Consider the following 70377-nt stretch of genomic DNA (forward strand, 5'->3'; position numbering starts at 1 on the left):
GCCAAGTAGGTGTAGTAGTCATCAACAAATGAGCTATTTTAAGATAAGCTGTTTTCAGAGTCCTGGCTGGCGTAGCTCAGTGGATTGAGCTCGGCCTGCGAACCAAAGTGTCGCAGGTTCAATTCCCAGTCAGGGTACATGCTTGGGTTGCAAGCCATGACCCCCAGCAGCCGCACATTGATGTTTCTCTCTCTCTATCTCCCTCCCTTTCCTCTCTAAAAATAAATAAATAAAATCTTAAAAAAAGATGAGCTGTTTTCCTTTTAACACTGGAAAACATCTGAGAAAACGACAGAGAAGGTTCCCATTCCCCAGAAGATTCTACGCTAGCGGCAAACACAGATGATAAACAGGTGCTGTGAGGATAGGACGATCAGAAAGGGCAGAAAGCCAACCAAAGGGTTGGCGAAGAGGAGCAGGTAGGGGAAAACAGTGAGTGCAAGGAGAGGAAGTCTCTAAACCAAAAGAAGAAGCTGTGACTGGAGCGACTGGAGACTGCGGTGCAGGCAAAGCTGAGAACAGTAGCTCATCTTTCACGCCATGGCGGACCCACAGAATACCGGGCCATCCACCTGCAGTGTGGTCTCGGCAAGTCACTCCCCCCTTTCAGTAGTCTCGGTCTTCTCTGATAGTATTGTACTTAACAAGGTTGCAGGTCAAAAGAAATGTTAGTGGGAGCGCTTTGCAAACGACCGTTTGCAGGTAGCAGAAATACAACCATCTGAGAAAGATGTGAGGGGCTCGGCCAGGAACCGGGGAGCCGCGTTGGCGGGCGCGTGCGCGATAGGCACCGGAGCCAGGAGGGAGGTTCAATTCAGGCTGCGGATCCGCCTCTGCTGGATTCCCGGTCCCTCCCACTTCCGCGGGTACCCAACCGAACGTTCCTGCGTGCTGACGTCAGGCGCGTGCCCCTGTCCGGCAGCCGAGGAGACCCCGCGCAGTGCTGCCAACGCCCCGGCGGAGAAGCTGAGGTGAGTGCGGGGCCCGAGGCTCCCCGCGGGAGCGGCATCTCAGCCGCACTGTCCTTACCGCCACCCCCGGCCTTTTCCGGTCCGTGGCGACACCCCGCTTTTGGGTTCCCGGGAAGCTTGGGAGCGCGGGTCTCGGGGGGGGGGGTGCCCGGCTCGCGCGGCGCCGTCCGGGGGAGCGCGGGTCCGGGTTCTGTGGAGGAACAGAGGGCAGGCGGTCCCGGCGGGGAAGGCGAGGAGCGCACGTCCCGCAGAGGGGAGTGCTGCCGGGACCCGGGGTCCTGGCCTTGAGGGCGCGGGCGGGGCCGGGCTGTCACCGGGCAGCGGCGGAAGGAAGGGGTCACACCCATCCCGGCCGCTCGGGCTCCCCTCCCCCCTGGCCGGCCAGCTGGCCTGGAGGGCAGGCGGCAGGCTGGGGCGCCGAGGGTCTCAGCCGCGGAGCCGCTCGCGGGCGCCCGAGCTGAACGGGGGTGTCTATGGTTCGGTCTCCCGGGGTGGGTCGGCCCCCTGTGCCAAGGCATTCAACTTCCTGCTTCCGGGCGCCGCAGCGGACATTTTGCGGCGGGCGGGGGGAGGGGAGCGGAATTGCTAGCCCGGCGGCGAAGTGGCGGTCCGGGAGGGGACGGCTTGCGGGCTGCTCCGGGCTGTGCCTGCGATCTGCTTCCGTCGGTAGCCTCGCCTCTCGTTTGGGTCCGGGTGGGGTGGGTCTGATCGCCGTTTCTCCGATCTCTCTATTCCTGCTTTAGGTTGAGTTCCTAATACCATTTCCGTTTGCTTCTCCAACTCTTTATCTCCCTGCCTATGCAGCTGAAGCTTCCCTTTCTGGAAGTTACCTAACCACCTCTCGAAACTGCCGTCTGACGCTTTCTTAATTCCTCATATTGGGGGGAAATTTTCTTTGTTCGTTTGTTTTTTTTTCCTCCCCTTTAAGTCCAAGAGAAATGCAGTGTGAAAGATTACGTCATCGCATAAGGGGTGAGAGTTTTAACTCCTGCAAGACAGGGACTCACCAAATTAAGACAGCATTTTGCAGTCTTAGTTGGATATCCTGCCTGCTTCCCATCGGGTCGTTTTCAGAGATCCTTTCAAATTCTGGTTGTCTCAAATAGACCTAAAAGCCAGGAAGGTTTAAAATCTCAAGATGGGTTGGTGCCAGGCAATAAGCGTAAGACAACACCTTCTACAGCCACTTATGCAGGCAATGCCTTTAAAGATCCCTTTGTACTCGAATGAAGTGAATTTATTTGTGGAAGCATCTTTGACCCAGAGTGGACTTTCCCAGACTGTTTAATGTCTCCCGTATGACTTAATGGTGCAGAGTGCAAACCTCATTTGACCCACGTGTGCTTTTTGTGACAAGGGAAAAGAGAATCAGTCTATTTTCCCCCAATCTTTGCTCGCTAGACACTTTTAGTTTTGTAATTAAGACCAGTTTTGGATTTTTTACTAAAAAATCTTAAGTAACGTTTTCAGATCTTTGGGATCACAGTATTTGTTCCCCAGAATGTTAGGTATATCCTTCATGGACTACAGGGTATGGTAGCACAGAAAATGTTAGCAGTGTAAAGCAAATGGATCCGCCCTGACCCGTGTAGCTCAGTTGGTTGGGCGTCTTTCTGCAAAGCGAGGCATCACCGGTTCATCCCCTGTTGGGTCACAAGCCTGGGTTGTGGGGCGTGCAAGAGAAGCAACCGATCAATGTTCTCGCTCTCTAGTTCTCTCTTCCTCTCTAAAAATAATGAAATTTTAAAGCAAGTGAGACCCAATTCTGTAATGCGTTGTAAGATTAGTTCTTGTTGGAACAAGTTCTTTACTATTATTTCTCATTGTGTAGAGAGAATAAATGCTTGTTAAGAAATACTTGACCCTGGCTAGTGTGGCTCAGTAGATGGAGTGCCAGCCTGCGAACCAAAGGACTGCTGGTTCGATTCCTAGTAGGGGCGTATGCCTGCATTGTGGGCCTGGTTCCTAGTAGGGGATGCGTGAGAGGCAACCACACATTGATGTTTCTTGCCCTCTTTTTTTCCCCTCCCTCTCTCTCTAAAAATAAATCAAAATCTTTTTAACAATTTTAAAAAAGAGCACTTTACAGAAGTGGTAGGTTTAAACTGTCTTTCTGTAGACTTAGGTGTTGTAGAGTAATTGGGTAGGTGTGGAGTTTGGATCTTCTGAATATGTTTGCCATAATTTATCTTGTTTTAATATATAAATGGAACACTTGTCTGCTCCCTTATTTTTGAATTTTCTATATTTAAGGAGTTTAAATATACATATATCAATTTGTATCATTCCTCTTAAAATATAGAATAGTTTTGAGTTTACAGGGTTTAGACTGAGGCAGTGAGATAAAAGATTGGTAATTAACTGAGTAATGAAAATGAGCTCTTCCAGTAATTTTTTCAAGACCTAAAAGGTATCACATCCTCTTAGAATGTTTTCACATGATAATGAACAGTTATACTCAATTAAACTTAATTTTTTGGAATCTAAGATAGGTGTTACAGCCTAGGGTATTCTGGGGGCTTAAATCAAATATTCTTAAAACTCCCTTAGACCAAGTCTTGACTGTTTTGAAACATCAATATTTGTTTTCTTTTATTTGGATAATTTTTCTACTTAAAATTTTACGGTATATTGGAAAAACATTTCTAGTTATTTTTAAATATTTTATTTATTTATTTCTAGAGAGGGAAAGGAGAGAGAGAGAGAGAGAAACATCAACGTGCAGTTGCTGGGGGTCATGGCCTGCAACCCAGGCATGTACCCTGACTGGGAATCGAACCTGCGACACTTTGGTTCGCAGCCCGCGCTCAATCCACTGAACTACGCCAGCCAGGGCTCTAGTTCTTTTTTTAAAATTATTTTATTGCTGTTCAGTTACAGTTGTCTGTATTTTCTCCCCCTCCCCCATTTCTAGCTATTTTTTAAAAAAATATTTAAATTTATTTTTAGAGAGGGGGGAAAGAAGGGAGAGAGGGAGAGAAACATTGATTGGTTGGCTGCTCTCACAAACCCCCAACTGCGGGCCTGGTCTGTAACCCAGGCAGGTGCCCTGACTGGGAATTGAACCGGCAACCTTTTGGTCTGCAAGTGGGTGGGTGCTCAGTCTACTGAGCCATACCAGCCTGGGCTCTAGCTATTTTTGAAATGGTTGCACTAATAAAACATATTAAATCCAAGACTTTTCACATTTGGAAACTTTGAAGTACAATTTACTAGGCCTGTTTGGGAGTAGTATTTATAGTATTTATTTGTAGATAAATTTTAAATGCATTTCTTAAATTTTTTAGGGTCTTTTGAGAGAATAAGAAACACTTAATGAGCATTTCAGTCTACAGGCTAGCAGAGAAGGAGGGCTTCATATTTTGTTAACTTATTTCCCATACATCTACATATCATGCTATATCAAAGGGCTTCATTCTAGGCTTTATTATCAATATTTTCTTCCAAATTTATTAGTTTCCCTCATTAGAATATAGGTTCTATCAAGGCAGGGCTTTGACTTTGCATGGTCACCCCTGTATCCCTAGAAATGTTTGTCAAATTAATGAATTTCATGATGTTTGAGGGCTAACTTTCTCTTCCTGCATATTCTGTAGGCCGGTGTACTACTGTCCTGAGATTTATTTTGTGCTTGCTTAGCCATATCCATATTTGGGCTCATTGAAATGATGATTACTAATCTATTTTTGTTTGACTGTGTCTGTCTGTTTATCCCAGTATCTTTGCAGCTTTTTTATCTGGACAGTTTACTATTGCTTAGAAATCTTTTCTGATGATCAGTTCTTATATTCCTAAAAATTATTCAGGCTTTAATGTTTTGTTTTATTCCTCTATTTCTTTGTTAGCAAATAGCAGCTTATTTTTGCCGCTTCTTCTCCTTTACTCACAGTATCATATTCCTGGTCATGTTATGCTTTGTCCCTACCAGTTTCTACTTTTAGTTACTCATCCTTTCAGTCCAAAATATTTTGTTAAAGCAGTTTTCATTACTTGCCATTTTAGCTATGTCTGCCGCTGCTGCTGTTGTGAGTCCTGAATGTCCTAGCTGCTCCTGGGACATTGGTCTCCAACTGCTAAGTTCATGAAGTGAAAATCAGGTGTTTTGCCACCAAAATGGTATACCGTTAAACAATTTTTTTAGGAAAATATTTTTTTTCTCAAATATTTAGCTGTTATGCTGAAGTTCTGCCACAGTTTCTAATATGTATAGCAAAAAAAATCCCGATGTATTAAGTCATGGTATTCATAAGCATCAGTGGTCTGTCACTTGAAGAGACACTTGTTGCTCTCTCTGCTTTAACACTGCACTTGAACACATAGTGTTCTCCAGAGTAAGCCATTACCATTTGCCATTTTCTGCTGCTGTGTGTTCTTGAGAAAAATACTCCTAGTATAGTGATAAAAATTAGACTCTGAAATTGCATTGTCTGGGTCAGATTGTGGCTTTGCCATTATGAACTATGTGCAATCTAAGTAACGTCTTTGTGACTCAGGTTTACCTTCTGTAAAATAGGGCTAGCAATGGTCCCTACCTTGCATTATTACGAGAATCAAATCAGGTGCATAGTACATGCCCTGTAGGTGTTGGCTCTTGTTATTATAGCTTCTCTTAGGCCCTGACTTTTGAGAAGCTATCTTGCATTTTCCCCAAATACCAAAATTTTAATACCCTCTCTCCCCCATGTTAATCTCATGAAACCATTACAATTATTAAATGAAGTGGAAATTGTTGCCTGCTGTAATTTTTTTGCCCATTATTTTAATGAGTGTCTTAGAAGCAAAGATGTAAGGTTCCAGGTATGCATTGTATGGTCTATGGACCCAACAGCATAAGCATCACTTTGGAGCTCATTAGAAATCTCAGGCTCCATCCCAGTCCTACTGAATCTGAATCTGCATTTTAACAAGATCCCCATGTGATTTTTAGGCACAGTAAAATTTGGAGCACCTGTTTGGGACTGCTTAAGTGATGTCTTAAGAAATTTCAGAAACAGTGTTGAGTGTTTTATTCTTAATTCCCCCTCTACTTAATTAGGTATTAGCCTGGTTCCTTTTCAGGCAGGATGCCAGACTTTATTGCAAAGATCATATCTTAAGTGAATGGGGAACCTATTTGGTTTTAAAGGAATTATAGTGTCTTGTCTATTGTGTAGAACCATCTTATGTGTACACATTATCAGGAGGCAAATGTTGTTTAAATTATTAAAATGCAGTTGCCCACTTAGTAATATAGATAAGTCTTAAGCTCTAGTACATCAATTACACATTTGAACTCAAATTACATTTTATTGGAAACTAATTTTTTTGAGATAATCATTCAAATACCTGTTGGTCATGAAAACAGGGGAAATACAAAACTGGCATTTTGCTGATAATATAAAAGTTTTGTGCTTTCTTTAAAATAAACTATAGTCCTGGATGGGTAGTTCAGTTGGTTAGAGTTTGTCCTGATACACCAAAGTTGGGGTTCAATCCCCAGTCAGGACACATAAGAATCACCAATGAATGTATAAATAAGTGGAACAAGAAATCGATGTTTCTCTATCCCCTCTCTCTCTTTAAAATCAATAAATAAACAAACCATATCTCTAACCTCAAGGAAGATATTAGAAGCAAAAATCTAGTCTGTCTTAGCTGCTATGTTTGAAAAATTGTTGATATTTTTTAAGGAGTGGATTGATTTTTTCCTCTAATAACTTTTTTCTTTTTCTTAAACTATTTGGAGTGGGGGAAGTTCACCAGTGCTATCGCTTTGCAGTGTATGCTCTAGAGGAGTGTTTCCTAACCCTTCTGAAATCAAGGCCAGACATAGAAAATGCCATACTGTAGTAAATGGATGAGGCTGCTTTTGGCTGACTGGAGGTGCTGCAGACCCCAGGAGAGCTGGAGGATCAGTGTCTCAGGCACACCTTTGTCCATTATCTGTGACCCAAGTGGCAATATGAAGCCACCTACTATTGGAAGTTAAACCATGTCCACCCTTTTTAGCTAAAAAGATTATCGCTGTTGGCTACTCCTTGTCTGTACAGAAGAAATTGGGACAGATCAAATGAGCAAATGAAACTAGGGAGAGATGGAGGTGGAACAGAGGAATACTGTGTGAATTAGTGTTAAGGAGTGTGAGAAGAGGATACATTTTATAGAAGAAAGCATAAGCAAGATTTCAGGTAAAATCCATTGGCTTTGGTGATTGGCACTATCAGAGTATTTTGTACATGTTTTGGTTTGCTTTTAAGTCTGTTTACAAGCAGATAGAGAAGAGTAGGAAATAAAGAATAAAGTTTCTTAAAGGATTAAATTAATACCTGTGGTTTCAGGGTTTTTCATTATAATACACTTTCTCTAGAGCTACTAGTATTTGTTTTAACCAGCTGACTGTTATTTGAGAGCTCAAATCTGGAATCTCACAAAGTAGAATTAAGTCATATCACTTACTACTTTCCCAGGAAATCATATTTTTACTGTGGAGCTTAAGATTAATAGTAAGATTTTAAGCCCTGGATGGTGTAGCTCAGTGGATTGAGCGCGGGCTGTGGGCCAAGTGTCGCAGGTTCGATTCCCAGTCAGGGTACACGCCTGGGTTGCAGGCTGTGACCCCCAGCAACGCACATTGATGTTTCTCTCTCTCTCTCTATCTCCCTCCTTTCCCTCTCTAAAAATAAATAAAATCTTTAAAAAAAGATTAATAGTAAGATTTTAAAATGTAGATTTTCAATTATCTGGTAACTAGGAAAAATGGATAGTTACTGTGAATATTAGAGTGCTAAGGTTCAGTCACCATCTGATATCCTCATTTGTTTTAAAAAGTGTACAAATAGTATAAATAGTACAAAATATAAGCTACAATTGCTCATTGTAGGGGCAAAGGGAATATTAGATTGTTCTAAGAGTTCAAAACCATGGATATGGGGTAGGGGACAATTTTTAATTTCAAGAGTAATGCCTATGTTATTTCTCTAGTGTGTCAGAAAACCTGAAAGATGTTTTCATGGGGAAGGGGTGTCAGATTAATTAGGAACCCTACTTACTGTATCCCCATCTTGGAATTCGTATGTATTAATATATGCTTATTAAAGACTCTGAGGAATTAGATTGCCAGAGAATTTTAAAGTAATTTTATTTTTTAATTACAGTAGATATTCAGTATTATTTTATATTAGTTTCAGGTGTACAGCATAGTGGTTAGACAGCCATAGTTTATTGATACAAAGTGATCCCCCCAATATTTCAGTACCCACCTGGCACCATATATAGTTATTACTATATTATTGGCTATATTCCCTGTTCTGTATTTTACATCCCTATGACTATTTTGTAGCTACCAGTTTGTACTTCTTAATCCCCAGAGAATCTGTTTAATTCAGTGTTTTTTAAACTTGTTTGATGGAGCTCTCCCTTCTCCCCATGGAGGATTCTTCAAAGTTTTGAGAAAATGGGCTGGGAGACACTGGTGTCGGGTGATTTATTAATCTCTATTAAGTTCAAAGGCTGTTGGTGTGGCCAAACAGTGTTTGCTGTGGGTAGAAAAATAGGAAACATGTTCTCAAGTTCCTGTGGTAGGTGAATGGTAGAAACTTCAGCAACGGCTGTGGATTGTCTGTCTACTCTTGCTGTGGTCTGAGCCCCATTCAGAAGTTGTATAGAAATTGCAAATTTGCAATTTAGCAAATTAGCAATTTCTTGGGATGGAATTGAGCACTTTTGTATATGATACATATTTGAGGTATTTCGATTAAAACTGGGACAAAGTACTGGAAGGGAAATATTAGGGACTAGGGAAGTGATTGTCCAGTGGCTGCAAGGGAAGCTCCTGAAATGGAGGCACCCTCTCCAGTTTCCTCTGTTCTTGGATCAGTGATTCTAGTTTGTGTATTTTGTTTTCCAGTATTCTGAAAAGCATACAGTGATTTCAAAGCCAGTATTTTAATGCTCTGAAAGTCATATAATTCTCAACTGTTTTATCTGTGGTGTAAAAAAAATTTTTTTAAGATGTTATATATTTACTACTTTTCAGAGAGAGGAGAAGGGAGAAAGAGAGGGAGAAAAACATCGTATGTGAGAGAAACACCCCCAACTGGGGATCTGGCCCTCTGCCCAGGCATGTGCCCTGACTGGAACCAAACTAGCGACCTTTTGGTTTGCAGGCTGGTGCTCAGACCACTGAACACACCCCCCAGGGTATGGTCTCTCTTTTTAAAATATGATGGTAAGATGATTCCTTACCAACATTAAAAAAAAAAAAGTCCTCCAGAAATCTAAGGAAAGAAACCTAAGTAAGACAAGCAGCTTTTAAAATAGAACTAATCAGTGGCAAAGATTTGTGTGAAGACCTAGATTCTGGCAACTGTGTGATGCTTAAATTCATTGTACACTATTTTAATAGATTTAAATTTGAGTGAATTATTTCAAAATTGAGGCTTTTATGTTTTTTTAAAGTTTTATTTATTTATTTTTAGAGAGAAGGGAAGGGAGGGAGAAAGAGAGGGAGAGAAAGATCAATGTGTGGTTGCCTCTCATGTGTCCCCTACTGGGGACCTGGCCTGCGACCCAGGCATGTGCCCTGACTAGGAATTGAACCGTGACCCTTTGCTTCACCCGTGTTCAATCCACTGAGCTACACCAGCCAGGGCAGGCTTTTTTAAAAATCCTTACCCAAGGACATACTTACTGGTTTTAGAAAGAGAGGAAGGGAAGGAGAGAGAAACATTGATCGGATACCTTTTGGTCGTGCCTGACTGGGGACTGAACCTGCAACCCAGGTATGTGCCCTGATCAGGATTTGAACCTGGGACCCTTAGATTTACAGGACCAATGCTCCACTACGGTGAGCCACATTGGCCAGCCTTGGAGGCATATTGAATTATAAAACCATTGAATGTAAGATTGCTTACATTAACTGTTTTACTCTGATACTGTTGTAAACACAGTGTGATACTACATAAACTTTCAGGGGATTATGCTTCATTTAGGAGAGTGTTGTCCTTTTTTGCTAGTTTAAAAGTCGGTAGAATTGTGCATTTCCAGACCAGAATAGAGTTGCTAATGATGATGCAGAGTGGCTTCAAATACTTGGTTTTAACTACTTTAGCTAGTTCAGACTGTGGATTTGACTTGTCTTAGAAATAGGATTTTTCTCTTTCACAAATACCAGATAGTAATAAGAGAGAGTTTAGGACCCTAAAGGATAGTAATGAGAGGGTTTAGGAGCATAAAGGACCATTAAAGGGCATTCTGAGTCCAAACCACATGTTTTTGACTTGCTGCATCTCTAATCCGTCTTATATTATTAATTTATGAATTCATCAAATCTCTTGAATGTGTGCTATGTGAAGATCACTGTTCTAGATGTTGGGGATGTATCAGTGAATAAAACAAACCAAACAAATTTCTGTCCCCATGAAATTTACCTACTAGTCTGTGAGTTGGAGATAAGTGGGAAAAAATGAAAGGGAGGAAGATAAGGGGGCGGTGGAGTATAGTGGCCTTCTTCAGGGGTTGGTAGAACTTGGGTTGCATTTAAAAAATAAGGTAGTCAGCTCTGACTGGTGTGGTTCAGTGGGTCACTGGTTTGATTCCCCGTCAGGGCAGATGCCTGGGTTGCAGGCCAGGTCCCTGGCTGGGGGCATGCGAGAGGCAATTGATCCGATGTTTCTTACATTTATGGTTCTCTCCCTTTCTCCTTCCCCCTCTCTAAAAATAAATCAATAAAATCTTGAAAAATAAAGGTAGTCAGAGTTGTTCTAGTTCCAAAATGACACTTGAGCTAAGATCTGTAGGTAATGTACTTGAGCTGTTGTGGCAAAAGAATTTTAGGTAGGAAGTATAGCTGTAATCACTTTTTATCAGTGACAAGTACTGTTATGCTTACTTTTTTCTTTCAAGATTTGATTTATTATTAGAGAGGGGAAGGAGGAAGAGAAACATCAGTGTGTGAGAGATACATCTGTTGGTTGCCTCTAATATACCCCCAACTGGGCATCAAACTGGTGGCTTTTCAGTTCACAGGCCGGCACTTAATCCACTGAGCACCAGCCAGGGCACTTTTTCTTTTTTAAATCCTCACCTGAGGATATGTTTTATTGATTTTGAGGGGGGGGCGTTAGAGAGAGATAGACATTGATGTGGGAGAGAAGCATCAATTCGTTGCTTTCTGTATCTCCCTTATGTACTCCAACTGAGGATCGAGCCTGCAGTGCAATTCAGGTAGGTACCCTGTCTTGAGAGGGATTGAGCCCATAGCCTCTTGGTATATGGGGTGACGCTCCAACCGCGATACCTGGCCAGGGCTGTCATGCTTACTTTTATACAAAATCTTTAAAAGTAGGCATTAAGCAAACGTATTTCATAATGCATCTGGAATACCATTATAGGAGCTTAGTTTCCTAAAATACGGTGTATGTGAGTAATTTCCAAATCAAACAGTTGATAGTTATGGCAAAAGTGTGTGCTTTGCTGGTGTTGTCCTTGGTTTTTAAGTGTGCTTGAAAAGGCAGATTTGTTGCCAACATGTATTGGTTATTTTTTAGTCTTTGCAACTCTCTCTGTTGTTTTATTTCTCTCAGTCTCTTGTAGTGGATAGAACTGTACAATCACTCACGCTGAAACATCTGCAGCCATGCCAGCTGTACTCGGTGGACGTAGACTTGCTGCAACTGTTATGGCATCTCCTATTATACTTGGTCCAATTATTTATTCAAGTACACAGTTGAATGCTTCTGTATATGTTTACCTCATTACAATAGATTTTACATCAAAATTGGTAGACTGCTTTGATTCAGAATTTTGGTAAACTTGTTTTATAAAAAATGATTTGTGGTTACAGAATAGACTGTGAGAATCTGGATGTAGGGACCTCAGCCTCATTAGACACAACAAAGAAATTCTAAAAGATCATGGTTAGTTTTGTAGTTGGTATCTCATCTGATACAGTGTGTGTTGCCTAGGTAGTATAGTGATTGACTTTTTTTTTTTTTTCTTGCTGCAAATGTATGCTTGTATGTAGGATTTCTGATACAGACTGGCACACGATTGCATCACTGGTTAAATTAGGACAGAATTTGTTTACTGATTCAGAAACGGCTGTTTACTTGCAAGAATACCTTAGAACATAATAGATTTCTTTTAACTTCTCTATTTTTCTGTGGTACAAACTTAGTCTCTTAATGTCATAGACTGAAAAACTTCCTCATAATTTACCACCTTCTTAAATCCACCCTCCACCTCCAAACTGGTCAACTATTTTTCTCTTTTGTGCTACTACCCCTAGTGCAGGTCTTTCAGTTAATTCTTAGATTATTAAAGTAGTTTCATAGCTGAGTTTCTTTACTTTATCTGGTTACCTTTGACAGTGCACCTTGGAATATGGTTACAAGATGGATATTCCTAAAAACAAAACAACACAAAAACCTATTGATTATGGGTAAGAAAGAAATGATAGCCTCCTGCTCACCACCCAGATTAAATTAAAACTTTTCTGCCTAGTTTTCAGAGTCTTTATTGACTCGGATTTATCCATTTTTGTCTTGTTTGGTTTTTTTTTGTTCCACTTTGCAGGCTGGCAATACTTAAACCTTTTTTGTGATACCATGTCTTACTAGAGACTAACTAGAGATGTATTTTTCACATTTTTCTAGACCACTCTCATGTTTATTACTCTTTTGAAAATCTGTGGCACTTGGAGTGTAATTTTATGGCGATCAGACCACTACAATTGTGTTAGCCTTTTCTGCTTCTAACCAGTAAATTACGCAAGCTGACGTATGTCAAGCTTTCTGGCATAGTGTTGGCAAGAGTAGGTGTTCAGTAAATTATTAAAATGTTTTCAAGACCTTTGAAGGTTTGAAGAGTTTCTGTCTTTCTCAATTTAGTGTTATAATAAGCATTGAGATATCTTTCTGACTTTATAGTTACTAGTTATTTGTTGGAAGAACAGAAGCCTATTGTAACACGCTTTAGGTCCTAACCTATGTCCTGATACTGTGAAGTTGGATAAGACCTGTTAGGTGCTTCAACTTGTTCTTTAACACACACATGCACACATGCGTGCCAGGACAGCTGCTGTTAAACTCTTTGCATTTGTTTTTACACATTGGAACACAAAATCTTAATGGTCAGTGGTAATATGTTTTAAATAACATTGTTTTACTATATTGGTAGTCTTCACAACTTTTTACAGTATACAGCACTGAATCATTTTTTGTTGTTGCATTACTGTTAATGTTATAGAATTTCATTGTTTCTTGGTAAAGTATTGGGTTGGCCAAAAAGTCCATTTAGTTTTTTCCATTTATTAAAAGGCATATTTCACCCTGGCTGGTGTAGCTCAGTAGTGGATTGAGCACGGGCTGCGAACCAAAGGGTTGCCAGTTCAATTCCCAGGCAGGGCACATGCCTGGGTTTCAGGCCAGGTCCCCAGTGGGGGCCACGTGAGAGGCAACCACACATTGATGTTTTTTCCCTCTCTTTCTCTCTCCCTTCTGCCTCTCAAAAAATAAATAAAATCTTTAAAAAGCATTTTAAATTTTTACCAATAATTTTATTGATTTGGATATTTTGATTATGTTGGCTCTCTCTCACTATTGGCTTCTAGTGGGTAGATGCCAGGGGTGCTGCTGAACCTCTTCTGATGCATAAGACAGTACACAGCAAAGAATGATGTGGGCAAAATTTCAGTAGTACCAAGAAACTTCGGAAACCATTTTTGCCATGTTTGATCACAGGACCTTCTCCATAAATCGTTTTTTTAATGTATTTCAGTTGTGTGTTTACCTTTATTGGAATAATAAAACATAATATGCCAAAAATGGTGCATATTTTCTCCCATTTTCAATATTAGAATGGCTGCACAAAAATTCATCAATTTGGTAAGTTTTTCAGTATAAAAGAGAGTATGATGAAAAATGAGTGTATCCATCCACCTTCCCAGAAGCAGCCACTATCACCTAGCAGGTACATCTTTGCAGATAGTCTTTGCACCTGGAAGTATATATGTATCTCCTCTCCATTAAAGAAAATGCACACATAAATCGTCATGTTACACACATTGTTCTGTACCTTGCTTTTCAAAAACTTTATATACAGGGTGGGGCAAAAAATAGGTTTTCAGTTTGTATGGAAAATAATACAATAATTAATAAATAATACTACAAAAATAAACTGTCCCGCATGCTCACAACTTTAAAACTGCTTTTGTCCCACCATTTTTAATTTTCATTAATAACTTTATTGATCTGGGTATTTTGAGTATGTTGACTATCTCCTGCTACAGGCTTCTAGTGGGTAGATGCCAGGGGTGATGCTACATTTTCCAATGCATAAGACAGCTCCACAGCAAATAATTATTTGGGCAAAATGTCAATAGTACCAAGAAACTTTGCAAACCACTTTTGTCACGTTCAATCATAGGACCTTCTCCATTCACCGCACAAATCTTTTTTATGTGTGTTTCAGTTGCATTTTTATCTTTCTTGGAATATAAAGCATAATATGCCAAAAATGTTGCATATTTTCTTCCAATCTTCAATATTAAAGTAGTTGCACAAAAATCCACCAATTCTGGTAAGTTTTTTTTTTTTAAATGCACACTGGTATGACAGTCTACTGATAATCTGACAAAGTTGTTTTAAATGAAGTTAAAGACACCTAAGCCCTACTAGAGCCATTGTATGGAAGAAAACTAACTGAACTTTTTGGCCAACCCAGTACCTTAATTACTTTTTAAGGGCCCTATTCCAACTACAGTCAGTCATATTCTGAGGTACTAGGGGTTAGGGCTTCAACTCATCAATATTGGGGGAATCACAATTCAGTCTATACTAGGCACTCTAGCTCATTCTTTCTAATAGTTGTGTAATGTTCCTTTGTATTATAACCTAGGTTACCAGTCCCCTATTGGTGCACATGTAGGTAGTCTGTCTTGCTCCTGCAAGCGATGCCGTGGTACATACCCTTGTGCCGACCTCTTTGCATTCATGGAGAAAGTCTTAGAAATGGAATTGCCAGGTCAAAGAGTGTACATGGTAAATTTTGGTAGGTATTGGCCTAGACATGGAGGTCTTGTTTATAATTGTTTTCTGATATTTTTTTGAAAGTAAAAATTTGTCTTGTGTGTTATGTTCTAATCTTAAAAACCCCATTGTTTTCAGGGGTACATGAAGGGCTTTTACTTAGCCCTTTGATACGGAGTATTGCCTAATCAGATTCTTAATTGACTGCTTATGTGGATGACTTCACAATGATAAAAAGAGCTCAGATTTGAGTAATAAGTACTGTACAGAGGAATAACTCAGTGACTCTTAAAACCTATGATGTTAATTTCTATTTCTGTTTTACAAATGGAGAAATAGTGTTTTTTTTATGTTATTTATTTTTAGAAAGAAGGGAAGGGTGGGAGACAGGGAGGAGAGAAACATCAGTGTGTGAAAGACACATCTTTTTACACCCCCCAACCCAGGCATGTGCCCTGACCCGGAATTGAACCAGTGACCCTTAAGGTCTCAGGCTAGTGCTCACATTCGCTGAGCCATACCAGCCAGGGTGAGAAACAGTCTTAAAGAGGTTATGTAGCTTGCCCAAAGTCACAGGAGAGGGGATATGAGCTGAGGGCTGCTTGACTTGAAAGCTTCTGTGCTTGGTTGCTACTTATTTTCTTCCTTGGGCATATTAGAGACTTGATGAATATTTGTTGTATGATTAAGTAATATTTTTTGTGTGTGTCTTCTTAAAATAAAGGCTGTTTTACAGCCCTTTTTATAACATTCCAAATTCAAATTCTCTGGCTACAAATAGGTGTTTTTAAAACTGTTCTTTGAGATCAGAGAGCAGTGATTTCAAAAAGGATTGTTCAAAGTAGCAAATCTGTCAGGTAGAAGCACAGGATTTTTTTCTGAGTTTCCTTTTAATTTGGTATTCAGATGCTTTCATTTAACTGTGGCAGTGCTAATCTTTAATCATAGGGCCATTACTGTTTTTGCGAGTTCTAATTGGGATAAGAATAAGGTCCTGTATTAGGTGTTTACTCTGTGCAGGGTGATATATTAATTGCTTTATCTACATAACCTCATTCCTCTAGTTTTTTGAGTTAGATGTTATTGTGTAGATGACCAAATTAATGTATAGAAGTGAAGTACCAGTACCCACACACTGAAGTGGAGCTAAGATTGGAACCCGTATATGCTTTACAAATCCAATGCTTTTTTCATGTTATTATTTTAGTCTATAAAGTTATTTTTTAAAAAAATACAAAATTTTGTTTTCTTGCACTTAATATATGTTCAGTATTGGGTGCCTTGGGAGGGAGATAAAGAAATACAAGCCTAGTTTTTCTCTCTGCGGGCCTATAATCTATTATTAACTAAGAACAAGCACATGTAAGTAAAAAGAACATGATTAAGTAGTCATTCTTATTTTTTAGATTTTATTTATTTATTTTTAGAGAGGGGAAGGGAGAGAGAAAGAGGAGGAGAGAAACATGGATGTGTGGTTGCCTTTCATGCATTCCCTCCTGGGGAACTGGCCTGCAACCCAGGCATGTGCCCTGCCTGGGAATCAAACCAGCGACCCTTTGGTTTGTAGGCTGGCACTGAATCCACTGAGTCACACCAGCCAGGGCTAGTAGTTACTTTTGTTGATTCATTTATTCAGTGAGCACTTTCTATGTCTAGTATTAAGCTATTAAGCTTACAGCAGAGTCCTTGCCTTTATAGAGATTTTCTTGTTTTTTTTTTTTTTTTTGTCTGTCTCCTTTGGTGCAGTAACAAATACACAAGATAATTATAGATTATGACCATACTTTAGAAGAAATAAACAGGGTAATATGATAGAAGTAAGGAGGGAGGAGGGAGTCGGATATTCTGAGTATTATGCTTAGGGAGGATTTTTTTAAAACTAATTTTCTTTATTTTATTGTACTCCCCTGCCCCACCCCCGAATTACTATTTAGTCCCCTTATAGGGAGGATTTTCTGAGGATGATTTGAGCTGGAATCTGAAGGATGAGAAGCAAACAGCCTTAAGAGGTAGGGGCCTAGCATGACTGAGGAATATAAAGAGGTCTGTGTAGCCAGAGCATGGAGAGTGAAGGAGAGAGAAGCATGAAATACAAGATCAAAGAGATAAGGACCTTGTCATGGGAGCTCAGGATTCAGGCAGTTTTTTATTTTTTTTTTAAGGTTTTATTTATTTTTATAGGTGGGAAGACAAGGGAAAGAAACATCGATGTGTGAGAGAGAAACATCGATTGCCTCTTGCATGCCCCCAACAGGGGCCTAGCCTGCAACTCAGGCATGTGCCCTGACTGAAAATTGAACTGGCAACCCTTTGGTTTGTGGGATGATGCCCAGCCCACTGAGCCATACCTCAAGGGCATTGGGCAGTTTTTGATAGCTGGAATAGTTAGGGAAGGAATCTCAGGTAAGGTGGGATTTTGAGATGAAAATTAGGATACAAATAAGGATGAGTTGTAAGGCCAGATATCTGTGGTATGGAGAGATGATGTAAATTAAGTTGTAGATTTTGAAATGAGCTCATATTGGATAATTTAAATAGCACCAGGCAATTGACAATCAATTAATAATTGATTAGATGGGCAGAGTAAGACACAAGGAAACTGGTATCTGTATTACTTTGATTTTCTGAGTGAATACCAGTGTTTGTAAGATTATTTCCTGTTTATTGAGGACTCTGGAAACAAATAATAAAGTTTAAAAAGAACTGTCTTCATGTGGCTTGTTCTGTGTTTGCCTGACTGAATGTCAGGATCCATGGGTGTTAACATTCTGACTTTAGGACAATTAAGGGATATTTCAAGCCGTAAAAAGATTCTCTTTATTTTATTTTATTATTTTTTTAAGTAATATTAGGTCAACTAATAACCATTAGCTCTTTTGAATTTTGTTTGAAGCTAAACATTTATTTCAAGGTTTTAAAACATTCATTTTTACAGTGTATCATTTGTCTTGGGGAGAAAGGTAACTGGTGGAGTTGTAGTAGTATTTGTGATGTTTAGCTGGCAGCCAGCCAATAATGATGATAATAAAGAGTTTCACAGGTTCTTTAAATCTACACTCAAGGACCCCATAAAAATAAAGAGACGAGTTCTGAGATTCTTGAAGGGTATTTGGATCCGTAAAGCATTTAAGAACCTAGGAAGTAGGGGTTTTGGTGTTGCTGTGTGGTGGAGTGATAGGTACTGGGAGTGAGTCTAGAAGGTATACCTTATTTTATTTAACAATTTATTTTCCTTATGATTGGCAGAATCAATCATGTTTTATACTTTAGGTTGCTCAGCCCCAATTCTATGTTCTGGTACAAATGAACTTCATTATTAAAGAGGAATAGTGTTTAGTTATTGGTGTAAAATAACTTTTCTGGCCACTTTGGATAGCAAAATGGTAGTTACAGCCTCTTAGCTACCATAATGATTTGACATAGGATAGAGAAACATGTCTGGCATAGTTACTTCTGTGTTGAGGCTGGCATTGTATATATTGCAAAACCAAAGTCTCTTCCGTGGTCATCTGCTTCCTCCTCATTTGGTGATATTTTAATACATGAAGTTATTCATTGATAATACATGTCAAATGCTTTGCAGAATAGTTAATGAGATAGCTTGAAACTTTACTCTTTTGTAGTGATAGCTCTATATTTGACTACAGTTTTAGTAAGAGCAATAAGTACTGTAATTATTTTGGAAATAAGAAAAGTATATGCTTCTTTCTAAGTGGGTTGGAATTGTTGATGTTTTAAGACTTATACTGACTCAAAGTGCCTTTATGTTTCTGTAAACCCCAGGCCTGTGCCCACGCTCGGGGTTTAAATGCTCAGGTTTGCTCCTCACGAAGAGATGCCCTTGCATTATTCCCCTTTGGGTGAGAGTTGGTACAGTCAGGATCTAAGCCCTGTGATAGGAGGCAGTGGGACATTCTCAGGTCTGAATCGTTGTCACAGCCCTGCCTAGGCCAGGAGCAGTTGACCAGGTCACAGTGAGGCATGCTGGATTATCAGAGGTTACCACTTGCCCAAATTGTCAAGGCAGTGCCTCGAGCCTGGCAAGAAGGGGTGCTGTAGGGCTTGTCCAGCAATGAGTGAGGCAAGAGAGGAGACCAGGAGCCCTTCTTCGTGCCCTCTTATAGTGTGTCTAAGCATGCTACCAAATCCTGAAATATATCCTAAGACTAACAAAGGCAGCTGTGTCTGAGCCCAGTCCTTCCATGCAGCATCTCTTATTCCCAACGTTCCCTCTAACTGGACACCCTCTTCTGTTCCAGGTCTCTGGAGATGTAAGGAAAACAGGCCTGATAGCTGGTGTGGGTGAGGAGTTAACTGGAGCCTGGAACCCAGTCCTGGCTGGGGGAGTGCTTGGGGTGGGCCCTTGCTGTTAGGGACATTTCCAAACCCTTACATGCTGGTTAAGAACAGTAATAAAATTGAAGACTAAAAACTTAAAAACGACAACAAAAACCAAAAGTGCCTCTAATCATTTAAGCAAGATTAATAGCTAACATTTACTAATCATTTACTGTTTGTCAGGCGCTGTTTTAAATTACTTTAAAAATAAGGTTTTACTTATTTTTAGAGAGGGGCAAGGAGGGAGAAGGAGAGGGAGAGAAATAGCTATGTGAGAGAGAAACATCGATTTGTGGCCTCTCGTTCCCACCTGGCTGGGGACTGAACCCGCAACCCAGGCATGTGCCCTGACCAAGAATCAAACCAGCAGGCTTTCGCTTTGTAGGACAGCTCCTAACACCAGCCAGGGTAAATTCTTTCTTGTCTTTCTTTCTTTTTTTTTTTAAATTTTGTTTATTTTTAGAGAGGGAAAGGGAGGAAGAAAGAGAAGGAGAGAAACAAATGTGTGGTTGCCTCTCACATGCCCCCTACTTGGGACCTGGCCTGCAACCCAGGCATGTGCCCTAGACTGGGAATCAAACCTGCGACCCTTTGGTTTGCAGGCCGGCACTCAGTCCATTGAGCCACACCAGCCAGGGCAAGGGTAAATTCTTGACCTGTATTATCTCAGTCAACTTATCCTATGAGGAAGGTAGTACTATATTCAATTTTTAGATAAGAGATACTGAGCCACAGAGAATGTTAAATAACTTGTCAAAGGTCACATAGCTAGAGTGGTAGAACCACTCTGACTTCTGAACTAATGCTCTTTAACAGGGGACCCACACCAGTTTCCAACAGATTGCTGAGCTGTCAAGCCAGGAAGCCTAAGAAATGGAAGATTTGTGGGTACATAGAAAGAGGAAGAGCAAACTCTTTCTTACTAATTGTATGTCCCCTTTCCCGAATAAAATTCAGTAGTTTGTCCTCAGGGTCCCCTGAAGAAACAGGAACTGAATTTCTGTTTCTTACTTCCTCTTCTGTCTTCCTCTTTCCAGTGCAGACAACTGCCGTGGGTATATACTTGCCACTCCATTTGCAGTGGATCATATTTGTTTTTATTAATGTCATTTCTCAGGCAAGGTAATATAGTTTAGTGTTTTAGAGCAGGAGTTTGACAGACTGCTTCGGTTTAAATTTCGGTTCTCCCGTTTACTGTCTCATTAATCTTGGCCTAGTTTCTGAACTTCACTGAGCCTCATTTTTCTTACCTGTAAAATGGAGATAATATAGTACACACCTTATAGGGTTGTTGGGAGGATGAAATGTATGAATATGTGTAATATGTTTAGAAAAGTATGTGGCACATAGTGCTAAATAAGTGTTTGCTACTCTCACTACTATTTGAAAACACTTTTGGGGTTGAAACACCTCTGAGATATACTAGTTCATAATCTTTCAATATTCAGTGTGAGTTTTTCATGACTGAACATGTAAAATTCCTGGGTGATATAGCTAATTTATATCAATAATTTGAATTCTACCTAGAGCAGGGGTGTCAAACTCATTTTCACCGGGGGCCATATCAGCCTTATGGTTGTCTTCAAAGGGCCGAATATAATTTCAACTTCTGAACAGTTAAGGAGAAGTTACATTTGTACAATCCTAAAATTATTTTGGCCCTTTAAAGGCAACTGCAAGGCTGCTCTGATGAAAATGAGTTTGACACCCCTGACCTAGAGAAATTTCTACGTTACCTAAAAGGCTAGTAATATTTATCTTAGTTTTGATCTTATGTTACTGGTATTTCTTCTCTTGCTGTCATATAGGAAGGTGGTTCTCAAACTTCATTGTGCATTAGAATTACATAGGGATTGGTGGATTCTGATTTATTAGATTTGGGATGAGGCCTAGGAACCTGAATTGTTGTTAAACCCACTCCAAGGTGATTCTGATTTTGGTGTTGGTGGTCTGAGGTGATAATTTTGAAATTGCTGGCTGGAAAAGTATAACAGGAAAGAAATTATAAAAGGTAATAACTGTCAGATTTTTGTTAGTTTGCATGTAGGCAGTGATGATTTGTAAACTAAAAAAGCATTTAATTTGGGATTTGAAGATAGTGATAGAGTCTCTTCTCCTACCTAAATTATTATTAATACTGTTAGTTAACTTGGTTTTAGGGACTACTCTATAGATACAAAAGTGATACAGGAAATACAGAAAGAAATAATATAGGAGTCTTGAGGTGAAGAAGAAATATATGGGTGGATTTCTTGGGTTTTGCGTCATTAAGTAGAAATAAATATATTCAGTTCATTTTAACCTATGTTTTTGGTGTGCCTGCTATGTGCAAAGCATGAACAGTTTGACTAGAGAGTTCACCAAAGAGAGGAAGAAGTACAGTATAAGTTTTGACCCACTGTACAAAAACAGAATGTAGTAGGATTGATGTAATTGATGTGGTAGGTAGAGGAATTCATGTATATTATGTGCTACAAGCCAGGTCTTTTTGGATAGTATTATTTAATCTTCATAACAGCTGTGTGAGGTTTTGATATGGTTAGTTCTGTTACAGATGAGAAAATGGAGGCAAAAGTAGATTGGGAAACTTTCCCAGGTCCCTAGTAAGGCTATGTAGCAATTAAAACCAGAATTTTCCTGACTTCAAAGGTAGGAGTTATTATTTTATGTATTACATTTATGTATTTTGGATCATCTTTCCAGTTTATCAGGCAGGACAACACACAAGATGGGCCCAGTTGGCTTGGGGGCTGTTTTCCCTCTCCGAAGAGAAAAGATAACAGATTTCTAAGTTTTCAAAGTAATAATGCTTGTCTAATGATCTAGCCAAACTGTATGCAGAGCACATTTCTCTTACATGAATTCTATTTACCTGTAATCTTCCATTGGAAAATCTTAAAGAGCTCTCTCTCTCAGCAAATTTGGTATCTAGTTGTAATGAATATGTGCTTAACAATGCAGAGATATTTTCCCTTGGTTATAAGATGTCTTTTCAGTTTGTTGGTTATTCAGATTTATTGTTCTATAATTTAGTTGTAATTTCAGTTTAGAACTGTGAGGAGGTGAGTGTAACGTCTGCCTACTTCGCTGCCATCTTGGATGGATCTCTCAAGAGTGTAGAAATATTTTTAAAAGTTATTGCCATAGGATAAAACTGATGAGCCTGTTTGAAATATTGTTACCACTGGGCCTAAACCTACATCGTAGATTTCTTCTAATACAAATTGTACTATATCTGTATGCTTTACTCAATAGTTGAAAGTTTCCTGGTGGCCAGAATGACCTCATTTTTAACCTTTTCTTATTTCCTGGTATCAGAGCGAGAGAGGGGTACTGCATTTAAGATTTCTACTCCATGAAGAACCACTACAGTATTTTAAGACTGTTCTTTGTGAATGGTCTCCTGAAAACAATTTACTTTGATAGAATTTCCAGATATATCTATTTAAATTATTTGTTCTTTAATACAGTTATTAACGGTAGCTTTCTTTGGCATATTTTAGAAAAGCTCTAACTTTCTCCATCACAGCTTGTAAACGTTTGTGATTTAGCCATGTGGCAATCATTCATTGCTTTAATCAGGGAAACTCTTTGTCTCAAATTCTTCTTATTTCCTAGGAAATTTTAATGAAAATTTCAAGAAACAGTACCTTAAAAAAGAAAAAAGGAAAAGAAAAATGATAGTTTTTCCTTCACTAGAAGTCAAGTTTATAAGCAGCCTATTGATTTTGTATTTGCTTAGTAGTATGGGTTATAAGTCTTAAAAATGAGTACCAGATACAAAACGTAGACAAGGAACTTTATATTTAGGGGTGACAATTAATTTGACTTAAACCACAATTGAAACTTAAAAACAGCATTTATCTTAGGTACTTATGAGACCAGACCTCAAAAGTGGTCAAGTTTACTACCAAATATTAATACAGTTTCATGGATTCTAAGACATTTTCTCTCACACTTAACACCTTTGAATTAGGATGTATTTTAAAATCATTGTCTTAGAGTCTGTGAAAGATAGTAATCAGGATTTCAGTTCTGCTTTTGTGACCATCCAAAATACCAGGGACTTAATGAGAGAGAGGTTTCTTTCTTTCCTGTGTAAAAATCCTAGAAGGCAATCCGGAGTTGGCTCCTCCTATTGCATTACCCTTTTTTTAAAAAAGGTTTTATTTATTTACTTTTTAAGTGAGGGGAAGGGAGGGAGAAAGAGAGGGAAAGAAACATGAGTGTGTGATTGCCTCTGGCATGCCCCCAACTGGGGACTGGCCTGCATCCCACCCATGTGCCCTGACTGGGAATAGAATTGGTGACCTTTCAGTTCCCAGGCTGGCACTCATTCCACTGAGCCACACCAGCCACTGCTCATTCTTAACATGTAATTACTATCTGTGGTTTTGTAGGAGTGTTTCAGCTCCCATCATCATGTCTGGGACTGGGACAGGGGAGACTATACAGCTTGCTTTCAAGCCTAGTGTTGAAAGTTGCATCCATCACTTCCACTCTCATCCAAAATTTAGTCTCTGTGGTCACCTCCAGCTGCAAAGGAATTTGGGAAATACGGTATTTACTAAGTGCCATATGCTTAGGTAAATAAGTAATTCTTTTACTAAAGAAGAGAGAAGGAATTGGCAGACAGCTAGCAGTCTCTGTCACAGTGATCAAACATTACTTTCTGCCCAGTGTTTATGATTAAACTCTACATAAACAAATTATCTCAGTGATGGTCAGGACAAATAGAATGTACAAGAAAGTGAACCTGAAATAGATTTGAAGACATCAGGGAAAATCTATAGAAGACTTTTTATTTTTTTTTTAGGAGAACATTATCTTGTTTTTCAGAGATGGAGTGAGGAACCATGAGAAGACAACTGTTCATAGTTCCTCTTCTTCTCTTTGTTATTAAGTAAAAGGCATTCTAGAATAGTTCTCTAGAATTTAGTACTGAGTGTGCTTGATTATTTAGTTTAGGGATCAAGATCCTTAACCTTTAATGTGTACTAGTATGAGTGCTTCTTTAGTACATTATAGGGGAACGAGAAGGCATAGGATAAAAGGAGGTTAAATAAAAAAAAAATGTAATCAAGATGGTTTTGATGAGGAACGGGAAAGTGTATTTCCTGCAGTTACTTACTCCTTTTGTATATACAGATGTTAACAAATAGAAATTTATAACATTTAGACTTCCAGCCAAGATGGAGACATAGGTAGACACACTGTGCCTCCTCGTACAACCAAGATACAGACAACAATTTAGAAACAGAATAACAGCCAGAACTGACAGAAAATTGAACTGTATGGAAGTCGGACAACCAAGAAGTGAAAATAAACCTGTTCATCCAGACTGGTAGGAGGGGCGGAGTCGGGCAGCCGGGCTTGGGTCAAGGCGCGGAGAGCAGAGAGCATTGGGACCGGGCGTGGTAAGGTGTCCAGGGCATGCAAGAACGCAGCAGGTGGACCCTGAGCACGCAAGCGGTGGCTGGCAGAACCCGGCCAAGGGTTAGCAAACGGCAGACCCAGCGAGGCAGGAATTGTGGAGCGAGGCACTGTGTGTGCACAACCCAGGATCCCAGCGCTGGGAAATAGAGCCTTGGGACATTGATTGAAAACACCTGTGGGGTTGAGGCACAGGGAGAGACTCCCAGCCTCACAGGAGAGGTCCTTGGAAAGTCCCACAGGGTGCACAAGCCCACCCACACAGGAATTGGCACCAGAGGGGCCCAGTTTGCTTGGGGGAAGCTCTGAGGTCCAACAGAGAGTGGAACAGGTGCCATTGTTCCCTCTTGAACCCCACCCCCACATACAGCGTCACAACCCAGCGCCTGGGGTGCCCCGCCCTGGTGAACACCTAAGGCTCTGCCCCTCATACGTAACAGGTGTGACCAGACCAAAGGAAAAAACAAAAAAAGATGGCTCAAACAGAATTAAAAACCCCAGAACCCATCCTTTTAAGCGACTGAGAGATAACCAACCTATCAGATGCACAGTTCAAAGCACTGGTGATCAAGATGCTCACAGAATTGGTTGAATTTGGTCGCAAATTAGATGAACAAATGTAGACTACAATAAGAGAAATGAAGGAAAATGCACAGGGGACCAATAGTGATGGGAAGGAAACTGGGACTCAAAACAAAACAATAGAATGGATCAGAAGGAAGACAGAAACAACCAAACAGAAAAGAATGGAGAAATAAGAATTCAAAAAAATGAGGAGAAGCTTAGGAACCTCGAGGACGTCTTTAAAGGTTCCAACATCCGAATTATAGGGGTACCAGAAGGAGAAGAGAAAGAGCAACAAGTGGACAACTTATTTGAACAAATAATAAAGGAGAACTTCCCTAATCTGGCAAAGGAAATAGACTTCCAGGAAGTCCAGGAAGCTCAGAGAGTCCCAAAGAAGTTGGACCCAAGGAGGAACACACCAAGGCACATCATAATTACATTACCCAAGATTAAAATGAGGGAGAGAATTCTAGAAGCTGCAAGAGGTAAGGGCACAGTCACCTACAAAGGAGTTCCCATCAGACTGTCAGCTTATTTCTCAAAAGAAACCTTACAGGCAAGAAGGGGCTGGAAAGAAGTATTCCAATTCATGAAAGGCAAGGACCTACATCCAAGATTGCTCTATCCAGCAAAGCTTTCATTTAGAATGGAAGGGCAGATAGAGTGCTTCCCAGTTAAGGTCAAGTTAAAGGAGTTCATCATCACCCAGCCCCTATTATATGAAATGTTAAAGGGACATATCTAAGAAAAAGAAGATAAACATATACTGTAAAATGACAGCAAACTCAAAATTATTAACAACCACACCTAAAACAAAAACAAAAACAAACTAAGCAAACAGCTAGAACTGGAACAGAACCACAGAAATGGAGAACACATGGAGGGTTAGCAACAGGGGAGTGGGAGGAGGAGAGAGGGGGAAAGGTACAGAGAATAAGTAGCATAGGTGGTAGGGAGAAAATAAGAGGGAGGGCAAGAATAGTATGGGAAATGTAGAAGCTAAAGAAGTTTTTGACACATGGACATGAACTAAAGGGAATGTGGGTGGGAGAGGAGGGTGTGCATGGTGGAGGGGAATGAAGTGGTGGTAATGGGACAACTGTAATAGCATAATCAATAAAATATATTTAAAAAATGAAAACAAACAAAAAATTTATAACATTTATAAATTACTTTTATAAATCAGGGCTGTGAAGGGTACCGTAGAAGCATATAGATAGGCATGACATTCAACCCAGAGTTAGATGGTTCTGTGACATTTTTATGTTTAATGAAGTGGCAGCTCTAACCAGTAAGAAATTATAGCCCCTTCAGAAGTGAAATAGGACTTTATCTTAAAATTTAGGTATAAAATATAGGTATACAGAGGATAGTGTTTCTTTTTTATTCTTCCAGAAAAACTGTTAAAGTAACTCTAAGATGCCATTTATCTTAAATTTATAGATGCCAAAAGTGGGAGAAAATATAGCTGGTAATGATTGTGAGGAACCTTGAGTAAAGACATGTTCCGATTTTAGAGATTAAAAAAACCCCTATTTATTTATTTATTTTTAGAGGGGAAGAAAGGGAGAAAGAGAGGGAGAGAAACCAATGTGTGAAACATGCATCAGTTGCTTCTTGCACGCCCGCAACTGGGGACCTGGCCCACAACCCAGGTTTGTTCTCTGACTGGGAACCGGAGATCTTTTGATTCACAGGCCGGTACTCAATCCACTGAGCCACACCAGGCAGGACTGATTTTAGACATGTTTTAAAGTGAAAACAAGCATCTCAGGATTAATGAAACAATAAATTTTTGGTGCATTTGTAATCAATAGCTTCTTCAAAGGGAGGACTACTGTAAGAGAAGTTAAAGTGATTATATCTCTTTATAAGTCAGTATGGAGTGATTTGACTTTTTCATTATCAGAATGTAGGTTTTGGCCTCTTTATGCCATGAATATTGAATTAGAAACTAGGCAACCTGGTGCTAAAACAGCTGCTGAGAGGAGGGATTACCCTGATCTTTGTCCAGTATTCTCATGTTGCTTAACTATTTCGGGGTGGGGGTGGTGCTCTGCTGCTTGTTGTTTATAGTCTGAGTAGCTGTATCTCTAAGGTCGGATATATGGGCCATTCTTTAAAGCAGTGGCCTTTATATTGCAGTCTAGTACATATAACATGTATACATACAACATGTGTACACATACAGCTGAAAGAAAAGTTTCACTAAATGCTTCACACACTAAATGGGGTTCATTCTGAACTAGAAATAGCCTCTTTTCTTTTATTATAAGAAATATGCTGCTTTTTATACCACTTCCAACTTTTTAAAAGTATATTTTGATTATGCTATTACAGTTTTCCCAATTTTCAACCCTTTATCCCCCCTCCACCCTGTACCCCCTAACCCTCCAGCATTCCCCCACACCCTTAGTTCATGTCCATGGGTTGTACATATAAGTTCTTTGAATTCTGTTTCCTGTATCACTTTTGACCTCTCCTCGTCTGTTTTATGCCTACCAATTATACTTCTTCTTCCCTGTATCTTTTCCCCCTATTCTTCCCCTCCCCACTGAAAACCCTCCATGTGATGTCCTTTTTTAGTTGTTTCCTTAGTTTTTGTTTTCATTGTTTTTCTTTCTTTTTTTTTTTTAGGATCATTTGTTGATAGTTGTGAGTTTGTTGTCATTTTAGTGTTCATAGCTTTTGATCTTCAATTTCTTAGATAAGTCCCTTTAACATTTCATATAATAAGGGCTTGGTGATGATGAACTCCTTTAACTTTATGTTACCTGGGAAATATTTTATCTGCCCTTCCATTCTAAATGAAAGCTTTGCTGGATGGAGTAATCTTGGGTGTAGGTCCTTGCCTTTCATGACTTCAAATACTTCTTTCCAGCCCTTTCTTGCCTGCAAGGTTTCTTTTGAGAAATCAGCTGATAACCATATGGATACACCTTTGTAGGTAACTCTTTCCTTTCCTCTTGCTGCATTTAAGATTCTTTATCTTTAATCTTGGGTAACTTGATCATGTGCCTTGGTGTGTTCCTCTTTGGGTCCAAATTCTTTGGGACTCTCTGAGCATCTTGGACTTCCTGGAAGTCTATTTCCTTCTCCACATTGGGGAAGTTTTCCTTCATTATTTGTTCAAATAAGTTTTCAATTTCTTGCTGCTGTTCTTCTCCTTCTGGCATCCTTATAATTCAGATATTGGAACATTTAAAGTTGTCCCAGAGGTTCCTAAGCCTCTCTTCATTTTTTTTTTTTTTTGAATTCTTGTTTCTTCGTTCTGTCCTGGTTGGATGTTTATTTCTTCCCTTTGTTTCAAATAGTTGATTTGAGCCCTGGTTTCCTTCCTGTCACTGTTGGTTCCCTGAATATTTTGCTTTATTTCACTTTGGGTATGTTTCATTTTTCAACCAAGTCAGTGAATTCTGTGAGCATTTGTATTACCAGGGCTTGAAGCCTTCCATCAGGTAAGTTGGCTATGTCCTCATCCCTTAGCCCTCTTTCTGGAGTTTTGCTCTATTCATTCATTTGGTCCCTATTTCTTTGTCTTGGCACACCTGTTCAGTTGTAAGGGGGCGGGGCCTTGGGTATTTATTCACCCAGGGCAGTGCTCCTTGCTGTGCTGCTGGGTTGCCTGTGGGGGAAGGGCCAGAGAAGGAACAATGCAGCTTTGCTGGGCTCTAACCCCACTTTCCAATGGATGCTCTTGTGGATTGGGAGTTTGTCTCTCACTGTGGCAATGCCCTGGCCGCAGTCCACAGTCAGCTCTGAGTCTCAGTTTCCCTGTTCAGTCAGCGCCACCCACACTATTGTTACCTTGGTTGCCTGCATGGTCTTCCTCTTTCTTTGTGCAGGTTCTCTCCATTGGGCCATCTTACTGGTCTGTTTGGTCTGGTTGACTGTTTCTTTCTTTTCTTTAAAAAAGATTTTTATTTATGTATTTTTTTAGAGAGAGGGGAAGGGAAGGAGAAAGAGAGGGAGAGAAACATCAATGTGTGGTTGCGTCTCATGCGCCCCCTGCTGGGGACCTGGCCTGCAACCCAGGCATGTGCCCCAACTGGGAATCGAACCAGTGACCCTTCAGTTTGCAGGCCCATGCTCAATCCACTGAACCATACCAGCCAGGGCTGGGCTGGTTGACTGTTTTCTTTAATTTCTTGGTTGTAGGAGTTCCATGCAGTTTGATTTTCTGGTACTTCTGGTTGTTTATTGATTTTAGATTGGTTGTTGTCCTTCTTTTGGTTATTTAGGGAAGCGAAGGGTTTCTACCTATGCCTCCATCTTGGCCGGAACTCTGAACTTTAAAAAAAAAAAGATTTTATTTATCTATTTTTAGAGAGAGGGGAAGGGAGGGAGAAGGAGAGGAAGAGAAACATCGATGTGAGAGAGAAACATGGATCGGTTGCTTCTTGTATACGCCCTGACAGGGGACCTAATCAGTAACCCAGGCATCTGCAACCCAGGAGAATGCCCTGACTGGGGATTGAACTGTCAACCTTTCGCTTTCTGGGGTGATGTCCCGTCAACTGAGCCACACCGGTCAGGGTGACCACTTTGAACTTTATTTTATTTTATTTTATTTTATTTTATTTATTTACTTTTAGAGAGAGGGGAAGGGAAGGAGAAAGAGAGGGAGAGGAACATTGATGTGTGAGAGAGGGATTGATCATTTGCCTCTCAAATACTCCCTCAATTGGGGACTTGGCCAGCAACCCAGGCATGTGCCCTGACTGGGAATGGAAATGGTGACTTTTTGGTTTGCAGGCTGGTGCTCAGTCCACTGAGCAGCACCAGCCAGGGCTGAACTTTTTAAAAAACCATTTAAGTGGAAACATCCAAACACCAGCAACTTGACTCTTATTTATTATTGTGACTTTGAGCAAGTCACTGTTTATGTTCTTTCGGTCTGGTGGTTGGGGTGCTTGTTCTGTTTTTGCTCTGAATGAGTGAACCTGTTGCTAGGTGAAGAAAGAAAATACATATATATCCACAAATAAATACAACAAATATCTTAAATCTTTTTGTAGGTCATCATCGGATTTGAAATATTTAAAGTGGATAGAAAACTGTTTCAGCAATGCAGACAATTAAGTGCGTTGTTGTGGGTGATGGTGCCGTTGGTAAAACATGTCTCCTGATATCCTACACAACAAACAAATTTCCATCTGAGTATGTACCAACTGTAAGTATAAAGGCTTTCATCTGTTAGTGAAACATAATATAATTTGATATCCTTTTGAAAACTCTGTGTGTGTACTGAAATATTTCTGTTGTCTGCCTTTGTTTCCTGTTTTTAAAGATCTTGACTTCTCATGGGTAAATTATATACACTTTAAAATTAAACAGCTGAAAAATCAGTGGAAAGTCAGAAGGGGTGACACAAGGGTTTGCAAGAAGTGCTGGGAGGCAAAACTCCAGTAGATGGTCTCAGTTTGGAGAAGTATGCTCTACATCTTGGAATGAGGTGACTTTTTTTTTTTTTTTGATATCTTAGCCAATGATTAATCAGTGTTGGAGGACTTCTGGGATGTTTTTTGGGGTCTTGTAACTTCAGAGAAAGTAGTATGTCTACACTTACTCTTTTGAGGGGGAGTAGAAAAGAATCATATGGCACTGTTAGCTTAGCAGTAATGGAGCTCCAAACTGGTTTTCAGGGGTGGAGAAGACCTGCTTTTGTTATGAGAACACCAAAGAAGCCCTTGGGGTCCTCTCCCACAGATCTTTTTATTAGCTCCTTGGAAGAGTAGAGGAAAAATGGGAATAACCAAGATAATGAAGTGAGAACGTGAGACAAAAAGAATGTATTTGAGGATCCAGTGTTTGATCCAGTGTTAACATAATAATTATGTTAAACGTAGATATTTATTCAGTGGTGAGAGGGGTGAGGGTTGGCTTGGCCTGGCAACATCCACCTCTGTTAAGTGGGCTATTTTAGGGGTTATGAAGCCCTGTGTAGATTAATATGGGATTAATGTTGTTTGTAAGTAACAAGAAAGAGAATATATGCGTACTTTAGGTTAATCTTCAGAGACATGAGCATTGTTAAGAGGATAAATTATTTAAGGCTTGGTAATTATGTTTAATTGGAATTGTTAGTCTATAATGTCCCAAGGGAGGTAAAGAGAATGAGGTAGGCCAAGGCTGTATAGTGGAATATTAGGTTTCTTGGAGGGGGGAATTTGAAGATATAATTAAATACAAAATCATATTTTTCTGTTGTCCTGTTGGGGGACATTGTAAGTGAAAGAAATTCTGAGGTTGAAAGGGACTTTTAGGGGACTTTTAGAGGTACATGGATCTTGTTTCAGAGGGAGGGGCAGTTATCAGAATTTTTGTGTTTCTGTCTCCATATACATTATTTTCTTGTAAACATTTCTGAGTCTGTTTTATGACTTTGGTAGGTGTGTTCTGTTTAAGGCGGGCTTGTGGGTGCTTTGTATATGTGTTTGTATGTGGAATCTCTGGAAAGGGGTTAGTTATGACTTAACCTGTGTGGTTTGAGAGCTTAACCACATTATTTCCGTGTTCTTGTTATCAAGAACTGACTTTCCTTGAACCACTAATTCCCCTATGCCCTTGCTTCCTCTCTTGTTTACAGTTAAACAAGCTCCTAACATATTAAAACATGAATCAGAAAATTAGTGTTAGATAACTAAAAGGTTAAACGGGGCTGATCTTAAATCCTCTTAGTTGGAAAGCATTGTTTTTTAATTGTAAATTAATTCAGAGGTGTCCATGAATTAGTATTGGGTCTTTTTCCATGTATTAATTTTCCGTTATCTTTTTCCATTTGCAATTTTCACAAATAACTTAGTACAACCATATTAGTATAGATAGAGGTTGTCATTGGTTTTACAGTCTATTTACAAATAAAACATCTAGTCAAAGAAGGTATCTTAGATGATGTGGTTTGTACCCAATAACGTAAGTTTTATTCATGAAATCCTAGCAAATAATCTGCTAGGCTTTTACTGAGTGCTTTCCTTGATTACCTTGAGAAAACCCTTATTCTCTCTAATGGGCCTGTTGGCCTCTTAAACCCTGAAGGAAAAAAAGATTATCATGGGTCTAGGAGCTTTTAATTCTAGATTAAGAGGAAATGGTTTATGAAGAAATAATTTTTCAGAAATCAGATTGAACATCAGATTTCAAGACAGATTAAACTACTGTCTCAATTTTCAAACTTGAACAGGGTAATTTTGTATAGCTAGGGATTCTGCTCCTGTGACATCTCTAACCCTTCTGTGGCATTTATCCAGTCTGCTGGGCAGAGCAGGTATTCCAGAACACATCCCCTATCACTGTTTCTACAAAACGTGTAGCTCATTCTAGGGCTTGGTTGGCAGGGTTGGTTATAATAAGGAAGATGTGGGCTAAGAGAAGAATATGTCTTAGGAAAGAAACATTGCCTTAGCATAAGAATTATCCTATCTCGTTCTGACCATCCCCTTGCACACACTAACAGTGTATTTTTGTGTTTTTAGGTTTTTGACAACTATGCAGTCACAGTTATGATTGGTGGAGAGCCATATACTCTTGGACTTTTTGATACTGCAGGTGAAAACTTGATGTCTTTTATAATGTTTTGGTGTGTAACTATGACAGTTGCTGGTTTTTGCCTTTTTTTTTTTTTGGACATTTTTTAGAAACTAGCAAACCACTTGCCTTTTCTTTAAAATAATTTAGCAGGGTCTCATGAGTATTATGATGGCTTTTGCCTGGCCAAGAGGCAGTTCCAGACCTGGAGTGGCAAATAGGAGTTAGGAATACCCTGGATGGATGGTGTGGAAAGAGATAAAGCAGGGCAAGAGCTGAGTCTATAGACAAATGCTATTGTCACTCCATGAAATTCGAAGACTTATTTATTATGTGTGTTTGTATAATGTATGCACAGGTAGCTTCTTACAGCATACAGATAGCTTGTTATTGTACACTACATTTGAAAATATTTTGAGGGTGATCTAGTGTCTACCTTATAGTACTGACATTGTGGTTCCTTTTCAAATTAAAGGAACAAATTTTTTTAAGTATACTCAGATTCTCAGTGTTATTCCTTTTAATAGTGGCTGCACGTCTTAATTTCTGAGTTCTCTCAGTTCAGTCAGCCATAGGAAAATTTCAGACAGTTGTCCTTTTAGTATTGAATTTTTCACTTTTTTGAGTTACTTTCTCACTGTCTGCCAGTTGACATAATGCTTTTATGGAGTGCATTACTGCTCACTTTGAGAAGCTGTCTAGATTCAGTTGGGAGGGTGAAATGGAGAGACAGTAGTAAGCAGTTAAGTTTAGAGATCTGTGGCTCTCTAATGGTGTCTTAGACTTAAAAATTTTTATGAATTAAAAATTATAAGAGTAATGGTATATTAGAGGAAATTTGGAAAATAGAAAAAATTAAACAATGACTCTATATATATCTCACAATAGATGAGGGATTTTTTTTCTTTTTGACAGTTTTAATTCTTTTTATTGTTATTCTATTAGAGTTGTCCCAATTTTTTCCCCTTTGCCCTCCTCAGCCCATTCCAACTTCCGCTCCCCCAGTCAGGATTGTGTTTTATGTGTACCCTTGGAGGCGCTGTATTTATGCAGGAAAAAAGATAATTTAAAATTAATTTTCAATTTTATTTTCAAATTTTAAAGCTTATTTTTATAAGCCTTTAAGTTTTAATCAGTATTTTTAGCTTTACTGAAGTATATTACAATAGAATTCACTTGTTTTTAAGTGTTCAGTTTGATACTTTTGCTGACTCTATAGTTTTGTAATCTCCACCATAATCAACATATATCTTCTTAAAAATTTCCTTGTGTTTCTTCCCTTGACATGGCCCCAGGTAAACACAGATCTGCTTTCTGTCACAATAGTTTTGCTTTTCTAGAGTTTCATATGAATGGAATCATACAATATGTATTCCTTTGTGTTTGATTTCTTTCACTTGGCATAATATTTTTGAGCTTTATCTGTGCTGTGTGTTATCAGTGGCTTGTTTTTATTGGTGAATAGTATTTCATTCTATAGATAGAGCAAAATATTTTTTTAAATATTTTATTTATTTATTTTTAGAGAGAGGAGAATGGAGACAGAAAGAAAAGGAGAGAAACATCAGTGCGAGTTTGCCTCTCATGTGCCCCCAACTAGAGACCTGGCCCACAACCCAGGCATGTGCCCTGCCTGGGAATTGAACCAGCAACCCTTTGATTTGCAGTCTGGCACTCAATCCCCTGAGCCACACCCACCAGGGCACAAAATTTATTTATCCATTTACAAGTTGATTGATATTTGGGTTTCACTTTTAAGCTATTATGAATAATGGTGCTATGAACATCTGTATACAAGTCTTCATATGGACATATTTTATTTCCCTTCAATAAATAGCTTGGAGTGGGTAAGCCTTTAAGTTTAGTTGCACAAATTATTAAATTTTTTATTAAAATAGTTTTAACAAATCATTCTCAAGGTGGCCAAAGGTCCTTTGATTAATATTGGTTTAATTAATGTAGGTTGACAAGAGTTTAATCTCAATCAGCCTCATTTTATAACTTTTTTAAAAAAGATTTTATTTATTTTTATACAGAGGGGAAGGGAGAAAGAAAGAGGAGAGAAACAGCAGTGTGTGGCTGCCTCTCCCCCCCCTCCCCCCCTCCCCCCTCCCCCCTCTCCCCTCCCCCCTCCCCCCTCCCCCCTCTCCCCCCTCCCCCCTCCCCCCTCCCCCCTCCCCCCTCTCCCCCCCTCCCCCCCCTCCTCCCCCCTCCCCCCCCTCTCCCCCCCCCCTAGATTATTCCTAAATGTAACTGAAAATGAACAGTGGAAGTATTTGATTTATTTTATCCCTATATTAGATTCTGAATCTTTCTGGGAGTTAAAAGATACTCAGAAATAATTTTTACCATCTAAGGCAGGCTTGTGGGTTTCTATCTCAATTGGCTGAGGTCATTATAAGCCAGAGATCTTTTTTTTTAAAAATATTTTATTTATTTATTTTTAGAGAGAGGGGAAGTGGGGGAGAAAGAAAGGGAGAGAAACATCAGTGTGTGGTTGCCTCTCACATGGCCCCCACTGGGGACTTGGTCTGCAGCCTAGGCATGTGCCCTGACTGGGAATTGAACCAGCAACCTTTTTGGTTTGCAGCCCATGCTCAATCCACTGAGCTACACCAGTCAGGGCTAGCCAGAGATCTTTTTAACAGGCACTGGAGACCTGGAACTGAGATACCAGAGTCAGTGTCCTATTTCTCATACACTTGAGGAGAATCCATTTACTTCTCCAAAAGGAGTCTCTGTTTCTTATTCAAGTCATGCCATTAACTCAGTTTTCTTTCTGCTAAAGCTTACATCCTCATTGAGATGGCCTTTGACTTTAACTATTTGGTTGTATTTAATTTGTTGACTCTGCCATTTTATGAATTCTTTTTTTTTTTTTTTGAAAGATTTTATTTATTTACTTTTAGAGCGAGGGGAAGGAAAGGAGAAAGAGAGGGAGAGAAGCATCCATGTGCGATGGTTTGCCTCTCACACACCCCTAGCTGGGGACCTGACCCATAACCCAGACATGTGCCCTGACTTGGAATCAAACCTGCGACCCTTTGGTTCACAGGCTGGCACTCGATTCACTGAGCCACACCAGATAGGGCTGAATTATTTTAATAGTCTTCCTATCTCACATCTGGCTGCAGTTGTTACAGTTGTATTTAAATAATATCATTTAAGCCCAGAGACAGGCTTCTTTCTGTGTTTTATGGCTTTATTTCTGCCTCTCCGGTCACAACAGTAAATTCTTGCTAGTGAGTTCCCTCCAGTTATTTTGTTTTTTTCCCCCCTGCATATATTTTACTACTGTATGTATAGTTTTATATTTATCTTTTTTTATGTATCATGTTTATCATAGGCTATTTCCCATGTTGTAGAATCATCACCCCACTGCCAATTCTTTTTTTATGTCAAAATTTAAATGATCTTTATTACAGAGATGAAGGCTTTGCTTATTATGTGTAAAAAAAAAATCAAAATGTAGATCAGCAAAAGGAGAAAATGAAAAGACATTTATATCCAGAGACAATCACATCTTAGTGTCCTCAACAGAGCTATTCCTCCACATTTATTATTTTTATACATAGGAGGAGAAGGATATTATTCTCCTCCTCACCCCGTACCTGCCTTTTTCTGTTAAAAAATGTGGTGACCTCTGTCAGTGTTGTACTTGTACGCCATAATCTTCATGGTTGCACAGTAATCTGCTCTGTGCAGATCACACCACTATTTAACTTATTTTGTTAACATTTGGGCTCCATTTGCAGTTTTCTTTTATGTTATGACCTTTTCATGTACAAACATTTTTATATTTTGACACACAGTCCTTTTTTTTAAAGATTTTATTTATTTCTTTTAGAGGGGAAGGGAGGGAGAAAAGATGGAGAGAAACCTCGTGCAAGAGAAACATGGATCGGTTGCCTCTCACATGGCACTAAGCAGGGATCTGTCCTGCAACCCAGGCATGTGCCCTGACCGGGAATCAAACCAGTGACTTTTTGGTTTGCAGAATGATGGTCAGCCCACTGAGCCACACCAGTCAGGGAGATACACATTCTTCTTGTCACTTTGTATTTTGATTTAATTTCTGCATCAAAGTGGCTTGTCCTGAATATCATTTCTCCACCAAGGACAATAACATTAGCACATTAACCCGGATAATAAATTTTTGTTGATATCTTCAGTGCAGTCCTATTCCAGGAATCTTTGCCTTCATCAATTCCATATATTTTATCTCTTTTTCTTTTATGGTTAGAGGATTGGTTACCCCAAAAGACCCCTATTTACTCATTTGCAGTTTTACCATACACAGCAAATAGTTTTAGAAGTGCTATGCCATACTACTATGAAAAACAAATAAAGAGTTCAAGATTTGTTTGCAGTTCTTTTTTCTTTAATCTAATAGCATACAAAGTTGTTTGTTCCCAAGTTACCGGGACTTGCCCCCACCACCATCCTCCAATCCAGGATAGCTATGTTATTTGGACCATAGTTGGTTCATTTGTTTATGTTTACATTAGCTTTTAGATTTTTTCCCGTCCTTATTATTTTATTTACATACACTCTTAGGTTCAGATTTTAGAAGATATCTTTGCTTTTGGATTTTAATAATTGTAATTGCAATCACTCAGTCATTTATGGTGTTACCATGGTAATCAGAAAGAGAAAATTTGAAATTTGAGGCTAGATAGACCAGTTAGCTAGATAGCTGGCAAGTTACTGAACTGTGTAGAGCTTAATTACCTTGAACTGTAAAAAGTTTAAAATACTTTTCTCTTAGGGATGTTATGAAGACTGAATGATGATCAACTTTTAAAAGTGTATGCACATATAATAACTCAGGAGCTGTGTACTTACGATTCATACACTTTTCATTAAAAAAACCCAGTGCAGTGACTGGGATGCGTTTGGCCCACAGACAATATTATTCTTTTCCTTTAGCAGATGAATGATGTTCAAAGCAAGTTAGTTTGACCTGGTGCATTTCGACCTCTTTTGACTGATTGTTTTTTTTTTTTGTTTTTTTTTTTTTTAAACAAACTCCTTTCCTTCTTTAAACTATTTCCTATTGTCTGGCCATTTCTGCATTTGTTGTTCAGTTACATCAGCAGGAATTACAGTGTTCCCCATAGAGATATTTATAACCTTGGTCTCTAGTTTAGCACTATTATAGAATCTTCCAGAGGGGTGTTTTGACTACAATTTGAATCTTCAGTAAATTCTGCATTAACATGAAATAGTCTAGCTTTATGTTTAAAGGCTGTTAAAAAGGTAGGAATCTCAGGCCAGAGTGTCCTCTTTATTTTTGAATTTTATTTATTTATTTTTAGAGAAAGGGGAAGGGAGGGAGACAGAGAGGAAGGGAAACCTCCTTGTGTGAGATTGCCTCTTGCACGCCCCCAACTGGGGACCTGGCCTGCAACCCAGGCATGCATCCTGACAGGGAGTCCAACTGGCGACCTTTCAGTTTGCAAGCTAGTGCTGAATTCACTGAGCTACACCAGCCAGGGCTGGATTTTATTATTACTGTGTGTGTGTGTTTTGTTTTTTTTTTTTTAATGAGCTAAAAGATGTTAGGAAATTATTTAGCAGTAAGCCCCATGGCACAGATGAAGCAGGATCACTAAGTACCATTAAGTTTTGAATAATTGGTTGAGAAAAAATGTTAGGTTTTAATTTGTAGTGGTAAATACTACGAAATATTTGCTTTCTTCTTGTGTTTATAATGTCCTACTGGAATTCATACGGACTTGAGTCCTCAGTTCAAAGTGACTTAGTTCCTCTTGAATTTGAATTTTAAATACGAGATTATAAGCAAGGAAAAGATCAGCAACCTATGAAATGTACTCCTGCTTTTTGACAAGTGCATAAAGTTAGGTGGTATTCTGGTGTGCTGTTGGAGTTGGTATATTTGACTTGTGTCCAAGCCTGTCTTACATAGCAGAATAAAACAATTTTAAAAAGATTTCATCTATTTTTAGAGGGAAGGGTGGGAGAGAAACATTGATGTGAGAGAGAAACATTGATTGGCTGCCCCTTGCAGCCCCCCAGCGAGGGACCATACCCGCAACCCAGGCATGTGCCCTGACCGGGAATCAAACTGGTAACCCTTTGGTTCACAAACCAGTGCTCAAACCACTAAGCCACACCAGCCAGGGCAGAATCAAATTTTTTTGATCATGTTAATGTACCATAAAGGATGTTAATTGATAGTGCTACCTCTATCTTGAGTGAATAATGGCTATTTGTGACATACTTAGAGGGTAAATTTTAGCTGGACAAATTACGCTTTGATATTGAAGAGTCTTGCTCACCATAGGGAACGTATTCATTCTATTTCCTTAAATGTGGCACTCATAGACAAGTAGAGGTGAGGGAACCTTTTTTTGTTTATTGAACGATTTTACTTCTGATTTTCTTTTCTCCTGTTTGTGAAAGGAAAAGAAAGATTTTTATAGCTTTGAGAGCTCATTTATCACAAATAAATGGACTTACCAATACTGCTTTGGATCTAGTATTCACAAAGAATGGCTTTACTAGTTTTTTTGTCACCAGTCCAGCTGAATTGGTTGGTTGCATGTAAAACATTGGTGGTCAGGAATATATAGTTGCATCTGTGTTTGATGCTAACTTTAATCCCTGCTTGTAGGGGCCAAATAACTAAAAATGAAGTCTTTGCTGGACTAAATCAGGCTTAATTTTTTGAAATATATTCCATTTGAATAGGGACAATACTAAGCAAAGGTATGTGAACATCTTTATCTCTTTTTACAAGGCTTTGTTAACTGGTTTGTCATCGTATTTTTTAAATTTCTTTTTTTGTTTTGTTGTTTTGCTGGAGCTTAGGCGTGTGAGGTTTCAAAGCTCCAGCAAGTGCTAGAGGTCAGGCAGTTTATATCGAGAGAATTGTTACTGATTTTGGCTGATTTTGTGTTCTTTAGGCCCACTTTTTTCCTTTTTAATCCTTTCCATTTCTGTAATTATATGTCACAATTTAAGAAGTGGAAGTTATATATCTAAGCACATACTTTTGAATTCCTTTTACTCTAACCCTAGCTATTATATTGTTATAGTAAGCATTCAACAAGTATTAGAGGTTCTGTTGATGATTTTGTTTTATAACCTCCCTTATTTTGACTTATATAACCTTTATTTAAAATTTCTTTTTTTGTCCTGAAGATACCTTTATTGTCTACTTTGATGTGTTACTTAAAGACTTAAGTGGCAATAATAGTAATATCTTTAATTATGTTTTGATAGCTACTCTGAATTCTTGTATTCTTTCTCAGTGGTGACCAAAAACAAGTTTATTGGCAAATAAAATATTTATCTTATATTTTTTTCCCCTTTAAAATTTTTTATTGTGGTAAAATATAACAAAAAGGTTTTTTTTTTAACCATTTTTAAGTGTAGAGTTCAGTGACATTAAATACTTTTTTTTAATACGTAGGATTGCTGTAGCTTAGTTTTGAAATTGGAGTGTTAAATCCTTCCCCTGTGACTCCTTTCCTTCCCTCACAGTTCTGGAAGTGGGTATGGCTATTTTAAAAATCTGTTTATCTGAAAATAATTTCAAGCCTACAGAACAGTTGCAAGAATAGTACCAGGAGCCCCATATACCCTTTAACCAAATTTACCAGTTGTTAACATTTTGCCCTATTTGGTTTATTATTGTCTTTAAACATATGCACATTAATTTTTTTAAAAGTTTATTTATTGATTTCTAGAGAGAGGAAGGAGGGGAGAGAGACAGACAGACATTGATTTGTTGTTCCCCTTACTTATGCATTCATTGGTTGATTCTTGTTAGGTGCCCTGACTAGAGATCAAACCAGCAACCTTGGCGTACAGGGATGATGCTCTAACCATCTGAGCTACCCAGCCAGGGCTTAATTTTCCCCCTGAATTATTTAAGAGTAAGTTGTGTACATCACAACTTACCTTTTAGCTTAACGTACATCTTAGCTTTTTAGCCTTGAATAAGTACGTATTTCGTAAGGACAGAGACACTCTTATTTAACTAGAGTCAGGAAATTCAACGTTGATACATTACTTTAATGTCTGTATTCCAGTTTTGTCAATTGCTCCAATTCCATTTTTTTCCTGTTTTTAGTACAGTACCATGTATTTCATTTAGTTGTCATTTCTTTTTAGTCTCTTTTAATTGAATCAGTTCTTCAGCCTTTGTCTATCATGACATTTTTTTTCCCATGACATTATTTTTATTATTATTATTTTTTAAATCTTCACCAGAGGACATTTTTTCATTGCTTTTGTGGGGGGCACAGATAGAGAGACAGACAGACAGACAGACATTGATTGATTGATTGCCTCTTGTATGTACCCCAGCCCGGGATGGAACCTACAACCTGGGTGTGTGCTGTGACCAGGAATCGAACCTACGGCCTTTTTGTCTATGGAATGACACTCCAGCTAACTGAGCCATACTAGCCTGGGCCATGGCATTATTTTTACATAATTCAGATCCATCCTCTCTTTTCCCTCCTCTTATAAAATGTTCCTCATTTTAAGTTTGTTCTGTTTCCTCATGATTAGATTTAGGTTATGGTATTTGTTTGGACTACTACAGTAGTCATGTATCTTTTTTAGGATATAAATCTGGAGGCACATAATATTCATCTCCCACTCCCTGATGATGGTTATTTTTATCAGTCAAGGTGATGTCTGGTTTCTTTACAATGTAGTTACATCCCCCTCCCTCCAGGGTTTATAAAGAATCTTTTAGACCATATGTTCTTTTCACTAGAATTTCTCCGCATGGATTTACCATCCATTGAGTCTTTTTTTTTTTTTTAATTAAAACTTTTAAAATTGTTTTTCAAGTACGGTTTTCTGCCTTTTCCCACCACCAAGTCTTGCTGAATTATTTTTTTGTAGACAGTCTCAGTTTCAGATACTGGTCTTATATGCACATGTTAACTAAACATGTGAACCTGCCCTGGTAGTCATGAATGGGCAGTGGATTTTGTTAGCTGGGTTTCACTGAGATTTTTGTTTCCTTAGATCATTTTGTGTGATCTTTTTTTTTAAGATTTTATTTATTTATTTTTAGAGAGGGAAGGGAGGGAGGGAGGGAGGGAGAGAGAGGGAGAGAGAGGGAGAGAGAAACAGAAACATCATTGTGCGGTTGCTGGGGGCCATGGCCTGAAACCCAGGCATGTGCCCTGACTGGGAATTGAACCTGTGATGCTTTGGTTCGCAGCCCGAGCTCAATCCAGCCAGGGCTGGTGTGATCATTTCTTAGTCGGATTTGAATAGGATTAATTTTTAACTATTTCTGTAGTAACAGTTTATTTTGTTTATTACATTATTGTTAGATTGCTAATGGACATAAAGATTGAAAACTACAAACTGGTAATAAAGCAAATAATACATAGCCTTTATTGCTATTCTAATAGTTCGAAATTTTAAATAGAATAAGCTCAGTGAGAATTTTCTCATAAATCCATACATTTTATTAGATAAGTTGTTTTCTCATTATCACTGTGCTGTTAGCTGAGTACTTAATTTGTTGATTGACTTGCAATTTTAATACTCTGAGGACATCAAGATTCAGTTGATTTTTCTAATTTTTCCCCCCAGGGCAAGAGGATTATGACAGATTACGACCGCTGAGTTATCCACAAACAGATGTATTTCTAGTCTGTTTTTCAGTGGTCTCTCCATCCTCATTTGAAAATGTGAAAGAAAAGGTGAGTTGGTTGGGTGTTCTTATCCTGAAAAAGGTTGTCACAGAACTTTTATTGACTTGTTGTAAATAGTTTTAGAGCCTTGTGGGTTAATGAAAGTATATTTTTTAAAATACTTTTTCTCTAGTGGGTGCCTGAGATAACTCACCACTGTCCAAAGACTCCTTTCTTGCTTGTTGGGACCCAAATTGACCTAAGAGATGACCCCTCAACTATTGAGAAACTTGCCAAGAACAAACAGAAGCCTATCACTCCAGAGACTGCTGAAAAGCTGGCCCGTGACCTGAAGGCTGTCAAGTATGTGGAGTGTTCTGCACTCACACAGGTGAGGACTGTGCGGAAGTCTGTTTTCATTTACAGCTGAATAGTTTCTTAGAGCATTGGGATGCAGGGGTTATTTCTAACAGTGGCCCGCAGTGCTCAAGAAAGCTGCCCAGGAAGACTTACGACCAGCTTCATAGTGTATATTCTTTTTCTGGAGGTCTCTATATAGAGAAAATTTTAGTCTCTAAATAAAGCTCAGATTGGTGAGCTTCCATGTGGTACTAGGTCCTTTGTAGTGGTCAGGGATGGTTAAAAAAATTACAAGAAAGGTTCAGATGAGACCCAAGGCACAAATTTACAATGAGACCCTCTGCCACACCCCTCTTTAAATTTTCATCTAAATAGAACTGATTTTTTTTTCTCGTCAGTTCTGATAAGTGGTGCTATACTGTGTCTGGGATAGGGAATTAGTCATAGTAGAGACTTTTATGTCAGAAAATGTTGCTGTAGCTATTTCTTAAGTATGCTTATATAGTGACTAAAGTTTTTGGAGGCATTCCTTCCTCATGTGGCCCTCTTTCCTCTGTCTGTTTCTGAATGATGCATTTGGAACACATCTTATAGCTTCATGGGAAATGTCAGGTTCTGAGGACAGGGAGCAATGTTAGAGTGTTTAGAATGAGAGTTGTAACTGACGTGTGTGTTTCTGTCTTGTCAACCTTCATGGCTATTGCTGATTGATTCTCCTCCTGGGGGCAAAGGAAAGAATTATGGTAATAATTAGCACAGAACTCTTACTTACTAGTTACCAGTGCTTTGACTTTTGAACAATGGGCAAACATGCCTAAATAAACTAGGTAGGGTAGGGTTGAAGTGAAGAGGGTTTTTTTTTTTTCAGTTACATTCATCTTAATTATATGTATACTAAAATAAATGGAATATATAGTTGCAGATTATGCATGTACTAAGTATTTAATATGTGGGGCCCAGACACAGTTTAATTACCCTCAGTTTAATATTAGGTTGGATATTTAAAGATAAAATTTTTATGCTTACCTGGATATTCCACAGAATAATTTCAAGGCCTAATATTCTCCCAAACCCAGTTTTCCTTGGCAGTTTAGTTCTATTGTGTGTGTGTGTGTGTGTGTGTGTGTGTGTTTTAAAGATTTTATTTACTTATTTTTTAGACACAGGGGAAAGGAGGGAGAATGGGAGGGTGAAAAATATCAATGTGTGGTTGCCTCTCACACGCCCCCTACTGGGGGACCTGGCCTGCAACCCAGACATGTGCCCTGACTGGGAATCGAACCAGCAACCCTCCAGTTTGCAAGCTGGCACTCAATCCACTGAACCACACCAGCCAGGGCTATTTATTTATTTTTAATTTATTGATTTTAGAGAGATGGAAAAGGAGGGAAGGAGAGAGATAGAGACAGAGAGAGAGAGAGAGAGAGAGAGAGAGAAACATCGATTTGCTGTTTCACTTATTTGTGCATTCATTGGTTGATTCTTATATGTGTCCTGACTAGGGATTGAACCTTCAACCTTGGCAAATCAGGATGATGCTCTCTAACCAGCTGAGTTGCCCAGTCAGGGCTAAATAAGATTTTATATTTTCTCACACACAACACTGACTGAAATTTTTAAAATAGCCTGATGCTTCTGGGATTTTATATCCTCAGAAGTGTGTGTGTGTCTTTTGGGGAGGGATATCTGTGAAATACGGGTGTCAGATTATAACTGTGCACCTTTTGTATACCCCTTTCCTTTTAAGTATCGGTTATTTTTAGGGGAAATGAAGGCAAGTAGGCCATGTGGACCCAATTTTAGGTCACTGGTAAGGCTTATTTTAGAAAATTGGGTGCTTCTGTATATGGTTTTTGTACAATATGAACAGATTTATATAGCAAGTCAATTTGCAGTGAGTAAAAATTTGAAAAGGTCTTAGCAACTATATTTTTCTTAACAGATTTTGAAGTTGGAGAAGTCAAAAGAGGAGAAGATAGAAAATGGGGTTTCTGGTTATGTTTGGGAGCTAGAACTTTTAGGACTCCAAATTCTGTTTGTTGGTTCCTCTAAAAGTGAACTCTTGATATAATCAGGTAGTGTGGGTAAAAGCAGGGATTAGTTTTGTTTTGTAGGGGATCAGTTGATCTTTGTCAATAAGAAAGGATTTGCTTATTAAAGGGATGCCTTAGTTTCTAATAGCAGCTCTCCACTTTTTTTCTTTATGAAATGTTTCCCTTTCCATTCTTTCTTCTTCCCTTTATATTTGACTACCAGAATTTGCTCCTATATGTGGAGAAAGAATTTCAGAGGAACTATAAATTTTGTTTAGCCATTTCTACTTTGTAAAAGATAGGGAAAGAAGAAAACTTTTAACCCACTTTGCTTCTTTTTAAGTACTTATTGTTATTTCTGATTTATTTTGTACCTAAGAGAATGTGTGGGTGCCAGTCCTCTGGGGTGCCATGGTGGGGCCATTGTGGGGATAGGGTGGGGGTGGGAACAGCTGGGGTAGTTTGGGGCTGGCATTTGTTATTGGAGCTGTATTCTGGGACTTTGGTGAAATTTTTATTTGGAATCAAACTGACCTAAAGAGCGTATGAAATTTCTTTGGGTAGTAAACCTGTGGCTTCAGATTTAGGTGAGTTTAGGGGAGTCCATAGACCCGGGCCCAAGGTACCAGTACTACTGAGTCACACTGTCACGTTGGAGTTCTGCCTGCGGTGTAAGTGTACTTATGTGTTTTAATCCCTGCAGATCTGAGAATATTCTTTGTTTTCACTCCATGCTTTTATGCTCTGATACCCATGCAGACACCTTAAAGCATCAGACTGCTTGCTAAAACTCATTCTAGGACCCCATCTTTGTTTCCCTATAATCTTGGGTGGTAGTTACTTGCTCTGATAACATTACTGAATAACTGAAGTGTATGCTGTTTCTAGAGTCTGTTCTTTAAACTTTTCCCAGTTGGTACTCTTGAACAATTAACATGTTTTCTAAATGCCTGAACCTTTTCATTCTGGGAAACTGATTAACTCTGAAACCCTGATTAATCCCATTTGGTTATGTCATTGAATCTAGAAACACGTAGCATGCCTGTTAGTCTGCTATTTGTGTCCTTCAGTTATTCAGGGGCTGAATTCACAGAAGCCTGAAATTTAATAGATTTCAAAATGTGCCATTCTTTTTTTTTTTAACTTTTTCTATTATTTATGTTGTTACAGTTGTCCCAATTTTCCCCCATTGCCCCCCGCCCCCCTGCCATTTGTGCCATTCTTATCATTAGAAATCCTGGGAATTGACAGGGCTCAAATATACAATATCCACTTTTCTCTCCTGGCATTATTTTTATCGAAATGTTGTAATATTAGACTTCAAAGTGTGATTGTTTTAGAAGTCAACATACGGTATTTTTACAAAAACCGCTTTCTTGCTCAGTTAATCTTTTGAAGTAAGAAGTTTCTGTTCAGGTATGTGCTGTCCTAGTAGTGGGCTTAAGTTCTACATTCTGGCAGTTATTTTTCTTAAGGCTCATTGCTTCTGTGAATTCAGCCCATTTAATCCAGACTGCTATTGTATCTGCTAGTCTTTCTAATCCTCTAACCTGGCTGCTGTTCTCTCTCCTTCCCTCTGTCTTGTAGAGAGGTCTGAAGAATGTGTTTGATGAGGCTATCCTAGCTGCCCTCGAGCCTCCGGAAACTCAACCCAAAAGGAAGTGCTGTATATTCTAAACTGTTTTCTCCTTTCCCTCTTTGCTGCTGCTTCCTGTCCCACTACTGTAGAAAGATCACTTAAAAAACAAAGGAATAAAACCATCCTGTTTGAAAGCCTCTGCGTCTTTTTACTCACCACCTTAGAGCAACCTCTGTATTAGTTTTTGACCAAGAATGCAATATCTTATAGAATATTTTTTATGACCAGTAGTCAAGTTGGACTTGTTTACTTTCTGCTGCTTGAGTTGCCTGATGCTCAGAGCTTTTTGGTTCGGATTACTATTGCAAAAGGGAAGTTGATCTGGCATTAAGAATGTCCTCTCGGAGAAAATAAGAGTTTTAACACTTCTAGATCTTAGTTCTAGATGGAGAAAATAACACAAACATCATTTTGCTCTTATGATCAATTGTTAATTGTAATTGCATGACAAACTTAATGGAAAAAGGATGACTTGTTAGTAGAGTGTAATGGGGAAGGGAGGATTTTTTTCGGGTTTTCCTTTGTGCAGTGAAACTTTGTGTTGCTATTGCTTTGGCTGTCTGTGCTGTAGTGGAGTATTTGTCAGTCTGGGGTGGGAAAGATATCGATGTATCTGCTACTGCTTTATGAGATTATTTGTTACATTATCTTTTAAGAATAGCATCCATTTTAACAGTCGACTTAAGGTTTGTTAATGTTGAGATGTAAAGCCACTACCTTTATATTTTCCTGCTTCTGATTTTATTGTTGTGAGGGAAACATACAATTGTGGTTACCTTCAAATTTTAAAATTAAAAATATACAATTGTTTGTATAAATGCCTGATGAAGCTTTATTCTTGTTGCACTGACTGGGCTCTAGTTTTACATATGTATCAGATACCCACATTTTTGCTTCCTTGAATCTCCTTGGCTCTGTCTAATTGATGGGATAAAAGGATTTCAGAGTGAATATCTTCGATGCAGCCACTGTAATCGCTCTTTCCATCTTTGCCTGTGCCTTTACATAATAAGGATGCCACTGCCTGGTGCCCATCCTCCTCATCCCGTTCCATATCCAGCTGTTCCACTTGAATGCAGAGTTGCTTCACTTGTTTGTAAAATATTTCAGCAGCACATTACAAAACTCATATTGAATGAGCAAATGACACATGTGCTTGTTTGCTTCTTGTGACATACATTGGTCTGCACAAAGCTTTCTCAAAGGACCCCTGTCTCACTCATGAATATCTGCTCCTGAATTGCTGGGCCCTTCCAGGGACCTGCCTGGACAAAACTTGGTGAAGTGAGATGATTGTGTTAAGATTCAGAATTGTTTTTAATGCTTTGTTTTTTTTACCAACTCTTGGGGGTTTGAATGTTTTTGAGCTTCAACTTTTTTATTCTGAAAATCAGATGGCCCATTTTTTTTCTTTCTACCCCTTTTCAGAAAGGCCTAAAGAATGTATTTGACGAAGCAATATTGGCTGCCCTGGAGCCTCCAGAACCGAAGAAGAGCCGCAGGTGTGTGCTGCTATGAACATCTCTCCAGAGTCCTTTCTGCACAGCTGGTGTCGGCATCATACTAAAAGCAATGTTTAAATCAAACTAAAGATTAAAAATTAAAATTCGTTTTTGCAATAATGACAAATGCCCTGCACCTACCCATATGCACTCGTATGAAACAAGGCCCATAGGTATGGTCCCTTTCCCCCTCTCAGTGCTAGTTAATTTTGAGTAATTGTGTATTGTCAGAAAAGTGATCAGTACTAGTTTTTTGTTCATTGTTTTGAAAAAAAATTTTTTTTGTTAGTTTGTTTAAAAGCAAGGCATGCTTGTGATGACTCTGTAACAGACTAATTCGGGTTGTTGAAGCTGCTCCCGGGTTCCACTCTGGAGAGTGATCTGGGACATCTAGTTTTATTATTTTTTTTCTTTTTTTCTTTCTTTTTTTTTTTGTGGGGGGGAGTGTGTGTGGGGTTTGTTTTTATTTAGTCATTTTTAAAAAAATTCATTAACCATTGGACAGCCCTTTAGGGGAGGAGGATGGAGTGATTCCACATTCCACTTCCTGGATCTAGTTTAGAAAATATGTTCCCCACCTGGTGCTCTTAGGAAGGAGTATAGTAAATGCCTCATTTAATAACATACTCCTTTTTGAAAGTTGCCTTTTCTCTCCACCCTTGAGTAGGTTCAGTATTTGATGAAAGTGGGTGGAACCTGTCTTGCCCCTCCTCTTTTCTAGGATGCACTATATATGTGACTGACTTTCAAGGAAATTTGTTAGCCATTTGCTGATTTTTTTGTTGTTGTTGCTGATTTTTTTGAAGTTAGTTTCTAACTTCTTTCATTGATAAGAAAAGTATTGCACTTTTTGAAATAATACCAAATGAGTTGAGTACATAATTTTAAAAAACAACAAAACATTTTTTTCCTTGTCAGTCATTGTCTTACATGCTTAGCATAGATTTGCAGCTTAATAGTGTATGATACAGTGTTCTAGAACACAGCTGAAGACCTGGTTATATGAGGGGTGGTGCTAGAAGACAGTTGTCTGTGGAATGATTCACATCCTCTTTCAAGTTATGAGGATGGAGACCTGCTTCATTAAGAAGCTAGGGGTGGGGTGGGGGTGGGGAGAACATTTAACAACATGGGGACCAGTCAGGGGACTCCCCTTATTTCTGTTTTGCATGAGGAACCCTAGAGCAGCCAGTTGAGGCTCTCTAGTTTAGTAAAATCATGGAGAGAGTCTTATGAAGACTCTTCATAAGTGTTAATAGGGATTTTATCAGCTTTTGGTTGCAGTTTCCAATTTTTAAAAATGTTTAGGTAATCTTTTCCATCTTCCCCAAATCCTAATTCTTGTAGATTCATTAGTGTTGAACCAATGCTTTCTCATGTCTCAATTCTTTGTATATGCATTCTTTTCAGATGTATTAAACAAACAAAAAATACCCATCACAAGCCAGCCTGGAGGTTGTTATTTTCCCCCTGCCTCTGTTTTAGATAATTAGGTGTGGGAACTTGACTCTTATTAACATCAATTTCTAACAAATTTTGGGATGATTATTTTTATGTGCTTTTTTCCCCCCAGCATTCAGTTTGAGATAATGTGTTTTTTTTTCCTCCATGTATTCAGGTTTGTGCCTTCTCCCTGAGTTTGGCAGGTAGTCTACAAACCTCCTCTTTAAATACCAGATGAGGTCTTAGGAGTTCCTAGTAAAGAGGTGTTCAGGAAGCATACCTCTAATTCATCTGTTAGTTGGGAAGCAGCCAGTTCCTCCAAGTTTTGTGTATCTTTGGTTTTCAGACTTTGTTGCTTATTGGAGTGCAGCTTGAACAATGGGTATTTAAAAGTTTTCCAGGTATTTCCAAAATGCAGCCAAGTTTGAGAACCACTGCTCCTGGTGGTTAACCCAAACTGCTTCTATCAGATTCTAGATTCTGTACTGTGAACCTGAATATGGGACACATTTTTTATTCATTTACCTTAAGGGCATTATGCTGATTTGTTTGAGAATCTTAGAAACCAAGAACTGTTAATCCTCTTAATAAGGCTGATATAGCATAGCCTCATTTTGATACTTTTTCACAGAGTCACGTTTGGCTTGATCCCATACTGTGCTAAAACTAAGCTGGTTGGTTGGGAAAGAGTTAGGAAGAGGCAGATGTACGCTTTACGATTTTACCAATGTGTCTTACTTTCTTGTTGATCATACCAGGGAGAGGTACCTAGATTGTGCTGGGAGACCCTATGGAGCAGAGGCTGTGTATCTCTAGTTCTAAGTATAGTGGCATGTGGGTCCATCCTGATTATTGCTGTATCCCTGGCTAAGAGCATGAGATGGCTCTAGAAATAGTCATTGTATGGGTACAGAATTTTAAGAATTAATAAATAAAGAAGATCACATGATCGTGTTGAGTTATACACACATCAGAAAAACAGTGGTGACAAGGAGATTGATTGAAGCTAACATTGTTTTCTAATTAAATATTTTTGGTTCTACTTTCCATATATCAGAAGAATATGGGTGGCAAATGAATAAAGCCAACATCATTTTCTACTTAAATATTGTTTTCTATTTGATCTAATGAAGTGTCTGTCATCTTGGCTTAGTGAGTGATACTGCCCAGGTTGGAAAAGGGTTACTTTAAAACAGTCCTTAGTAGTCTTAGTGAGTGACAAAATTCTCGTTATTTAGGCTAATACATTGCTGGTTTTCTACAGTGTTTTACTGAAGGTCTTAGAATAGGTTCTGTAGTTTATTAAAGTTGTGTTTTTAGAGCTGGATTTTATGCCAGTAGATTCTAAAGGGAAGAAAGGATTGTGGTATGAAAGAAACAATTACAGTATTTCCTTTATTTTAAGGTGTATTTTTCCTCACATTTTCGTGTTATAATCAGAATACCCCTTAAAATTTGTGTGTATGTTTAATGTAGTGGCATGGGTTTTTTTTTTGTTGTTGTTGTTGGTTTATTTTTGGTTCTGAAAAACTGTCCTTAAATCAGTAGTGTCTTTATAATTGTTATCTTTATAAATGGGTAAGGGTATTGTTTTTATTTCATTGTTAGGTTTCACTGTTTTCTTTTTCTTTCATTTTGATGATGTTAGTGATTATTTGGGTGCTGAGTGCCAAGAAACTCTGGTATAGAAGGATGCCACTTCTGGAGAAGGACCAAACTTAGTCCCTGCTGGGTATAGCTGACACGCACTGGAAATTTAACAGTGTGGGAAAGGGACAGCATTTCACCAGGAAGTAGTAATTCCAGTCATTTCAGGAAGGGCTGAGCTCTTCAATGGTTAGGGTATTTCTGATCGATACTCGAGGGAAGTGGCTTTAAATCACCTTTCTAATTGAGCTCTCTTTGTTTTTTGTAAGCCTTACCGCAGTTCCTCTGACTCAGAGTACCATGATTTAGCTGCATAGAACAATAGAAGGCCTTACCTTAATCTTTCCAGGGCTAAATGCTTTATTTACACGTTACTTTGAGTTTTTTTCCAAAGTGCCCCTACCTTTTAAAAAAAAAGTTTATTTTATTAGCTATTGCTATGATAATGTTCCATTACAAACCACCCTAATTGTGGTTTACTACAATAAGCACTTATTTTTCTCATGCCTGGGTCATTTGGGCTTTCCCTCAAGGCTTCATATTGGGCTCAGGTTGGCTGTGTGTTTTTTACTCTGCCCAGCTCCAGAAAACAGTCAGCCTGAGAGTTGACTTCTTTCTCATGGTGAGCCAAAGGGGTGCAAGGTCAAGCACATTTAAAATTTCTCATGTTCCATTGCCCAGAGGATTCCATATAGCCAAAACCTAAGTCTGTGCCACTCATTCAAAATTCATATTTAGTAAATTCAAAAATAGGTTTTTTTCAGCACTTAACTAAAGCTCTTAAGAATATAACAATAAAATAGATGTGGGCTTCTGATTTCTCGTTGGAATTTTCTTTCCCTTATAATTTTGATAGCTGTCTCTTGAATTGCCAGCCATGTTGTAGTCTCATACCACCCAGTAGAGTGGTTCTCAAGAGAGTAAAAATCAGGAAAAAAAAGAACAAAAATCTTACCTGTGTGCATGTGCATGTCACACATTTGTTGTTGGAGCACTTGTTCCAAACTGAGCACTGCAGACCTGGGAATGACAGCCCTAATTTAGTGTGCCCTTTGACAGGTAATTTTTATTCTCCTGGCCTCTTTATCTGTAAATTAATTATGCATTTTGTCATTGTCGAAGTCTCAGATGCAATTCAGGTGCCTGGTTGGTCAACAATTAATGGGAAGCATAAACATTTTTTTCTTAGAGTGGGACCTGTGAATCAATCTAGTTCATAAAAGCTCCCCAGGCAGAATTTAAGATCAGCTATGTTTGGGGATTAGTGCACACCTCAGTGTCTCTTCACTCTGGCTGTGTGGATATCACCTTGGGAGTTCATCAAAAAAAAGAGGAAAATAATGCCTGGGGCCATTTTAATCAATCCTTGGAATAGAGGCTCATTTTTCAAATTATTGTTTGAGGGGCATCACTTTCTTAAAGCTCACCAGATTATTTTAATATGCCAGCCATGCTTGAGGAGCATGGCATGATGTTCCTCTAAAGGTTTTATTTATATCTGACGAGTTTAGAATAAGTTTGGGCCACAAGTCTTCACGGCCCAAACTTATTCTATTTTTTTTTAAACTTTATTTGTTTGAGGAAAGAGGTTCTTCAAACTTGTGGTCTCACACTAGCACTCGGTTTTTGAGTCCTTAATTAGAAAGAGGGTTTACAAAGTTCATAGTTACAATAATCTTACTGGTAGACTGGCACTGAGATAGGTTGGGCAGACTCTTATGTAATTAAATTACTTATGCAGCAGTCTGAAAGGGGGCAGGTGTTTGAGTTACAGAGATGGGCTAAGGTTTTCTGAGTCAAAGCTGGAATGTAGAGGAAGGCTGTATTTCCCTGATAACTTCAAGACAGGTGTGCTCTGTAAGTTTCACTGGATGAAGATGGGATATCCTTTCTGTTTTTCGCAGGACTATTCTAATTCATTTGCAGAAACTACAGAGGACCAAATTCCAAAGTGTTAAGTTACCACTGGAAATGTATATGAAATTGAAGTTATTCCAACAGAAAAAAATTGGACTTCTAGGATGTGAAGTCTCTGGCTAACTTATACTCATTTTATTCCTCTGCTACAGATATCCCCCTGCCCATAGATCCTCCTCATTATTTGCCAGAACTTTGGGCAGGGTATGGGCCAGTGTTATGTGGCTTTATTTCCCCTTCTTGTCAGTAAATATTGTTCCAGGTGGTTTTTTTTTTTTTTAAGTCTGAGTGATTTAAACAGGTAACAGCTTCCTCCATGTTAGCTTGATACTGATGAATTGATATTTGGATTGAATTGATTGGATACGGTCTTAGTTTCTGTGGCTTGGTCTGTGATTTAGCTGTGATTTAATGCAGTCAAGTAGCCAGCCTTCTCATAGGCAGAAGCTGGAGAGGGGTACCTGTGTGGGTTTGTAAACATTTGTTTTTCAGCCATAAGCCTTGAACTGAAAATTGTTTTTTCTTAACTTCCTGATTATAGACTATTAGGACAAAGGTGGGAAAACTTGTGCCAGTACTATGCTATGTATTTCTTGTTTCTTTTAAAGAATGTTTTGAGCTACTTTGAACTCTGGCTCTTCTGTGTTCTCTTTTCCTATGAACTGACCCACTGACTTCTTGGATTGTTGAGATTAGCTCCACCTAGCGGAGAATTTGTTAAAATTCTGGTGATTGAATTTGGGGTTCCTAATTTCTTTTTTAAAATTTTTATTTATTTTTAAAAATTCCATTTATTTATTTTTAGACAGAGTGGAAGGGAGGGAGAAAGAAAGGGAGTGAAACATTGAAGTGCAAGAGATACATCAATCAGTTGGTTGCCTCTTGCACACCTACAATTGGGGGACCTGGCCTGCAACCTTGGCATGTGCTCTGATGGGGAATCAAACTGGCGACCTTTGGGTTCACAGGCCGGCACTCAATCTACTGATCCATACCAGCCAGGGCAGGTTCCTCCTACAGGGTCTTTTTTTTACTTTAAAGTTTTATATATTTTTAGAGAGAGAGGAAGGGAGGGAAAAAGAGAGGGAGAGAAACATCAATGTGAGAGAGAACCATTGATCGGTTGCCTCTCGTATTCTCCCTGACTGGGGACCCACAGTTAGGCATGTGCCCTGACCAGGGATCAAACTGGTGATCTTTTGATTTGCAGAATGATGCCCAACTAACTGAGCCACATTGGTTAGGGCTTCTTATGGGATCTTGATAGAATGCAGAAGGTGATGATGATGAAAGGAATTGAGGCTGAGTAAATATATACTGGTAGACTGGGGTGATTTATGGCTTACTTGGGAGAGGTAAAGAGTCAGTCTGAGAATTCAGTCAGAATTTAAAATCCAAGATGGTATCTGCTGTAGGGAAATAGTTGTCTTGAGTTTCTTTACTGGCCTTATTAGCTGCATGACCTTGGATAAACAGTGAATGACCCTAAGCTTTATTTGCTTCATCTGTAAATCAGGAATAATAATAATATCTACATCTCAGGATTGAGTGTGAGGATTGAATGAGATCATATATGTGAATGTGCTCTATAAACAAAAGTACTATGCAAATATTAACAGCTATCAGATTTGCATTACAGTGGGGAGAATTTAGGTTATGTGTGAGGAATTATTTGCTGATATCATTGTCAAATGCTACTTGGTGTATATGGGAGATTTTGTGTTTTAGTAATTGTAGAGTATTTATAGAACTAGGATGCTAGAGCTTTCTGTAAGAAGAACCTAAGACTAGAGATGAGATTCCCCCCTAGCTTTTTAATTTTGTGGAAGTACTTCATATACACAGTAAGTTGTATCTACAGAGCTCTGTATACTTTACTTCTGACATTGCTTTGTTTTTAGGACCCCTGGGAGGCAGGAAAACAAAAAACTTCCGCATATCAGGTCAGTTGTGCAGTTTCTGCTGTGTCCCAGAGTTACCAGCACTGGTCTTCGGTTGGCCAAATCTCTGAGGCTAGCCTGAGGATCCAGTTTACCAGTATCAAAGGATATGAAATCTTCAAAAGACGTTATATATTTTTTAAAGGTTTTATTTATTTTTAAAGAGAGGTGAGGGGAGGGAGAAAAAGAGGGAAACTTCAATGTGTGGTTGCCTTTCACACAACCCTTACTGGGGACCTGGCCCACAACCCAGGCCTGTTTTTTGACTGGGAATCGAAGTGGCTACCCTTTGGTTCACAGCCTGGCACTCAATCCACTGAGTCACACCAACCAGGGCAGAAGACATTATTTTATTAAGAACTACAAATATCTCCAAAGCTTTTGTTTGTGTAAAGTCAACTTAACTGGTATTTATTTAGTATTGAAAGGCCCTCTGTTAGATAGCCTGGTGGATGAGGATAGTTCTAGTAATAATGAAAGGAGGGGGCAGTAACAGAATATACTAGAAAGAAGAAAAAACACAGTTGTGTGTATACTGTTGGGGGAGGATAGTGGGGAGTGGTGAAATCAGGCTTCTTGAAAAAGGTGGCATTTTAGTTGTATTTTAAAAGATGAGTCTGATTTGGAAATGCAGAGGTAAATGGGATGAGGGTAGGGTCAGGTGGATGAGTATGGATTTCTGGGTGGGAGGAATGTGAACAAAGATGGGGGACACCTGGCACATTTGGGGAATAGTCAGGAGCCCTACTTAGGGATAGGTGTAGTGGGTAGAAAGCTAGCTCTCAAGGGCCCCCATAAACAAATAAGAATTGAAGAGGGAACATTAATCATACCGAGGGAGGGCTCTGTTCTAATTACCTAGGATCATAAAAGAATTGGAAGGTGCTTTGGTGGGAGAATAGCTGTTTATTGAGCACTCACTGTGCTTTGCTCTGTGTTAAACCCACAGTGTTAGCACATTTAGCTCTCATAGCTATGTGACATTGATGCTGCAAATGTCTCCATTTTATAGATAAGGACTCTGAGACTCTATAATTGGTTGACACCTCCAGAGTTAGAACTCAGGTCTGTCTGATTCTGGAGCTTGTGTGTTTAACCATTAATGTATCTTGTGAAAATAGAAAACACATGACTAATTACAAAGCTGAAAATTTTAGTTCAAGCGTTGTGTAATGGCAGGGCAAGCATAGAGCATAAAAGGCTTCATCTATAGAGGCAGACTAATTGGGCAGGAGGTTTTTGGGAAGGGGACTTAATTGTAGCATGTGAGAAAGATACCCTTTGTCTTTGTGCATGAAATACCTTTGAATTTGGGGAGTCTGCCCCTAGAATCTCTGCTCCTTATTTCATTATAGCAGCCCTGTAAGTCGGCAGAGCAGGGTTTGTTGATCAGAAAGCTGGACCTTAGTGAGCTGAGTACTCAAGGCCTGGGGGATCATGGGAGTGCCAGTTCTGAGACCTGGCACACCCATTTCTCTTTTTTCTTTACCATCCCACATAAGGGCGTTTAGAATAGCAGCATTATTTTCCATATATCGAAAATAGTCCTGATCCAGGGAAAGGGACCCTGTTATTAGGGAATAAAATCTCATTAGCTGTACCCAAATAAAGGGAGGTGACTGGGATTCTGGAGATACATCTTTCCAAAACTCAGGAGCACTTCACTATTTTGAGTTAAGGTAGTAAACTCATAAACCTCAAATGATGTTTGTGTTCCTGATTTCACTTATCCTCAGTTCAGCCCTGTAAGGAAGGCAGGATAGATGGTATCATTTGTGGGGTGGCAAGACTGAGGTTGAACAACTTGCCATTGTGACGGAAAGGCTTTGGATTGGAGTTTGGGCCCTGTCACTTGAGCTTTGATCTTCAGCAAGTAACTTACACCTTCTGGGCCTTGCTTGCTTCCCTGTGAAATGGAAATAGCTCTATTTATTTTACTTGAGAGTTGTGAGGGTTAAATAAAATGCTTCACATAAAGCACTTAGCACAGTGCTTGGCAAGTAGTAGGTGCTCGGCAGTAAATGGGGTGGATTGAGACTGTCGTCACTCTGTCTTTTGGCTTACTTCAAACCAGGACCAGACAGCCCTGTTGGCTTTTGGGTTGGAGGCTGCTATATGAACGAGGGGCCCTCAGTCCCATTGCCAGGAAGAGGGTAAGACTTTCAGGGAGCTTGAGAGCGCATCTCACCCTCCTTATGTCTTATCTCTGACAACTCGGTGACAGGAATAGGCGTGTCTGGAGCTCCAGACCCACAGTGGAGCCTTCATACCAGCTTTCTGGACCTTCTTTGAAAAGCTTTATAAAATCTGCACTGATCTGATGGGAGAGGAATTTTTGGCTTGATTCTGCGTCTTTTACTCCCTGAAGAAGTGCCCCTTTTCTCCATAACTTGAGGACTTCAGTTGTATTGGTGTTAGGAGTTTGCTGCATCCCCTGGCAGCTCTGAAGGGCGGGCAGGCACCTGTGAATTCTTCACTTGCCTCGTGACGATGACTTACCCCAGGGTGCTGAGTTTGCGGTTACCTCATCCGCTACTGCACTAGTCCTCCTTTGTCTGTGGGGGATATGTTCTGAGAAACGTGCCCCCGCCCAGTGGCCCCCTGAAACTGCGGATAGTGTCGAACCTAATCAGCTTCTTTCAGTTCTGCCAGAAATGTGGCAGCAGCTTCTTCATTGGCAGATGCAGCGTTTCCAGTAATTTTTATATTTTTCAACCCAAAGCAATAAGTATCTTGGTGTCAGGGGATCCCTTGCTAAAGTCTTCATACAAGCTCGTTGCTTTTTGGTGCAACACATTACTGTCAGTCAGAACACATTTTCTGTTCATGTCTTTGACCCACACATTTAATGCCTTTTCCATCTTAACTAAGCACATACCATGCACACTGTGGCTGTAACTTCTGCAGCTTGAGGTGTGACAGCAAAAAATTAGCACAAATTTCTTCTTGCTTCACAATTTCACAGAGATTTTCTGCTGTAGCTAAACCTCAACATAGAATTTTTTTTTCCTTTTTACCCTTTCATTTAAAGGAAGCACTTTATGGCTTCTCTCTGGCATATCAGAGTTGCCAGCAACTCTGTGCTTGTGCTTTGGGACCATTAAGTAAAATAGGGTGAATTAAACGTAAGCACTGCAGTACCTCTACAGTTGATCTGATAACTGAGATGGCTACTAAGTGACAAATTGGCTGGTAGGGTATGAGCACAGATTTGCTGGACAAAGGGATGATGTATATTCAGGGCGGGACAGAATGGGAGAGAGTGTCAGATTTCATCACACTCCTCAGGAAGACATGCAATTTAGAACTAATGAATTGTTCATTTCTGGAATTTTCCATTTAATGTTTTTGAACTGCAGTTGACCACAGGTAACGGAAACTGCAGAAAGTGAAACCAAAGATAAAGAAGGGGGGCTACTGTATAAAATCCCCTGTTTTGGATGCCTCTTTATTCTAAGATCAGCCTTGTCTTAGCCCACAGAGATCTTGAAACCTGGTAAATGTTGTGTGACCGAATGAGGCCTTTTCCAGGGTGGGGGTGCGGGCTTTATGGTGTTTGATGTTATCACCTCATTTCTTCCAGAGTGGCAATGTCATTATTGGAAAAAGCTCTGGATTGGGATTTGGAGATTCAGGTTTTAGTTGGGGCTCCCTCATTGGGCCCCAGTTTCCCCATGCATAGATAAAATAGTTTTCTGTTGCTTTTTGGTTGGTGTCTTTTAGTAGTAGAGCTCCAGTAAAGTCTTCCGTAGAACCTCATGGAGACAGAAAAGGTATCGTGAAACCGCTGCTGTGATGGAGACAAGCCCAGCAGTTTCACTCCCCTGCCTGCTTCCTTGTCCCAAACATGGACACACACTTTGTGCGCCCTGTGGGACCTCAGGGGCTTTGCCACGAGATTTGAACACCACTGGTGCAGGATCATCTCAACAACTCTAGGGATTTTTTGCTATTGACGGGTAGTTAATAAAAATTTATAAAACCTATGTATTAATATTTATACAAGTTGATTATTGAGTCTTTGAGAAGTTAGGTTTTTTTATTGATAGATTAGAGAAGTTCTAAAGTTTGGTTCAGTCTATAGTGTTTTGTATATTGCAGTGTCCAGTAAAAACTGACTTGGTTTTTGCTGGTAGGATAAATACTGTTTCTTAACAGTGGCAGACACTGTATTTCCTTATGTAAATGAACTGCTTTTTTTTTTTTCTGGGACTACCAGTAGGAGTAGCATTAATGGAATTTAGTAGTGAAATTGTCCCCTTATGGAGCTCTTCTTGTAAGTAACCTGGCATCATCTATTACAATTTATATCAGATAGAGCATTTGCTGTGGTTTTTTGTGTTTTGGGCCTCTAGTACCAGTTCCAAATAGAACTTTTTAATTTTGGAGAGAAACAATATTGAATAATAGGAGAAGCACACATATTTTGGAGTAAAGGGGACTCACACTTAAATTAGACTCAGTAACTAGCTGTGTTCGAGCAAACTATTTTAGTTTTTCAGTCTTGATTTACACATCTGTAAAGTGAGCCAATAGAACCTGCTAACCTTTTGCACAGTTGTCATAAGGATGAAGGGTAATGGATCTTCAGCCCCCAAGGCACATTACAGTCAGACAAAAGGGCAAAGATTGGTCTGTTGAGAATTTTCATAGAAGGGCATCCAATTTTACGTTAAAAGGCTCAAGACTGTGTCACCCAGTGTAATTTATTCTTGCTTAGGTGTTTATGCATTTCAGGGAACACTTGTTTATATCTCATTCACTTTGCAAGAGGCAGTGTAGAGTAATCATTAAGAATACAGAGGCAGACTGCCTGGGTTTGAATCTTGGCTCTGCTGTTTACCTCCTGAATGATCCTGGACAGGTTATTTAACTTTGATGTTTTTGGGCGATAATAATACCTTCTCAGCAGTCATTTTAAAACTAGAGACAAATCCCTGTAGAAAGAGAAAAGAGCACACAGTTGGAGAGAGGGTCTGGTATGGTACCAGTGATGCAGCTAAAAATGTAGCCAATGGCTAGTCTGACCCCGACAGCATATTTCTCCTGCCGGTAGACATCTTTTCTGCCTCATTTAAGTATGGTGTTTGATTGTTTAAACAATTTGGTATTCGTGATCACAGGTTTCCAGGGAGGGTGTGATGCACCTGGAAGAGATCTAAGGTTACCGTTAGTCCCCTGTTCTACACATGGAAGAGGAGGGGTACTTGCTCAAAGTCCCATCCAGCACATTTACGTGGCAGAACCAACTTGATCCTATACACAGTCTGGGACTTTTTGCTTGTTACACAACGCAGGAATACTTACTTTTAAAAAGGCTGGATGAGCAATTCTTGCTAGTGAAGAGTAGCAAAGCTTAGTGTTTAGTAAATTATAGGAAAAACAGGAATCTGCAGACAGGGGAGATTTTCAGAGGTGTGGGCTGTCAGACTTAAGTACCTGGAAGACTGAAGGTGAGAATAATCAGTGAGGGGAGGCGGTCAGGTGGGACTAGGCAGAGAACAGAGTTCTTGAGCCAGGACTCATAGTAGAGGGTCTGAAGTCATATAGTAAACCTGGCTTGGAATGCCATTTTCAAATGATACCCAGGCTAGTTCGATAATAGTGGAAGCTTATTCATGACCATTTTACAGGAAGTTGAGGATCAGAGTAGCGAAGTAACTTGCCTGAGACAGAGCTTTGAAACAATGAAACCAGATCTGTTTGAATCCAAAGCCAGTGTGTTTCCCAAATACAGGCTGCCCCCCAGAGTGTGAATGAACATTCCCAGAAGGGCTGAGCGTAGGCTAGAGTCACACATTAGGGGGTTCACTGAAAACAAAAATGGGTTAGAGATGGAGACAGGCTGTATCTGCCCTGTTTTTCTTTCCTAGAGTCAGTGGGTATAGATGCCTGCAATTTGGGTTGCTTAAGGCAGGGAGGGTATTTGCCTCTTGGAGACAGAGGCTGTTGGGGTCTTGGGGAGAGGGAATGGCACAAAATTACTCAGGTACCTTTTAATGGTATTGGTCTTAATACTAGTTTGAACTAGTTAGGACTAAGTTACTAGTGCTAGCACTAACAATGATAGATTACTTAGATTGCTTTGTCTGCTAAAAACAACCGGAAGGAAGGGTCTTTAGAGGTTATTTAGAGCAGTCCTCTCACTTTTTGGGAAGGGTGGTGCATGTAAATTTTATTGAGATAATTCACGTATGATAAAATTCACTTAGAGTATGCAATTTAGTGGATTTTATATATTCACTGAGTTGTGTAATTATGACCATGATATTTTAGAACATTTCTTCTACCTCAGAAAGAAATCTTTTACCCTTCAGTTACCACTTCCTAAACCCTTCTTCCCTTGCCCCTAATCCCTCCATCCCTAAGCAAGCACTAATCTTCCTGTAGTGGTAGATTTGCCTATTCTGTACATTTCATATAACTGTAATCATATAATGCGTGGTCTTTAAAAAACATTTTTTTAAGAGAGGGAGGGAGAAATTAATTTGTTCCACTTTTTAAAAAGATTTTATTTGTTTGTTTATTTATTGAGAGAGGAAGGGAGGGAGGAAGAGAGGCAGAGAAACACTGATATGAGAGAGAAACGTTGATTGGTTGCCTCTCCACACCCTAAACAGGGACCAAACCTGCAACCCAGGCATGTGCCCTGACTAGGAATTGAACTGGTGACTTGCTTTGCGGGACGATGCCTGACCAATTGAGCCACACCAATTAGGGCTGTTCTACTTACTGATGTATTCATTGGTTGCATCTTGTATGTGCCCTGACTGGGGCTTGGACATGCAGCCTTGGTGTGTTGGGATGAAGCTCTAACCAACTGAGCCTCCCAGCCAGGGCATGTGTGATATTTTGTCACTGGATTCTTCACTTAGTGTTTTCAGAGTTCATCCATATTTTAGTGTATATCAGTACTTCATTCCTTTTTATAGCTAAGTATTTTATTTTATGGATATACCACAATTTGTACAATTCATTCATCAGTTGATGGACTCTTGAATTGTTTCCACCTTTTGACCGTTATGCATGATGTTCCTATGAACAATTTGTGTACACATTTTGTGTGGCCTCTCAATTTTTAGCTGGAGAAGTTTAGTTGGAGTGGGGTGATTTGCCCAATTCCCAGTGCTGTGCCTGGTGTATCCTGAGGCCAGTAATGGTACTATCTACTTGATCAGGATGCTAACTCACTGTGAAGAGATTGGAACATGTAGGGATTTATGGGAACATTGAGATCATCTTTTGTTTTGGGGCTTTCTTTTCCTCCAGGAGGAATGGTATAATAGCATGAGGATAGACTTAGGTATCATATTTTCCACTGACCCTGAGTGTAATCCTGGTGAAATTGATGTTACTCTGTAACCCTTGGTTTTCCTGTTTGAAAAATGGAATTAATTCTTGCCTTGCGATGTTATGAAGATTAACAATAATACAGGGAAAGCACCTAATATCATGCTTGGCTCTCTAAGTGGTACTATTATTCAGGGAGATGATGGAGGGACCAAGGAAAATGACCATGAGGTGGGCCTGTAATGCTCCAGAGGAGCCACTAGATGGCACAGAAACAGCAAGAAAAGTCTGGTTGGTTGTGGGACTTAGCAAGGTGTATTTAGTTTCTGCCTTTCTCATTGCCCCTGGGAAGAGTGCAAACTCTGAAATTTATGAGAAAAGAGCCTACTGTTCACAGTGTCTTGTTACCATATTTACAGCCTGTACTTCCAAATCTGAGAACCATTGTTACCCTCCAGAGCCAATGATCTTGCTTGCCATTTCCCAAGTAACTGAATGTTTTTTAGTTAACCTTCAGTTTCAGTCCAGGTGGCTTAGTTGGTTGAAGCATCATCTCATACACCAAAGGTTGTGGGTTTGATTCCCAGTCAGGGCCACACATCTAGGTTGCGGGTTAAATCCTCAGTTAGGGTATGTACGGGAGAAAGCCAGTTGATGTTTCTCTCTCCCTTTCTCTCTAAAATCAACAAACATATCCTTGGGTGAGGGTTATTAAAAGAAATAAATAATTGGATCATGAAACAAGCCTTGGTGCAGACTCTTGACTTTGGGGAGCTTGCAGATCAAGACATTCTGTTGCAGACAGATGCATTCTGTCTCTGTAAGCAGTGGCATCAAATTTGGGCTGCCAGGGAAAAGTGACGTGTCCATGTGGGATGGGACTTGGAGGCAATCGATTTATATCAGGGCTATAGGTTTGGGTCATTTGGAATGTGTGCAAGCAGAGAATTCCTCTTAAGGATGTACGCTGGGACTGTTAGACCAGGTGACTTCCACATTGTCTTACAGTTCTGAGCTTAGATGGCCAGAATGAGTAAGTAAGGGGAATCATCAGCTTTTCCCTGGGTCATTCAGAAAGATTTCCTACTGCTTGGTTTCTCCCAGCCTCCTTTTGCTTCCAAGGACGGAAGCGTATATCTAACAGAGTTGAAGCTCCCTAATTTGCCAAGGCACCCACGTAGAGTGTGGAGAAAGCAAGGAGTTAGGGGCAGCTTGGTAGACTCCTTGGGCTAGAAGTAGCCTTGAAATCATGTTGTCCATATCCTTGCCTCTGAATGTCTGAATTAGGAGGAAACTAAGTCCTGAGGTCCCAGAGAGAGCGTTGGGCAGGCCTGGCCCTTCAGTTCATTTGTAGCCACTTGGCTCTGGTCACACACAATCTGATGTTCTTAGGTCTCTGTCATCTTTTCTTAACTTGTATGTGAGCCTCTCTCGTGTATCCAGCATGGTGTTGAGCACATAGTAAGTTCAGGTATTTGAACAAAAAAGAAAGACAAGGGAGAAGAGAGGAGTCAGAATGCAGAAGAAACCTTCAGGGGAAAACTGTATGGAGCTGCTGGTAAATGTTTTCATGTTCATCCTCAGGTAAGCCTGTGAGGCAAGTAGATCAGGTAACTGTTTTACAAATGAGAAAACTGGTTTAGGATTGAGCTTCTGTAAGATTTCACAGATTGAACCAGAGTCTTTTGGTTCTGAGATCAGGCTCCCTCTACTCAAGCACCATACTTTCATGTGGATGGTGCCTTTTTTCCACCCAGTGGTTCTGCAGGTAGGAAAGCTAGAACTGGCATTTCACTAAATCACCAAGTAGATAGGGGTTCATCCTTAGCATCTCTCATGTCCATTTTCCCTCCATGAAGCCACGCCCCCTTGGGACAGATTGTTGCTAACGCTTGGTCTCGTTGAGATAGGAACAAGTTATGGAAGACGAGGCTGACTTCCATTTGAAGGAGTTTGGATTTTGTTTCCCCTGTGAATTTTTCCCTTTAGATATTAAAAGGTAAACCACCCACTTTGGAGTTAAGAAGCTGGACACTAGGGAAGAAGAAGCATTAAAAGGTGGGGCGGGTGTGAAGTTTGTTAAGAGTTACTGTGGAGGCTGCAGGCTTTGGAGTTAAGCAGATCCAGGTTTCAAACCATCTTTGCCATTGAATAGTTGTGACTTTGGACAAGTTCGTTAAGCTAAAACCTCTCTCAGCTTCAGTTTCTTCATCCCTAAAAATTGGATCGTTCCTACGTTGGAGGGATGGTGAGGATTAGAGATGTGTGTCCAGAGAAGGGCATGTCCCTCAAGTGAGTGTTCCGCATCCTGGTCACTCGCAGTGCCTCCTGTGTGCTGCCATGGGATGGACCCCTGATTGCCTTCTGCTTTGGTGAGCCACGAGCAGGAATCCCAGGCCTGGTTCTTGGGAAGCTCACCCCAGGGGCTGTAGAATCTGATGCATTTGTACTTTCCCAGGAGAAGGGGGAGGATGTCTTTAAACTTCTTGCTGGCTGCTGGGCCCTGGGACAAAGGGGAGACAAGCCCCAGGGCTGAGACAATCATGTCTTTATTATCTCAGATGTCTCAGGCCTGTCCCCCGCCTGGAGATATATGGCCGGGAAGGCTAGCTCCATGGCCTCGGCGGGATTCCAGGTCCTAGGAATGTCTGGCTGTTTTATAGCAAACAGAATCATGCACAACAGCCCAGCATCCAGGCATCTCCACCCCAGTAAGCTCTTTCTCTCCGCCAACTTGTAAAACAGTGGGACCTACAGCAGTGTGACACAGGCCCCATGCCTTTTGGGGTCCCAGCAGCTGGCATAGGACAGCAATCTTGGGCAGTGGCAAACCTAGCCAAGGCTCTGGACACAGGGCCAGGAGTGCAGGCCTGGCCACACCCAGGGACCATCTTTCAGACCAGGTCTCTCCTGGCTCAGTTCTTCCTTGTAAGCCATGGGCTGCCCCAATTCTAGCTTGTTTCTCTCTCTTTTGACCCCTTGGGAATAGCTGCAGGGAGCCACTGAGAAGGCTTGTTTACAGATGCACTTGGCACAGGATGGGGAGACCAGCAGCGATGAGTCCTTGAGTTCCAACTTCCAGCTGCTCCCAGGTGCTGGGGAGCCTTCCACTCTAGGCCCTGAAGAAATGAGTCCACACTGTTGTCTTTGGCTGAGGCTCCAGGAATTTGGAGATGAGACCGGGAGACAGTGGGTCAGATGGCTGTCCAGGGCATCATTTATAACAAAGCCATGTGGGCTGGCCCTCCAGGGAGGCCTTGCATAGGGAGCAGGGGGTGTGGACTCAGGCTGAGGCTTTTCTCTGGGGCCTTGAAAGGGGAGTGAGGTCCTGTAATCCAGGGACAGTAGTACATGGAGGTGGCTTAATCTATTCCCCTGAGTCCTTTATTCTGAGGGAGTCCAGAGTACCAGCCCTAGAGCTGTAGCGTTTTAGAGCTTTCAAGGATTTGAGCCCCCTCCTGTGCTGCCCTCATCAGCCGGCAGTCCACCTGTGCCTTTCGTGCTCAGCAGATGGAACCACTGCATTTCCTTCCAGAGCTCACACTTCAGTTCATTTGACCTTATTCACAGCTTCCTGATCCCCTCCCTTCCTTATAAAATAGTAGATCCGGATCACATCCTGAAGGAGCTTGAATTTCGAGGGGGAGGGTAGGAATGTGTAAGCAGTAGTGTGCATGGCACAATGTGGTATGGACTACCGTGGAAGCACCCCTGCCCAGCTGAAGTCTGGGGAGCCCACCCTGAAACATCTGACCCAGTGAGTCTCAGGATCAGGAGTGAGGGGTGGCGGCAGGCACCTTCTCCAAAGCTGACCGCAGTAGTAGTCACAGCTGATGGCTGAGCAGCAGCTGTGTGAGAGGCAGTATGCTTAAGTGCTTTACATTCTCTACCTTCACAATAACTCAATTTATAACTGAGGAAATGAGTTAAATGACTTACCCAAGGTACACAGCTAGGACGCAGTGGAGCTGGGGTTACTGGACTCCAGGGCGTTTAACTACTAGACTCCCCTTGGGAGAAAGTATTAGAAGAGCCAGTGGACAAACTGCATGTAATTTGAAATGCTTATTTTCAGTCACAACATTTATTTTGAAATGGCAACTAACAAAGCAAGGGTTTTTGTCTCAGAGGCAGGGGGCATAGGTTAAAAGTTGAGAACCTGTCTTTTGCTAATGAGTTGATGTCTCTGTTGGGTGAGCTGGACAGAGCTCTGACCCTAGAGGGCGAGTTGGAGGAGTGTGTTCTGCCTTTCCCCTCACCATGCTGAGGGCCTCCTGTCAAACTAAAGCTTGCTGTGTTTGTGAAGGGACGTCTGAGCAGCTTGGAGACGAGGAATCATGCCATTTTAAACACCCTAGTTCCGAGAGGAGATGATTGGGTAGAGTGCGTGGAGTGCCATCATGAAACATGGCAATAGTGACCGGCCAGGTGGGAAGAAGAGAATGCATGTCCTGGGCCACACGTGAAGGGAACGGGACAGGGAACTGTTTACTGGGCACTTACCTGTATTATGATTCAGTTCCCACAGTAGCCTTTGAGATGGGGAAGCAGAGACTCGGAGAGAGGCCTAGAGCAGAAGTTCATTCCCGCGTCTGTGCCGCTTCTGCTGTCAGACGTCTTCCCCACGCCATACCTGTTCTTTTGAGGAGTGAGTCTAAAGTCCCCGCTCCTCATCCCTCTGTAGTTTGAACGATTGGGCTGCGCTCTCTCAGCCTCTTTCCCCGCTGAAACAGTCTGAATTCAAAGCAGCAGCCTTGCATCCTCTTGGTCACTTCTCTGGATCTACTCCAGCTCTGTGATGAATCAGAGGGGCAGCAGCTCGCCCTGTCCTGGCTGCGATAACCATCAGCCATTCCCGAAGCTTCCCAGGTGGCTCCAGCCGTTGTCCAAGAAGGGGATGAAGAGGCTGCAAGGAGGTGCTGGAAGGAGGGAGAAGGAGGGATGGGAAGACATCCAGGAGAAGAGAGACCCAGCAAATTCTAGTGTCATCTAAATCTGATGGGAGCAGGAGCCTGCAGTGCCATTCCTACTCCTCTGACATACACTCTCCCTCACACGTAAAGAAACAGCCAGGGTACTGGCTGATGACGCCCTTGCAGCCCATTGCAGTCCACAAAAGCACTTCCCCATTCAGTGTTTCACTTGGTCCTCCAACAGCCATAATGTCAAGGGTGGGGAGCTATATAGAATAAAGGCTTTGAAGTTGAAACTGGGTCTGGGCCTGGCTCTGCCATTATCTATACTACATCTCTTTTACAGGTGAGATTTAGAGGTTACTGACTTGCTTCAGAATTCACAGGCTGCCAGCAGTGGAGCTAGAATGAGACCCCAGCCCTGACTGGTGTGACTCAGTTGTTTGGGCATCATCCTGCAAAGGGAAAGGTCGCTGGTTCAATTCCTGGTCAGGGCACAGGCCTGGGTTGCAGGCTCAGTCCTGGGTCAGTGTGTGTAGAAGAGGCAACCGATTGATGTTTCTCTTTCACACTGATGTTTCTCTCCCTCTCTTTCTCCCTCCTTCCCTCTTTAATAATAAAATCTTATAATGAGACCCCAGGTCTCCTGATGTCTAGAAGGAGGTAAGGGAAAAGTAGCATCTGCAGGGTTCTGGTTAGGTGTTGGTTAAAGTCCTGCTTAGGAATCTGCTTGTTTCTGGGTACTTACAATCTGTTTGTTTTTCTTCAGTTTCCTAGTAAAAGACTTTTTTGAAAAATGCCTCCCTTTTTGGCTGAACTAAAGGGGAAAAGGACTCATCTACTCATCTGTACCTTGGTTCAGAGTAGATATTCTAGAGCCAGGTGTGGGAGCAGCCCAAAGAGTGTTCAGGCTGTGGATTATCAGCCCCATCCTGCTGTGGGCAGGAACCTGACAGCCCATCTGGCAGTCTTGGAACTGGACCTAAAGTCTTCTGCCACACCAGCCAGGATAGTGGGGGGTGGGCAGGGCTGCTGTTCCCAGCTGTGGCTTTGTCAGCCCTAACAGTGTGATTCCAGCCTCCACTGCCCTCTGCCCTAGGGAAAGCTGTCTGCAGAGTAATGTATAGGCCCCCAGCAGAGTGACAGAGTTGAGCTTAGCCCAGCCGGGGACAGACAGTGCTGTTTTGTGGAGAGGGGAAGAGCTCCAGGCACTAAGGTCCATAGGCCCGGGAAGAATCAAAGTTAAGTCTAGGCCAGCAGTGGGTGAAGGAAAAGGGAGAGGTGTGTGGGACTGGAGGAGGGGCCCAGTGACATACACACGCTTGCCACTGCAGACCGATCTCTTCTCTGCTGTGAGTCTTGGTCTCCTTATGTGCAAAGTGGAGATAAATCATTCACCTGCCTCTCAGCTGGTTTATCCAACAGGAAATATTTACGTTCCATTTGCTTGTGCCCATGACATGGGATAATGCTGGTGGTGGTATTTAGTGTGGGCCTGACCCCACTGTTGGCAGGTGCTCCGTAAATGGTAGTTGCATATCAACGATCAGCACAGTTTCCTGAGGGGCCTGGCCCATTCAGGGGCACCGTCACTTTCCCAAGTAGACGCCCCAAGGAGGCTGCAGTTAACGGATATTGCTGCCAGGTCCATAGGTGCCTAGGTAGGTGAGGAATCATATTGAAGTTTGGCTAAGAAAGGAGATGCTCCCAGGTCAAGGGTGGAGGAAGGTAGAATTGGGCTAGAATCAAGAGATCAGGGCCTTGCCTGGGGCCTGCCAGTGGGCTCTCTCAGTGGTTGCTGGGTTGTGCAGAGGAGTTACTTCCTTCCTGATCTCGGACCAGTCTGTGCCAGCCTTTGTTCTGATTGCCTCCTGCCTCTCTTGATGCCATCTCTACCATTTGTCAATCTCTGTTTCTTCTCTTGGGCCCCACTTTGCCTTCTGAGCTGTGTGGCAGGGGGTTTTGCTGTAGCCTCTCCACCTGGGGGTGCAGGTGGTTGCTAATGGGACTAGAGTCTGGCCCTGCTCAAAGATCATACACAGTCTGCTCCCTTGATGGACTGTGAGCCCCTTGAGGGCAGGGTCCAGGTCTGAATTGCCTCTGGGCTCCTGTGTTCAGTATGGAGCCTGCCATCTTCGAGCCCTGACTGGAGGGCTCAGTCCCTTTTAGCCTCTATTATTGGACTAGTCAAGACAGCACAAGTCTGAATTGGCCCTTCTCCCTCACAGGTGGCATGGGTGGGGGTGGGGGTAGGTGCTGAATGGGAGTATATGGCTCCTTGTGTCCAGCTTCCTCTTCCTGGCTGGCCCAGGGTTTGGGAACAGTGGCTGCCTTTCTGGGGCAGTCAGGGCGCCTGGCCAGAGTATGCCTGTCGGGCATGGTCAGCTCTTCAGCAAGCCTCGGTCCTCCTCTTAACCTAGAGAAGGCCCCGGGTTATTGGTGTTGTTCTTGGCGGACCACCGGGCCCCTCAGCAAACAGGCAGGCGAGTGTGCACCCGGCCTGGGCCTGTTTGTGTTGGCCTCGCCAGGCGGGGGATTAGCTCAGCTGGGCTGCTAATTGCCTCCGAAGTGCCGGCCGGGATGCTGACAAGGGCTGGGCCTCTAGGCCCCTCCTTCCCAGCAGGCACTATGCCAGGCTAGGGGGCCTGGCCCAGAAGGGCCCCTTCTCTCCCCTGTCAGCGCCTGCTTGGCCTAGACCCTTGAGATGCGGGCAGGGGGTCACTAGGGCTGGCGGCTCAGGAAGGAGTGGGGGGAGATGCCTATGAAGTCATCGCCTGGGCCAGGCCAGGCCACACTTCACCCCCTCCCCCACATCCCTTAGACATCCCCTCACACCCGCTTCTTGAGTCAGACGCCTTCTCCCTTCTCCCGAAGCTCAGCACTTTCTCCTCTTACTAGGAAGCTTCTGGGCTCCTCTGCCCAGATGCCCTCTGGTTCCTCAGCGCCTTCCTCTCTTCTCTGTTCCTACGTCTGTCCTCCCACTCTGCTTTGTCCTCACTCTATTCCTCAGCCCGCCTTAGCAGCTCTCCGTTATGCAGACCCTGTACTTCCTTTTACACCCGTCCTGTGTTCCCTGGCCCTTCCTTGGCCCAAGATCCACCTTAAACCCTGCGTCTGGTTTCCCTTGACTTCCCTTGGACCACTGGCTGGCAAGAAGGGGCTGCAAAAGTCTACTTTATCACGTGGTTTCACAGACCACCCAGAGACCTCAGGCCTGAA

The 70377-nt window shown here is 40.6% G+C and overlaps 1 protein-coding gene across 3 annotated transcripts; it reads left to right on the plus strand.

Annotated features, from left to right (window-relative positions):
- The first annotated feature begins 887 nt into the window (after window positions 1-887).
- CDC42 (cell division cycle 42) lies at window positions 888-49451 on the plus strand. 3 transcript variants are annotated; one of them, XM_028511461.2, is made up of 6 exons: window positions 888-971; window positions 30334-30488; window positions 32791-32863; window positions 42434-42543; window positions 42668-42865; window positions 46455-47755. In XM_028511461.2, the coding sequence occupies exons 2-6, from the start codon at window positions 30384-30386 to the stop codon at window positions 46542-46544; spliced, it is 576 nt and encodes a 191-aa protein (XP_028367262.1). In that variant the 5' UTR covers window positions 888-971; window positions 30334-30383; the 3' UTR covers window positions 46545-47755. The 3 variants fall into 3 exon arrangements, with proteins under 3 accessions (XP_028367262.1, XP_028367261.1, XP_028367263.1); XM_028511460.2 differs by lacking the exon at window positions 46455-47755 and adding an exon at window positions 47935-49451 and having other exon boundaries at window positions 889-971; XM_028511462.2 differs by lacking the exon at window positions 888-971 and adding an exon at window positions 980-1050.
- The last annotated feature ends 20926 nt before the right edge of the window (window positions 49452-70377 follow it).

The sequence above is a fragment of the Phyllostomus discolor genome, chromosome 5 (genome assembly GCF_004126475.2).
Source record: "Phyllostomus discolor isolate MPI-MPIP mPhyDis1 chromosome 5, mPhyDis1.pri.v3, whole genome shotgun sequence".
Lineage (NCBI taxonomy): Eukaryota > Metazoa > Chordata > Mammalia > Chiroptera > Phyllostomidae > Phyllostomus > Phyllostomus discolor.

Coding starts and splice junctions, on each gene's coding strand:
- CDC42 (XM_028511461.2), top strand. CDS start 30,384: ATGCAGACAATTAAGTGCGTTGTTGTGGGTGATGGTGCCGTTGGTAAA. Junction 30,489..32,790: donor CATCTGAGTATGTACCAACT/GTAAGTATAAAG, acceptor TTGTGTTTTTAG/GTTTTTGACAACTATGCAGT. Junction 42,866..46,454: donor AGTGTTCTGCACTCACACAG/GTGAGGACTGTG, acceptor TCTGTCTTGTAG/AGAGGTCTGAAGAATGTGTT.